Raw genomic sequence first — 65621 nt, 5'->3', positions numbered from 1 at the left:
ACAACCAACTCAACATACTTTTTGGATTGCTGTAGTACATAATGTAAAGCAAGCAAGATCATCAACAGGTTAAACATGGATCTGATTATGCCAAGAACTTTCTCCCAGCCCCCTTTAACACTAAAGGATGACATGTGGCTTTTATATATGAACTTCTCTCTGGCAGTTGACTCAGACAGGTTGGCCTCAATGCTCTCTTGTGCTCTGTGATGTTTTGCAACCATCAGGCCCACCACCTGGATGAGTGGATGACAAACAAACTGCAAATTTTCCTTCCAGTAACTGACCAAATAGATATTTATAACCAGCTGGCCGCCTCCCTCGTGCCCACTGGGCCCCCCTTTCCCTTGTTCTGTGGAACCACGGCTGGAAGAGCTTCCTTTAAAGACCAGTTGTGTCACTTCTGGCTTTGTTCTTCAACAAAGAGAACTGCCCCTCATTTGCCCGTAATTGGGTTGGCTCTTGGAATGTGCTTGATGTCTCCTTGCAGGCTGGCAAGGTATGTTGGAATACCGCAGACTAAGGAGTGAAAATGCAAACAGCCAGAGTAGAAGAAGAATATTTATCCACTGAAATTAGATATATTTAAATGAAGCACATTAGTTTGTAAATTAGATGTTCAGTAAAAGATTAATTCCAGGATTAGTAACCAATCCTAACTGAATATTCTGGTTGGAATTTCAGTCAGCTGTTTTTCTCATGGTGAGGCAACATATATCTCCAGCTTTGGAGAAGATGTAACAAAAACTGCTCCTATAAGTGTCCATTACACAACAATGCAACAATTTCTGGTTGCTCGAATGTGATTCAGTCTTGTTTGGATGTGTCAATGTGCTATCGAACTTGCGCCCATTGTTTTCTATTTGGCTGACTACCATGATGTCATCCCCGTTACACAAAATCCCACAAGTTCTTAACGGGATTTAGATCTGAGGAGTGTAGAGTTATGTGAAGTTATTGTCATGATCAAGAAATTAGACATGATTCTAGATTTGTGATGTGGTGCATTATTTTTGCTGGAAGTTATCATCAGAAGATTGGCTTACTGTCATTTATTGAAGGAGACTGTGACTTTTAGACAATGCTAAACTGGTACATAAGGGTCCAAAAGGGCCAAGTACACCTTCAACGTACCACTAAACCATCCCTCTGAACCGAGGGATGGAGAATATCCATTGATGGTTGTAATATCAGTTTGATCATCTCTTACCTTTCTATAATCCCCATCACTTTTACCCATTCTCCTCTCTCTGACATCAGCAAGGCCTTTTTATTTGCATAACCTTCACTACCGGGTTACTTTCTCTACTTCTTAGCCAGAATGATGGTTGTGCAAGAAAATCCAAGTACACCATTCTGAAGTATTCAGATCAAACCAACTGGCACCAAAATCCATGTCACATGGATTTTGATCCCCCTTTCTGATGAGTGGTAAATTGTACAATTTACTGTTGAAAAACTAACTATCTAAACTAACTATGATTGATGTTTAAAGTTCATAAGGAAAATAATTGTAGATTGAAATTTAATTTAAATTGTCATTTAAAGGTACGCTATTGTGCAAAAACAGCACTCTGATAATATCAAACATAACTGAATGAGTAACTGAAAAGTTAATCATTAGACATATAAAAAAAAATTATTGAAGAGTACAGTCTAAAAAAGGTTTATATTGACAAAGATTTTGCTAATTTCTACTTGGAGATTCTTTCAATTATACCCAAATAAAATGTGTTTTAATGGTCAAATTTTGGTTCATTTGAAGCAACTTGTGTCATCAGAGCACCCCCTACCCTTGTACATTTGTTGTTTCCCGTCTGTTTTCTTACCTCTAGTTCACCCTCTCTTAGCCACCATTTTAGGGAGATTAATCCCCACCCTAAACCAAAAACTCACCCATCCACCCACCCACCCAACACACACACACACACACACGCACACACACCCACACACACGCACACACACGCACACACACACGCACACACACACACACACGCACACGCACAGACACACACACACACGCACACGCACAGACACACACACACACACACACACACACACACACACGCACACACACACACACACGCACACACAGCCTTGAATGAAATACAGAAATCCCACACTCACCGTAAATGGAACAATCTGTCAATTTTCCTGTCAGGGTCTGTTTGGTCTCTGTGACTTGCACCTCCACATTAAGGTGGGGTAGTTGGAGGCACAACAAGGCCAATCAGCGGCACATGTCACCAGCAGTTACTGTGGTGATGCTGACCATGCGCAGATAGTTGAGAGGGGATTGGAGGGTGTTTATGGCATTGTTACTAAAAGGAAGCAATTTACTGAGCTCAAATTCCACTTCCAAGGAGGGAAAATGTTGAAACAGTAGTTGGCAGGCTACCAAAAGCCTGATCCCCTAATTGTCGTCATTAATAGCAAATAATCTCAAAGTACTTGCTTTGTATTCTGGGTAACATTATGGTGCTCTGTTCAAGACATCTGGCAAGGCTCTGGGGATTAGTTTAAAAATTTGTCTGCAGCAATCAAAAATAGTTTTAAGATTTTTTTGGTCCAACCACAAATGTGTTTGGTTTCTTTTTGGAGGTGCTGTGTAGTTTTGGTCTTTAGGCAACCTTGTCACCAGATTCCAATCCTTTGGTTTTGGTCATGACTCATTTACTCCTGAATCCTTCACCTTTCACCCCCAGTCCCACTCTTGATGTCACTCACCAGCTATCCTGGATAAGTAAATATATGATGTAATGTGTGGTTTTTCTCTCCATCTTCTATCCTGCTCCATTGCACTAGAGTTGATTCAACTGGAGGCCAGTTGAAAGAGACCCTGAAGTTGTCCATAAAGCCCTGGAAAAGGGGGACTTTTACTCTTGAAAGGTTGAACAAGGAATGCTTTTGGGTAGGTAGCAAATAAACCGTGACTTGTACTGAAAACCGAATACAAGTCACCCTTACTCACAATCATCTGATTGACCGTCTGGGCAAAGGAACCTAAATCTCACCAGCGACTCCACATCCCCCCTGGCTGTCTAGACTACAGGCTTGAGGTGGGAGATTGGGGCCATTGAGTCCCAGCACACGGCAGTCACTGCCTACCCCTACTGTTCTGTCTCCTCTAGGGCTTGCTAGCCCATTGTCATACAGATCAACTGCCACAATTCACAAGTCTGAGATCCTTCCATGCTGGTGCCTGGACTGTGAATGACTTGCCTAACTGCTATCAACATGTTTGTTTGTGTGAGTGTGTGTAAGCTTGTCAAGAATAATAAATCTTTACATGCCGTGGTATTTTAATTACATTGTGCTCAAACAGCAGTGAGCTTTTAATAATCAAGGCTTTTGTTGGGCCTTGTGTCTCCTTTTGTTAGCTGACTTGGAAAACAAGAAAACAGATCTAATCTCTGGAGACCAACAGGTAAGACATGAGAAATAGCAGCACTCGGTGGATTTAACCTCAGTGGATTTAACACATTTGCTTTCACAATGATTTAATTATTGAAAGAATGGATTTTGTTCTACATGACAAGAAAGAACAAGTCTAGTCTTATGTTAATCATTATGTTGAGTGCCTGGCAAAAGGATTCAAATCTTGACTTTTTTTTTTTTTTTTACATCATGCCACGTCACAATCATGAACTTGAATGTATTTTTTTTGAGGTTATCATTTAAACGACCAACACAAAGCAGTTGATTATTCTCAAGTGGAAGAAAAAAAAATAAAACATGGATTTCTTCCAGCTATTTTCTTTTCATGGACCTTTTCTTGGACCTTTCATGCAAATAAAAATCTGTGAAGTGTGACATGCAATTAAATTTAACCCCAAGAGTTGACCATTCGGTGTAAATACAGCAGTAGGTCTTTGTCTTTGTAGGTCAATGCCATTATGCTGTAACAAATGAATCTGATTTGATCTAAAGAATTTATTTGTAGTTCTGGCTATATATTTAGGATTTTTACCCTGTTGAAAGTTTAATCCATACCCCAGTAACAAAACTTTTGGAGCATTTCACAATCCTAAATGACAATCTCTTTTAGGATTCTCGGTATTCAGTTCCATCTCACTTTGATCACCTTGCTTGTCCCTGCTGAAGAATAGCATCCCCACAGGATGATGCCACTGCCACCACAATGAGGATTGTGTGTTGAGGGTGATATGGAGTGTTAGTTTTGTCACTGCCAACTTAGGCAGGCCTTCAGAATTTTGCAACGATTTGTATTTGTTTGTCATACCCAAAAACTTCGATGAGTAACATGGCTGTATTATGGCAAAGATGGGAAAACTTCAGGAGACATAAATACTTTTGCTGTCGCTACAAAATCTGAGAAAAACACAAATAGCTCAACTTCTCTCATCAAAAACTAAGTCAGTAAGAATGGATGTTTTCATAGTAATATTGATCAGAAAAAGATTTGATGCCTTGTCAACAGGATGTCATAATAGACCAGCCTGAAGGATGAAGACAATCTAAACATACTACAGATTTCTATTTTAAGAGATGAAAGCCTAGCAGTAACCCCGGTAAGGAACAAAAGTGTGTAAACGATCACTTGTGGGTGATGTTGAACATTTCTCATTGCATTTTAAAAGTATCTATTTGAGGATCTGTCACTTTCACCTCTGCGTGAAAGTAAACTTGGTAGTAAAACAAACTGCCATAGAGAAGATTGATGAGGTGTGCCTTTTCTCTCTCTTGCACTATCCTTCTCTTTATCTCTGTGTTTGACTGTGCAAGTTGAGGGTCAGACTGTGCAGAAATCAACTTAGGTCGACGGTACGGGTAACGTTTTGAAGTTAACATGGAGGAGAGACAGGAAGTTATTGTTCCACTCACTTGCATTTATGCACATTAAACAAGGAGATTTCCTCACCTTATTTAGCTTCTTTCTAGAATATTTTCCTCTTGTAGTAGAGTAATCTTCACACTAGGGGTCATGAAGTGGTTAATAGTCACATCTATTGTACATATGGCAACCCAAAGAAACATGTTCAGATGGGATGTTCAGAAGAGAGGTGCTGTTTTGAATAAAATCTAAAAACAATGTATTTCTCTTAAACACTTTAGGAACATATATTATCAGTGATGGAGGATAGAGTGTGATGTGCTAGAAGTAATGGGATATAAATGAACAGAAAGTAAATAAATTTCACTGTGTATTTATGTGCAAGTCGCCATGTTGGATTTTAATGTTTGGCGAGAAACCTTCAGTTTCCAATTGCCAGAAACATTTCTGATAACATTGACACCTTTAAACTTGGACCTATAATCTTTTTGTTAAAAGCTTAACACATAATTACCACATATCTCTCATACAACCATGTCGTGCCAATAATAATAAAAAAAGATGCTTATGTCACAACTTGAATTGAAAAAAATTCAAGTTGTGTCACTCTACAGTTTTAAAAGAGCTGGATTTAAAAAACCACTGTGTTAGATGAAACTAAATATTTGTTTTGAACTCATTTTGATTTTGAGCATTTAGGATTACAAAACACACAAAAATCTTGGCAAATCTGCCGCACTGTCGAAAGCTAAACACAGTGAAAACATGTTCAGTGAATAAATTATTGGTTAAAAAAAATAACATGAATTATGAGTGCACATGGGGTTTTCCTCTTCCAAGAGAATGAATGTTGTAACATGGCTGTTCATCACCAGTCTTTAAGTTTTATTTCAATTTGCTTTTCACAGTTTTTTTTATGTCAACTTGTTGTATAATTTTCAAACATTCCTCATTTTTATGACCCTAAGGAGTTTTATTTTATTTTTTTTCCATTTAACAAAAGATTCCACTAAAGTCTTTCCTGCTTTACCAAAATAGTTTAATGGGACACTCGAAATGTTTGCAACCAAGATTTTGTAATAGCATTTGGGAAGTTCGAAAGACGTGAACATTTCTGGCATGGCATTTGATTCATACATTCCTTTTTGATGCTAAGCTAAATGGCTGTTTCTCGGGTTCTTTTAAAAAGAAGGTGGACAGCATTTAAGCAGCTGCAGCCTCAAATCTAAACTGCTTGAACAGATCAAAGATAAACTGGAAAGCCTTACACTGAAATATGAGGACTTTCTTTACAAGACAGTTTGGGATTCATGACACCTTTCTTTCTATTTGTGTCAACAAAGTGTTTATTTAATGTCTCATCACAACAATACTGTAACACATACAGACCTGCAAATGAAAATATAAAGTCATATTTTTTTTACATAAAGACATGTAAAGTCACAAACAGAAACGGTTTGAAGATCACTGATAACATGTGTTATTAGTGGAGTATTTTGCTATTGACAGTTAAAAAAAACATCAATAGACTGGTCTTTTTAAAAATCTTCTTAGGATCTTTTTTCTTTATTAAAATCACCCATCAAAAGGGTTAAGAGCCACGCATGAAGAATCTTCTTCATTCTAGAAATATTTACAGAAATGACTGAAAAGGCTTTGCTGCATCCAAGGCTGATTTTATTTAGGTTTATCACACTGAAGCCTACACTTTCCACATGTTGGTAGATTTCTTTTGCTGTCACTTGTAGGGTAGGTGTTCTGCTCTCAGAACCTCTTCAGATCTACATGGAGACCTACACATTTGGCCAATTCTGACTGTTTTTTGATGATGTTTCACACTGTCAAGGTTGACTTATCTGAGTGGGAAACAGTGTCCAGGGAATAGACTTATCCCAGAGACAGCATTGGAATGTTTTTGGAGTCTGACTTTGGGGAAACCCTTGAAATACGGATATTCTCCAGAATGTGCAGAATGTGGTAACTGGTCTGACATCTATTTATGCATTTTAGAATTTGCGATTTTAAGAAACATTTGGAAAATTTAAACTGCCTTTTGTGTTGAATTTTTACTCAATGTGGTTTGCATGTAGTGTTTATGTTGTACACATATTGTGGTGTGTTGGCTTAAAAACTGAGTGCATATGTTTGTAGTCTCTTGAGGAGATAAAAACATGCACTATAGTGCAAATTTGTTCCCCTTTTATGTAATAAGCAATACCCCCTCCTTTTAATCTCTTTCATCTTTTAGTTTCCTTTTTTTTTGTCTTTAAGTAAAGAGGCGAGGGATGGGACTGAAAGTCCCCTCAGAGGCTTGGTCTTCCACTGGTATCCTTAATGGATGTCAGATGTATGTGAGAGGAGGCCATAGCGTGAGTGTGTTTCATGTTAGTTCTCAGCATGATGAGCAGTGTAGCAGCTGGGGATGAACAGAAACGGCCTCAGCCTCCTTACAATAACTCTATTTATCATCCCCCAGTACCGTTCTGGCTCCACTGTTTTTCTCAGCGTAATATATTGGTATTAATAAAGGCAAACAAAGGCAAACATTATTTAATGGTGGAGGAAGATATGTTGGGTTCCCTGAGAACCAGACAGCAGCCTTCTTGCTTCTTCTCACAATAAATCTCTTGGCTGTTTCAGTGGCTTGAGAGCCAGGCCCTGTGTTAATGTTTTCCCAAAGTTGATTACAAAGAATTTTCAAGCAGCTGTATTGTTTTTGCAATCAGTAAATCTATTAAAACTCAGCATCAGTTAAGAGTTGAAAAGAATTTGTTCTGAAGCAACTGCTAAATGGAGGTGATTCTTTCCAATGACCAATATCAGATTAAACAGAACTAAAAGCTTGTCCCCCCTCCTGGCAACAGGCAACCCAAATTGCTTAATAGGAATTTGAGTTTCCCCACAAACTTCTTTGTTGGAACGACACTCTTTTACCACAACCATTAAACACTTTGGCTCCCATTTTCACAGAGCGCTCAGTAACATTAAATTTGAAGCACTTGAGGGTTTTAGTTTGCACTATTGCTCCTTGGGGAGACGTTGGACGAGGGACAGTGCTGAACTGCCAAGCCTAATGAGTGAATAATACAGCATGACTACACACAGTATGGTGTTGGTTGCATTTCATACGGTGACTCAAGCCAGGTGTTTTTGTAAAGGGGAAACCAGTGTAAAGCAGGAGTTTGAGTGTATTGAGTTCAGCAGACAAAGATGTGATGGCGTGGAAACCGGTTCAGCAAGAGTTTTGGGAAATGTTCCTTTTTTGTGCATTTTAATCAGCTTAGACACCGTAAAATTGCCCAATCAGGCACAGTGGAAAAATGTGATATGGAGGCTAGGCGAAAATTCAAGCTGGGAGACTCGACCCAGCCGTCACTCATCTCTCAATCCCAATCTTCATCCATGAATGTCTTCAAAAGCCAAGCTACCCTGGACTCGACCTGCTCTTCGGTGCGCACGAGCTCCTTATTAAGCCATCTAAAGGGAAAGGTCCCGCCACTGTCTCCATAGCTCGCATTGATGGCCCGTTTTGCCCTTTCTGCGCAATGTTCAAATACATGCTTAAACGGCACAAATTCCGTCCTGAAGCCAAACCTCTGCTTCTTACCCCTGAAGGCTTCCCCATGACCACCGAGTGGTTCACTCACCACTTAAGACTGACTCTTACGGCGTGCGGTCTGCCTTCAAACCAATTTTCAGGCCATTCATTTAGAATAGGCACAGCCACACACACCGCTACCAAGGGCGTCCCCACTTCGTCTCTGCTCCAGCTCGGCCGCTGGACGTCATCAGCTTTCTCCGCCTACATCAGACCGGATATCGCCGCCATGCTCCACGCTCGACGCTCACGCTCCATGTCCGCAGGTGAGCTTCCTGTCAAATAACTGGTGGTGGAGCTCTAGCATTTCTTAACTCTCATTTCCACCTCATTTCTGTCAGGCCCTGGCACTCATCAATACTGCCTCGGCCATCAGTCCGGTAGATCGCAGGCCCCAGCAACGCGCTGCTCATCAGTCTCGGCGAACAAGGCGCCCTCCGCTGTTGCGCATGTTGTCCCGCCAGACCCGGGGCCCGTCCTATGGGTGCGCCTATCGGCGTCGGCTGACCAGGCGTCGGCTGACCAGGCGTCGGCTGACCAGGCGTCGGCTGACCAGGCTCTGGCGGCGCGGCTGCCTTCCGTCCCGCCAGTTTGTGGCTCCTTCCGCTGTCGAGCCCAACGTCTGCCGGACTCAGGCCCAACTGCCCATCAGCCTCGTCAGCCTGCAGGCCCTCCAGCACCTTTCAGTCTTTCCAGACTGCAGGTCATCAGCGCCTATCAGTCTTGCTAGACTGCAGGCCTTCACACTAGGGCAGTGACCTCGGCTCCAGCGACGCGGCTGCTCCCAGTCCTATCGACTGCAGTGCCTTCCGCTGTCGAGCTGACGTCGTCAGTCGGCGGAATCATCCAGCGCTGTCTTGTCAGACTACAGGCCCGACGACCCAGTTGCACCTAACAAGTCTTGCCAAACTGCAAGCCAGCTGGCCTCGGCCCGGCACCCTCTTTTGGGGGGAAGACTGAACAAGCTCGACCGAGCTGATGTCCTGCCTGCGGTGATCCGCGACTCACAGTCTTCTGCCGGGCCTGAGCGCCAAATAATTTGTATCATTAAATCTTCTAACTGTTATTTTCTTCTCTGTGTGAGTCTCTCCAGATTGAAATTACATTTCCTCTTTATTTGTTTGCACCTGAAAAAGATCTTCATATGGGGAAGAACGGTAAACTCTTTTTTATTCCTACATCTGAAGATAAAATTTTAAATCACAGTCCACTAAAAATAGGACTAAAGGAGTATCTCTGGTAAAAAATGTGTTGCAAACAGTTTCTGCTGAAATTTTATTATGTGGCAACTTTGGAGAAGAATGTTGTCCCATGCAACATGTAACAATAACTTTCATGCCTTTGTATTTTTATTTATTTATATTTTTCCAGGAATGTACTTCCCTGAAAAACTTGAAATTTCAAGTGCTATTTGTACCCCAATAGCAGCTAATTATTATTATTTTTTTTTGAGCATTTTTATTGTGGTGAACTGTAGACCAAAACACACTCGCTATGTCGACAGAAACTAAACACCAACACCTCCCTCAGCCGCTGATTTCAGCTCAGTGCCTTGGTAATGTAATGTAAAACATTTGTAAAGCTATAGCTTGATGGCAACCTGGAACTGTCCAGTTCAAGAGCCAAACATTTATGCTAGTGTTTTTGTTTGTGTGAAACTAAGTCTGAACTTTAAATGAGTTGATTCTCCTGCTTGGCTCTGTGTATTTCTGAGGTATTTTTGGCTTCAAAACGCCACGTTTGATAAGGTTTGATAACAATAATTAAAACTTCTTAATGTCTGACATTGTCTAGCAAAAATGTTTTTACATCAGACTACATAGCAGCTACATCAATGAGCTGCTCTATGCTGTAGTTGAGGAAATGTTGTTTGCTGCTGAGCATAATCATTTTGTTGCTAAAACAAACATTATTTGGACATCAACTTTGAAGGCTCAGAATCAACCCGGTACCGGTACCGATCTACATTCTCAAGGGAGAAAGACTCACCTGGTGTAAATTACATTTTTAGTTATTGGAGTTACGCTTAAAAGAAATTTATTTAATCAAAGAATGTCGGCTGCATCCATTGCAGTTTTCTGGCTGATGCCTGGTTACCAATCTTCAAACCTCCTGATTTTGATTTTGGTTGAGATTAATATTTTTTTTGTCTGAAATCTTGCTAAATATAGCAAGAAAGACGGGAATAGTGGGACAAATATTGTTAACTGTAAACGTGCAGTCAAACCTTTCACTGTAGAGCCGAAGAGGACAGAGGATGATTTTTAAACTTTTTCTGACGAAGATAAGATTAGTGGATAAGATCAGCTTCACATGTAAGTATCAGCCGATCATGATCCCCCAAAATTAAGAAAATCAGCGCACAGAAATCAACTGGCCAATAAATCAGTTGGCCAAAAAGTGGATCCTCTATTATACATGTATACAATGTAAACAGCTCTGCCAGAGATGCAATAAGTTTATAAAAGGTGTGTGAATGATCTGCTGATTGCAGCCAGTCCACATTGTTAGCAGAACTAGAGGGGCCCAAAACCAAATTTTGCTTAGGGCTCCATTGAGGTTTGGGCTGGCCGTGCATTCCAGCACATTACCTGCCTGTTCTGTATATTCTTGATAAATGTTTGGATATGTTCCATAAACAGGGAAAAGTTTTATTTATGGGAATCAACTTCTTCTAATTTTTGCTTCTGAGCACAAATTAGAGAAAATAAATTGCTCCTACAGTTTTTTCTCTGCACATGCCACCCAAACTCTGTAATTGTTACGTCAGTTCCTAATAACAGCAAATGTCTTACCTCTGCCAGAAAGTGAAATAGTGCCAAAAATGTCAAAGCAATGAGAGAAGAAGAAAAAACAACAACAAAAAAAAACAAAGAAACATAAAGAACTTTGCAAAAGAGGTTCAAAAGCAACACTGTTGTTGGGGAGGTGAGGGCAACTAAGGTTGAAGCAGGTTGACTGATCATTGGGGAATCTGAGCGGGCAGCCAGTTGGTAGCCTTTCTTTTGCTCTGCGGGATGGGGGCGGAGAGCCTCATTAGATCTCTCTCTATGTTGGGCCCTTAAGTCCATCTCCTCAGCGCCTGTTCTGTTTGTTTAGAGAGCCAGAGCCTTTTAAAACTACGTTTGGCCTAATGAGCCCATTATCTGCCAATGATCCACAAAGAGGCCCTCCTCTCTCTCACTCTCCTCTCCTGCTCTCACCCTATTTCTCTGCCACCTATCCCCCTGCCATCTCTCCCACTTTTTTCTTCTTCTTCTGCACAGCTTGCAGTCTTTCTCATTTTACCCTGTTTAGCTCATTTTCTCCTCCCCGCTGGCCCGCTCTTTTCCCAAACCTGTCACCCACTGAGCTCATTTCATTTCCTCAGGACAGCAGAGGAACCTCCTTCCTTTCAAAAACACCCGCCTCCCCCTCCTTTGAGGCTGCATGTTTTATGCTGTTATTGGAAGTGCTTTGGTCTGGTTTTAACTGCCTCACACCTGCAGACATTGTTGACTCTCTCCATCACAGCTGACAGTATGAATTAATAGTGCAGCAACAGAGGTGAGTTGTCTTCAGGAGAGTGCTGGAGAAGATTTGTGGACGAATGTAGGATGCTGACCTTTCCCTTAGGAATAAAAAGATGTGCACCCCTCTGCTATTTCAGATGACCTTGTTCATCTGCGCTGCCCCATTCTAATAGAAGCAAAGCATGGACCAGAGCTCTGCTTGGGCCTGGCTGCCTCTGTAACACTGAGGACTTAATTATGGTGATCTGGCAGCGGTGAAGAAAATGGAAGGAATGCTGTCCTCATGGCTGTCCTCGCAGGAGGATTAGCTGCACGGGCTGCACTCTTCAACCTCCAGAGGCTGATGGCTCCCCCCTTTTGCAGCTGCTTTTGTTTTGCTCTCCAGAGGAAGAAGGGCATAAGGAGGAGGGAGGGGAGAAAGAAAAGAGAAGGAAAAAAAAGACAAAGAAAATTAATCTGCCCAGTGCAGGATCTTAATTCGATTTAATGAAGGGAGCCAGAAGCCTGAGAGGCTTTAAGCTCCCACACCTTCAGTGGACACGCACACATTCACACACAGTCGGCACTCTCTCATGTAGGTCCTATTGATCTGTTGGAGCAAACCTTATTACAGGCAATTATGTTATTCAGCAGCCATGGCAAATCCATTTCTTTGCTTTATTTTCTTGCTAATACATGAAAGGGAAATGTATTAAGCTTGAACGTGATGCTTCCTGCTCATTTTTGGTGTGAGTTCGGAAATCTTTGCTTCCGTCTTGCCATAATGCTATTGTCTCAAATTTCTTTGAGCCACATACTTAGACAAAGAAAAAAGAAAACATAAAATTTTTGTTTTGCTCTTCCTGTTTGTCATTTGAGTAATTTGCTTTGTCATGTAGTAGTATTTATGTGTCCAGGGCAGAAGAACTTGGGTGAGTGGGACACATTTAATTTTATGGTTGATTGACTTTCCTTTGGTTGTATACAGTTTACAGAAGCAAACTGTAACTTAGCTAAGTTGGGGTTTATAGATTTGTGGACATTGTAGACCACTACATCCACAAACCTAGATTGCTTTTCATTGTCTCTTGCTTAAGATCCAAGGTTCTTAGGGCTGCCGCAAGAAGGTCCTGGGTGCAAATCCAGTTTGGGGTATTTCTCCATGCAGTTGAGAAAGACTGTGCTCCTTTACCAAGGAGCACATGCAAACTTGGTAAAGTTTGCAAGTTGGACCAACTTCCACTTCAGTTGGTCCGTGATTTACGGGACATCTCTGAAGGGTGTGTGCAGCCTCTTGCCCCATGGCCCCTAGATTTATGTGCCAGTCCACCTGACAACCCTGCATTGGTAAACCAGGTATAGATCCTGCCTTTAAAGTATATGTGTGCTTCTTTGTGCTACCTGTTTCCAGTGGAACTTGTAAAGACGGATCATTGGTGTGAAATTCACTGCATTTTGCTGCACCTGCACTGGATAGATTACTTTTGTTGTGATGTCTATTTTTTTTTCATGTATTTTTTTATATTTAAGAATCAACAGATTATTTAGGAATGGCATTTCAATGCTCTATAATGATCTACAGTGATCCCACAGTGGAAAGGTGGTATCTTCGAAACTTCACTTACTTAATAATATAATTATTATTAAATGTGTTTTCTATATATATATATATTTTTTTTGCATTAGGATAGTTTTAGATTGAATCAAGTGTTAGGAAGGTTAACCATGACTACATTATTCTACACTACTCATTAGTTCTTTAAAATACAGTTTGAAATAGCCAGCTGGGAAAATATAGTAATTTCAGTTTTCAGAAATATTGTTGAAATCTTTATCACTCTGAGACTAACATCAGTCATGGTAACCAAAGAACTGCTTATATGACTCAATACATTTATACAACTGGTGTGCTGTTTTTGTCAAAATGGTCATTATTTATGTATTTGTTGCAACCTGTGTAAAAACTTGCCTTGGTGGGAACGTTCTGCCACACACCGGTCCCGCCATTAAGCAAAAACAATAACAGAAGAAGGCTTCTCTTTCCAGCCCTTTATAGTTCCCGTCTTAAAAAAAAAAAAGAGCAAGCAAAAGCAGCCTTTCCATCCTTCCTACCAATGCAGGAGAAGCCCATTACAATGTTCATCTTCTCAACATTTGACAGGTGGAAGTAGAACTTTGGGGTTTATGTTTTAATTATAAAGAATTCCAGATGTGTAGGGGGCTCATAAATTAGAAGCAGGGCTGCTCAAATGTCTTTTTTCAAAGGGCCCAAGCGGGTCAGCATCTGCTTCTCATTGTAAGCAATGTTATTAAGGGCCCCGACTACAGAAAGGCCTAAGTCCCCTGTCTGGCCCTGCAATAATTGACACTATTAAATGTGCCTAAACAGATTTAGAGCATTCAGAAAAGTTACATTTGTCTTGCAGAGTGACTCTAATCATCTATTTTAGATTGAAAGGACCAAAGGAAAAGTAAGCAATATCTCAATCAGCTGCACGTTATCAAGGCAATGAGAAAAAAAAAATAGGGTAAAACAGAAAGGTTACAAAAAAGCACAAATACATAGACATTAGAATACAGCTAAATCGGGAGGTTTGCATGGGTGAGTCTGTGTGGATGAGAGAGTATGTGGGGTTTCTGCAAGTGGGATAAAGATCTGACCTGTATTATTATTGAACGACATCATGTTACACAGGCAAAAGTGAAGATGAAAGCTGCAGGAAAAACAATTAGATTCAGTTCAATTTAGATAATTTATATATAGAGCAGGTGTCTTTCTAAAAAGCATCCATACACTGTGAAGTTTTTCCCCTGTTCTTTATTCACATCACAACCAATAAGTTTCATCCATTTCATTTGGCATTTATGTGACAAATAAAATGCATGTAGTTGGAAATGATAGTGAAGCGTTGCGTCTGTAATAACTGTGATTGTAATCGTGGCTGCATATTACAGGTGATTTTCAGGTTGTTTGCAGCCTCTGATTGGCTCTTCCTCCAGGAAAGCTCTGGAGCATACAGTTTTTGGGTTCCTGCTGAAGAAATGCGTCTCCAAAACATGATACTGCCGGTACTATGTTTCACTATCGGGATACAGTGCACAAGGTGAGGTAGAATTGAGTGAGCAAAACAGGAAATTTTGGTTGCATCTGAACAGAGCAATTTCTTCCAAGTTTGCTGTGAAAGATGACTAAATAGAAATGCAAATCATAATCTTCAGATATTTTAATAAAAATATATTTTTACAGCTTCTTATCATTAGTCGTTATCATTAGTCGAAAATTTTTTTCATTTTGTTCTGCTATACCACATAAAATCCTAGTAAAAGACAGCGATGTTTGTGACTGTAAAGCAAGAACATTTTGTTAATTTTGGCTAAACTATTGCAGTCCCTTTGTAGACACATGTGATTCTTGTTAGAAGGTAGATAATAAGGACTGCAGAGGGTTGTGGTCAGATTAGGTTGAAGGTGTGTTTTTCTATATGATTCAATTAGTAAAAATGCCTGTAAACATTAAAAGAAAAGATTTTTTAAAATCATCTGTAGACATAAGTAAATTGGAGGAGAAACTCTCAGGGGTGTGATTGAAAGGGCGAGAAGTTAATTTGGCAGCTTTTCCTCCTCACTTTGCTAATGTTTCCTCTCAGGACTAAAGTCCCTCACCACCAAGACCCCCATCGCCTAATCTCTCCAAGCTCTCCAAAACACAGACACTTTGCAGCCTCATCACTTAGCTTGCCTTTCTGTCCTGTTTCAAAAGTCACTGCTCAGATTTGCATGATTGGTTTACGTAGAATATCATCTTCACTTTTTCTTCTTACCATTATCATTACAGACTCCCCACACATCCCGCACCACACACACATATTCACACACAAACACACACCCTCATGAAAAAGCACCCTCCATCACTGAAGTGCACACTGACCCAAAGCGAAACCTTTTCTCCAAGGGAAACATCCTGCTCTGCAACACTTTGGCTCAAGTGTGTTTTCTCTAGGGGCTTTAAGGGTGCACGGGTGGGCGGCTGGGCAGGTTGCAGGAAGAAAGGGGGGTGGAGAGGTGGTCCAAAGTGATGGCAGTGTGGTACTTGAGCTAAATGGAGACCATGTTGGTGTATCTTCACGGACTGTCAATCAGAGGGCTGCTGATGTGTATGGGGCAGGAGGCTCTGCAACCGCTCAGGAGAAGATGAAGGGTCATAAAGGGCAGTTGTGAAGGTGGCGGAGGTGGGTAATGGGCTTGGCGTGAACATAAATGTGTGTGTGTGTGCGCGTGTTGTGTTTCTTACTTAATGGAGAACCACATGGGATCCTTGCTCTGCTCACTCACCACATTCAGGCTCGTTTCTTTAAAGAGGAGTGTTGCAGGTTGTGTGAAGGAAGAGAAAATTACGCTTGAGAGACATATGTAGCGTTTGGTATTTAAAATGCATAATATTTTCTCAATTCTGTGAATTAAAAATAATTATGCTCCACATAGATATACTTGATGGTAGAAGTTGATCTTCACTACTGTCATTTAAGCATTTTCACTAAAGCCTAATTATTTACTCTCAGTTTCAATTAGTATGACTGGTACTACATAGTAACACAAGCTTCTTTTGCTGAGAAAAGCCTTCATAACAAGAAAAAACATTATATAAAAGACAAAAAAGAGATTAGTCTGCATTACACAAGAGGATGTGTTTTCATAGGAACAATAAATAACACGAGATATTATGAGGCCATCAAACACAAAATCCACAGATCCGAGGAAAAATATCTTACTTTTTGGAATGTGGCACCACATCTGAAAGGTCTCAAAATTCCTTAGGTGGAAACATTTGTGATAAAACCTGATAAGATAAAATAAAAAAGTTAGTGCCCGGAATACATCATTTTTTATTTTTTTGCAAAAAAAACCCCCAAAAATTACCTTAGCAGAAATCTGTGCTGGGGTAAGCTTTTTACACAGTATAAAAAAAGTTAGAAATACTTACAATGAATTCAGTTTTTACAAGGTCATTGAAAAACTATCAATTTCAAACAATTTGAGCATTTATATAAAGTATATAAATGCTTTATATCTAAATAAAGCATTTATATAAATATAAATCATTTATATAAATGCTTTATATATATATCTAAAACTCCAAATTATTTAATTTTGCAAATATTTCTATGCAGTTATTTTTTAGTAGACTACATTTGAGATGTTTCATGTGAAAATGAAAATGGATGTGAATTTCTGCTAAAATTTGTAGCAGGTAAGTCTCCAAACTGTTCCCATGAGACTGTGACCATGAAATTGTCTCAAACTCTGTTGGTATGCTTATGTACTAAGAGTTGCTCTGATTGGAACCAACTGGCCAAACCAAAGTCCTGAAAAACATTACTCTGCATCTCATTATCCATCGACGGTGCTTTGTGTTTACATGGCCTGTGTCCTTCCCAATTACTTCTGCTTTGTAATAACTACACTAGGAGTTTACTGTTGAATATTTATCACTTTTAGACATTATTCTAGAATTCACTGAGCTCTGGATAGTTACCCAGTCATTCATAACCAGACCACAAGTCAATGAGAAAGGTGAATATTTTGTCCAGGATATCAAATGGTAGGTAGAATGTTTTTTTTTATATAGTGCTAGGGCAAGTGCTTGGTGGTGTTTGTAAGAAGGGTTGCTAAGTGAGCTACAGCCTTGGATTAACAATCAAAATGGTTTTATTGATTTGGGTACACGGGTGTTTAAACTGTTAAATCTTTGGCCATCCACAAAACCAGGGAATTTTGGAAGCCCACAATACTGGAAGTATAAAGTCAAAACCTGCCACCAATAAGTACATTTGGTGCACTATGACATTGCAAATATGATAAAGAGGACCCCAAACTGCCCAACAACTATTAATCATCAAGAAAGAACAGGGAAGGTCTTCACTTTTACAGCTACAGTAAGTGGTGACCTCAGTTTTTAAATTTGTAAAGACAGACTTGTAAAAAAAGATGAGCATATCCAGCAAAGGTATGTGCACAACATATTTGAAACCTGTTTTAAAAATCAATCCAAGGTCAGTTGCTGTATACATATCAACTCTTTGTCATTGTCTTACTGTATATACAACCTGGGGCAGCTTGAGTCTGTGCAAGTACAGAACATCATTTTGTGTGCAAACAATGGGGGGCATCAGTTTAACTTTTAACTTTTGTGACAAATTGGTCGGTTGTTGTAAATGTTCCAAATCCTTTTAATGCTGGGTGGGGTTTTTAGAAAAGGGTTCCAGTAGGACTGACATCACTTTGTAGCTGTAACTTTCATTACAGCAGAGGCTCTTGCATAGAGTCGAACACTATCTCGACATTCTTGCTGGCTGAGGCTAGCTTGCACATAGACCAATGATCTCAGAGGTTTATCTATGTTCACACATGCAATTAAGACACCACCGTACTGAACAAAGACCATGAACACAAACACGCACATCCTACAAGCAACGATCCATGAATTTGACATTGTCTCATTGCCCATAAGTTCCATTGGGATCCCCATTGCGTGAACACTTTTCTTGGCTGTAGTATTTCTTGACATACCGAGAAACTGTCATGGAGAAATTACTTGAAACGAACAATGATGTAATCAATGGTGTCACGCTAACAGCAAGTGCAAAGAGCGCTTTTTCAGCCTCTGATGATAAAGCTAATCTTCAGACCGGAAAAGGGAAAAGGTTTATTCACAAAGTATCAAGCAGCGCAGAAAAAAGTTAGCTTCTAAGGTAAAAGTCTGCATGTGTGTGCAGTGCAATGACATGTCTGCCAACAATTTGTATGATTTTTGTGTGTGCATGTCAGGTCATGTTTGTGTGTGCGCGCTAATGGACCCCTTCCCCAAAGCCAGCTGTGTCTGCTGGATAAAGAAGCACATGCAGGCTAACACACTACAGGTTGCTGTGTGAGACAGACCAGGTCGGCTGGTGACAGTGTGCAGCCCCTCGCTTGCCTCATTTATCTGCTGTGGCAGAGGACAGAATGCAATTTCCTGTGAGGGGGAGGCCAGGGGAACGGAGCTGTTAGGGGGCCAGGGGATGCAAAGAACATCAAAGGCCCCTGAAAGCTATCAGGAACTTGAGTACTGCCAGCGCTGCGTGCCAACTCGCCAGTTCTCGCTCTCCCTGTGGTGCACCCGGACATCAGCCGTGACTATACCCCCTATTCACTGTGTTTGTTAATATATGTGTGGATGTGGGTCTGTGGGAGGAGGATAAAAATACCCCTCCATTTAGAGGCTCAGACACCTTGAGCTGGAGCACTCAGAGCAGCCATTAGGCATGCTGCAGAATGAAGAGAAGGTCACAGTTTATCACTCCTGCCACCCTTCCTCTGCAGCAAAGACACCCTCTTGCTTTCCTCTCCATCCCTCCCTCTACCTCTTCTTGACGATTCCGCTTGCTGGCTGAGCATCCTCTTGTTCACGTCTGAGAAGAACAAGAAGACAGAGGGGAGCAGGGATGTTTGATTTTGGTGGAATGCACGTGTGAGTGCTGTTAGAGGAAACCGCTAAATTAGAGTCAGATTGATTTTGTTTGCCATAGCTATGTGTTTGTTTGTATATTTTTGGCTTTTGTGCACACGGACTTTCTTATGTCACAGTTTGTCAAAACTCTTCATGTGACTTGTGAAGTTAACTAAATAAGCTCCAAACTGGTTTTAAATAAGTCGGGGCATTTAGGAGAGAATTAATTATATTACAGGAAGTACTAAGACTAACTCACTAGGAGTTTAATCTCTGTCTCCATGTGCATCTTGCTAATATTTTTATGTTACATTAAACAGCATGCTATTAAGAAAAGGGCGATAATATTAATCTCCGCTTGGAAAATAGCAGCATAATTTAACAGAATCAGTCCTGCATAGAAACTAGTGAATATTTAGATACTTTTGTTCAGTTACTTATCCCTGTTGATATAAGTAATTGTTCAATAAAGCATAATTTCATTTCTCTCCCTCAAATCTCTGTTTCAAATGAATGAATGAGTATCTCTGAATGACACAGACCCAACTCTCTGATAGCGATGACCAGCCATGTCTGCCACCTCTCCCATCCATTATTTGTTTGGAAAGCTGTGTGAATGGAGGAAAGTATAATCTGTAAGTTATTTTTGAGCTCTCGAAATAGTGACCAGTGTGTGGGTTCCTTAGCAGGATTGGAGTTTTGAGCCTATGAACAGATAAGATTCATCGCCTACCACAGCACCCAAAATATTGTATTTCTTCTAAAATGTCTACGCTTTATTGGTGGGTGGTTTCTCAATCAACAATCATGAGTTCAGCATTCAAAATGCCTGTATCCTTGTCTTGGTGGTCTAAAACAACGACAACAAAAAAAAAAAACATACAGCTGCCAGCTACATGGAGCAGAGCGGTCTGTTGGGTCTATCTAGAGCCTATCACTAACAGGATGGCTGGTGTTGCCTATGGAATGCTTTTGTGTTGCTATGTACATTACTGTGTGTGGGAGGTCACAGAAGTGAACTCCACTCATTGCCTTCTACTTTCACCCAGTCTGCTGGGTTTGTGCATTTTAGCACAAGGCCACCTTACTTTGTCTTTCATTACCAGCTCTTAGAGACACATTTAACCTTGTTAGTTGAAAGAGTGGAACTGGAGGTCTAGTCAAGGCTGTAAGGTAGAACACCGGGGGTGGGATATCTTATCATGGGCATCAGAAATGGCTTGTCGGCAGTCATTCATTGGGCTTGGGGAAATAAACCAAACCTCCTCCCTTCAAAATGACTGAGTGAGACAGATAACAGCAGACCAAGGGGGTCCCCTCTCCCCTTTCCTCGATTCTCTATCACTCTTGCTCCACATCGTTCCCTCTCTGTGGCTGGTTTTATTGGAAAGGAAACAAAACAGAAAGCCTCAGTGTGGGAAGCCACTTGTTATCTGAGAGTCTTGGGAATCGAGGCCTGAGCAGAGGCTTCACTCAGCGCACTAATGAAAGCAGAACAATTTGGCTGCTTTCGTTCCCAACATAGTTAGACCTCTCCATTCCCATTTCAGTACAGGTACTCCCACTTCCATGTGCCTCCCATCTTCATTTTCATTCCTCCTTTTCAACTACTCCACACCTTGAACTCTGGTTCCATCATCGGGTTGGGTAATGCTGTGAGCCCTAACCCCAGTCCTGCTTTGGATCAGCTTGGTAAGGCCCATCAATCATTCTAATCAACATATTTGAGACGATTAGACCTCATATCAATAACCCATGAGTGCAGACACCATCTAGACATATATATTGTTAGAATTTGAGAGTTATTTTTTGTTAGATTTGTGTCTAGAGAGCATGATGGACAGGTTTTCAAACGTCAGATATGGCCCTTTTTACGCGAGAAAATCCTCCCTATTCAAAAGTTTATTGAGGCAAGAAGATTTAGGTTTCCACATCTTAACAATGCAGCGGAGAATCACTAAGTTCACCTTTGTTTGCCGCATAGCTGAGGTTTACCATCCCCAGGTGAGCGACAGATAGCACCTCTCTGTTCTGATTTTCTCCATCCTGTTACTCCCAGTGGAGCCAGGTTTGGGAGGCAGGAGGGCCATGTGAATGCCATATAGTAAAGTAAGACTTGGCCGCTGGGCATCTGCAGAGAAGGCTCAGCTCCCTTTGTCGTTCATCCCTGACAAGTTGAGGCAATGCACAGAGACCAACTCCTCCCATCCACTTTCACCTGCAGTATTGTCTCAGGTGGGGGGCTTGCAGGGGTAGCACTGAGATGTCCCTATAGGGCATCTCTATGTAGCTCGATATCCCAGTGGGCTTTGCCGACCTCCAGAGAGAGGTTAAATGAAGCCAGGGCTGTCTGACGGACAAAGGCCGCAGGTCAGCACCCAATCCTTTGATCCATTTCTGCCCTCTTCAGACCAGAGAGCCAGACCTTTTTGTTTCACCGTGCTTTTCTATCCCTTGGGCTAGTCCCCTTTTTTCCTCTCAATCTGCCCCCGACAATGGAGTCACTTACAAAGCTCTGTGCGTTGTATGGTCTGCCAGTCACCAGAGGGAAAAGGTTTCAAAAGGAAGGTAGCGGGGCTCAGTATCTCCCAAGTCCCCTGTGAGGAGATAGATACCTACTCTTTGAATCCCCTGCACTGGGCATAACCCCATTGCTGTACCCAGTTCTTTACCGAACCTTATGTAACACATAAATCTGAGAAACTTATTCATAAAGATAAACATTAGCAAAAAGGAACTGGAAAAGCACAGTTGAATTCACCTCAATTCCTAGTTTAAGAGAAACTATAATCTTTTAATTTTGAAAACCCTTGTTTGATACCAACAGTTCTGAATAGCACCTCAAAAATCACCTTATAAAAGCACCTTCAAGCATTTGAAGTCATAATTCTTTGATTGAGAACGGCTAAAGTTAACCTGCTTCTGCTATGTCCCTGTGTCACTACGTGACGGCGTCACAGACCCGTAATGGTCATATTATGTAATAGTTAGTCAAATTGTCTGAGTGACCAGGTCGCCGCTGAATTTATGCCAAAAACACATTATTGGCCATCATAGTGTGGACTCATGCACATCATTTGTTGCCACTGACCCATAATAAATGGGTTGTGAGGAAGGATTCAAATCAAGAAAAAAAAACCCAAAAGAAACTATGAAGGAAAATGCATTTACTTCTCTCTTAATCACATTGTTTTTACCTTCTGCAATAAACCACCTCTCAACTACTGAATGTCTATTGACCTCCTTTTGTTGGATTTTGAGGAAAGATCATCTGGTCTTTCTTCAGACCATCAAAACGTGTTGGAAAAGTCCAAAACAAATTTAACCAAAAATAAAAACAATGAAAGTCAGACTTGTTCTTTTGATGTTTTGAATACTTTTTTTTCCCACCTTTTACATTTAAACATGTATATGTTGCTCAGATTTAACTTGTCTTTTTTTTTGATAGAAGATTTTATATTCAACTTGTATTAAACATTGAACAACAGCATTGCAAGATTTTTTGATTGATTTGCCAGAAAGAAAAATAATGAAAATGCTCCAACATGTCAAATTCAACTCCTGAAAACAACTTTGTGCCCATCCCCTCAAGTTTGTACAAAGCCAAATTTCTCACAGGTAAAACCCCAATCAGTAATAAATAATTTGATCACAGTTGGTTTGTGCAACCAGACATGGAAAATGGGCAGAAATTTTCAAGCAAATGCATTTCAAATATGCCAAATACTCTTGTCTAGTAAAGACTTCTTGAAGTAGGCCACACATCCCAATTCCTGCATACTCCATTGTTTCTAAACTCTTTGAAGTGCATGTGGCCCTAAATGACAAGCCAGTAATTGGTTGTTGGAAATGTCAGGAGAATCTTAAGGAATCTGACTTGACACCGCGTCAGAAGATTTGTATACACCTAATGCTTTATCTAACTCTTCAGTTGATGTTGAGTCCATTGATTCTTTAGTTCATTTAATGGTTTTTCTAGTGTCATTGTGATGCATAGGGAGCTGTTATCTTTTGCAACACAAAGGTGCAAAAGATCTTGACTTGGCATCCATCAGGCAACTCCATCAGATATAAACAGTTAAAAATTTTGGCTAAATCTCACCACAAATGCACATTTGTGATCACTGGGCTAGTGAAAAAAAATTACTTCAGTATTACTTTGATTATTTTTTTATAAAATGGCACATAACACATTGCAGTACTTTCAGCACAGTAAATTTTGTAATTACTTTAAGTTACTGAATGCATGTGCTATTTCAGTGTCTGCCATCAATAGGCATAGTAGTCAGTATTTGTGTGTGGCAGGAGTCTTTACTGAGGGCCATAAGGACAGGAATGTAAAGACTCCACTAGGGTCCTCTGTGGTGCTAATGGATTAACAGACCAGCTTGGCATGCTAATGGAGATTGTCTGTGATGTAATGAGCTTCTAATTAGGTCACCTCTGAGCTTGACCCCCTTGTAATGAGGGCGGGGGGCAGAAGGGAGAGGAGGGGCCAGGCCCGGTGATAGCTCGCTGACCTGCAGGTGTGAACCGGCCTGGGCTGTAAACAGGGCTGGACATTCCTGGCATTCTCAACTCAGCATCCCCTCCCAAAACTCCCCTCCTCCTGCCTGCCAATAACCCTTCTCCAGCACTATGGGTGGATACACACACAGAGAAACAATTGGAGCCATATCTCATGCTCTAAGGTGCTTCCCAGTTTGGTTTGATGAGAAACGGTTCAGTTGGCTTTGACTGTTTATTGATTGTATAACACTGCTCTTAATCATATCCTCTGAACATTCAGGAACATTATGAGGTATCCTGTCATATGCTAAACATGATGAAAGGAGAACTATTAGCTTAAATGTTGAAGAGTTTGATCACTCTGATCTTATCCTTACCCAACTCATCTGTCCTTGCTGAAGCATAAATGGTGCTGAACTTTTCACACTTTCTGTTTCAGACCCCCAAATTTTTTATTTTTTTTCTTAATTTTTTTTTTTGGGGGGGGAGGTTGGCTTGTGATCTGCATCAGGGAAAAACAAACAAAAAAACAAAAAAAAACATCTTTATTTGTCTGGAACATGAAACAGAGCAGACTAACGAAGCAAGGGAGAAGGTAAAGTGCAGTAATTTCCCCTTTTCTGCAGATTTTCTGTGAAAGTATTCCAAGACCATTGCCAGGGCTTTTATTGCTCACTTTATGAACATTGGATTATAATTTACATTGCAGTATTGGTCTTGCGGGGTTTATGGAAAGTGCACGGTGCTGTGCTGAGTGAAGTGTAAATGAGGGGAACTTTGTTGGTTTATTTCTCCTCCTCCCCAACACATTGAATTAATTTAAACTATTCTCAAACTGTCTCTCTAAGGAGCATTTGTTTCCAATTAACATTATGTGGGCTGGGACTGCGTGTATTTGTGCATCCTAACTCTTCTGCATACTTACCACAGGTGGGTATGCAGACTTGTCTATATGTGTGTGCGTGCATGTTGTGTGTGTGTATGTAGCTTGAAAAGAGTCAGTGTGAATTTGTAGTATTTGTTGTTCTCTAGGGGATAGATAGGATCAGAATAGGTTATCAGCCTTGGAGGGCGGTGACCAGGATGCAAGGAGCTTTGGGTGGGTGGAGTGGTATGATGAATGACCTGTAGGAGCTTATCGCTCTGTTTGTAATGTAGAACTTATCAGATGTTAAGGGCCAGTCAGTCACTTGGTTGGGATTCAGGCATTGCCTTTGAGGTAAAACAAAGTGTGACTAGTTGTGAAAATTCTTTTAGGATCTTTTTTAAATGATTATTGTAAAATCTGTTGTGCAGGCAACCTTTTGGTCATCTCTGAGCAGAATTACTCTTGCTTTCTAGTTGCGGCACTAAATGTTCCACAGCATTTTGGGATTAATTATCATTTTGAGTTAAAACAACATCACCACCAGTAATGCCCAAAAAACAAAAAACATACTGTCAACCTTTAAACACACACACAAAAATCAACAAAAATCAGTTATGTGTGACAATATTTTCTTTCTCGATAATTTGTCAGTTTTAAAATAGTATTAAGTTTCTTGTCAAAGCATAGTTCAAGAAGTCCTATTCAAGTTTCTCAGCTATAGATGTGTTCAAATTGTATGTGTGGCATCATGTTGAGTTTTGAAAGAGAAACACTGCAATCAGCTCACTGCTGGCCGATAAGAATACTATTGTTTGCATCGATTTCAGAGCTTCCTATTGATTTCTTTTGCTACATAAAGACTATTTCATAGTTGTTTTTTTAAATGACTACTCCTCCTGTATGGAGGAATAGTAACTGTTGGATTGAGTTTGAATCCCAACACAGGATATTAATATGTAGAGTTCACATGTTCTCCCCTTGCATGAGTTTCTTCTCTTTGGATACTCTGGCTTCTTCCAAAATTGCCCTTAGGTATGCATGCATGCGTGTGTGAATGTGTGTGTGAGTGAGTGACTATTTGTGCTATGTGTCTGTATTCTGCCCTGTGACGGACTTGCTACCTGTCCATGGTGTTCAGCCCAATGACTGCTGGAGATAGACAATGACATCCCTGTAATTCTACACAGACAATAAGGTATAGACAATGGGTGCCTGGAGAAATATATATTATATAATTTACATATAACAGAAATCCCTTAAGCAGAATTTGAGATTAATGAAATGCTTATTCTATTTGTGAAAGCACATAAATAGCATTTTTGTATTTGCTGTGTTAAGAGCAACTCAGAATTAGACAAACTTGTAAAACATGAATTAAATTATTGTACAGAGATTATTTAAAAACTTGTTTATATGTAAAACCCTCACCACAATCGCCATACAAAAGTTGTTTTGTTTTTTTTAAAATGCATGCTAAAATCTAATTTTGTCTTGCCACGTCTCAACTCAATATAGTGAACTTCTTCAGCTCGCGATGTATCACTAGAAAGAAAATGAGAAAAGTCAGCTGTTGGGATCGGTGTTCTTGGCCAACATTTGCTTACAGGTAAAGCTTCTTCAACAAGTCCTCTGAGGGCAGGGAGGTACTTTAAAAAGGAATACCCTAAGCAGTAAGTGGAGACTCTCTTTATCAGTTTGAATTCAGTGTTTTCCTTTTGTGGCCTAGACTCATTAAGCCATCTATAAATGGTTAGCATGTAATGAGAAGGCTTTTATGGATTTTTTCCCTTGAGGGGATAAACAAACTCCAGTAGCTGTAGGATGTTGTCTGGATTGATAGCATACCTTCTATTCCCTGTGGTGGTCCAGTCAGGCTTATTCCACTTCACAAATGGACTTCAACCCAACAGTTTTACCTTCCTTTAGATATTTCTTAACCTCTTCTATTAATTTATATCTCCAGTGTTTTTCATCTTCAACAACAAGAAGATGTATTCTAGTTTCTACGACTAAAGCAATTACAGGTTTCTTAAATTGCCTCTTTACTTCCCTGTGGCATAATTGGCGGTGACTTTACGAGTCCCAGCCACTGGACCCAATAGTTAGCAAACACCACTTCCAAGAGTCCTTCTTATTTTCCAAGACATTGATGGTAACACAAAAAAGGAGGGCGTGATAAACACTAATATAGTAAGCAAAAAAAAAAAATCATTTCCACATAGAAATGAAAGGCTATTGTTTAACCAACTATAATTTGTAGTGAAAATGTTGTAAGCAGTTAATGTTATCAGCATTGAACAACCTTGGAGTCTTCATTTAATGTAAGTCCAGAAGTAGTGGAGCTGACTGCTACTAGTAGTCAGCTACTAGCTGTCTAAATGTAAGTCAAACTTTAGATATGCCCGATTCAAATATGATGACAGTATAAAAGTTTGTGAAATAATGTTCACATAAAAAGCTGTGAAGTTTGTAGACTGGAGTTGTTTTAAAATATGCATTTGTCATATTTAGTCTTTTCTCCTCTCCAACTAGCCCTTAGCTGCAGCCTGCAAGATAGGCTAATCTGGATTTACACTAAAGAAAGACCCCAAGAGCAGCATCTACTTTGTGTAACTGCTTATAGCCATTCAAGAGAACCATTCCCACCTATCCTTACAGCTTAATGGTCTGCTGTCTTTCTCTGTTGGTTAATGGTGACAGACCAGGTACGACCTGAACATGTTCCCAGGCCATCAAAGGGCAACAAAGTGGACAGACAACCATCCATGCTTTCCCTGTCTGAGTCGTTTAATTTGCTGAAATCAAATCAAGTGTAAGCAGTCTATTACCGTCCTACCACTCACACCAATATGGCATCAATAAGGCCATTTTGGCAAAAAAATAAATAAATTAATTAAAAAATCCACACTATTCATTTAAACAATTTTTTTGCAGAGTTTTCCCTGTGGGCACTCAACAGACAGATCAGTTGCCATGTTTTCACTTCAGTTATGTTGGTAATGAAGATTCATTTTATGTTCTTCCTCTGGTGGTTAAAGGTGTATTCATCACTGTCATTGCAGGCGGTGCTTGAATGAGGGTGAAAGCCTATCCATGCGCTGATGTTTACCACTGAGGTCAAAGAGCACGCCGTGTTTACATCAGTTGGTTTAGGATGGCCATGTTTGGAATGGGAAAAGCTGCTGTGGGCAAAGAATTTTATCGAATTACGTTTTCCCTCTTCCCGTCCTCGATCCCCCTTAACTTTACTGCTGCTTTTAAGAGCTTTCGTCTTTCGACTTGCAAGATTCAAAACAACTGCTGCCTGAGCGTCACGTCTATGTCACTTCCTGCCTTAGGGTGCGTGTGGCCTCCCTATTTCCTCTCTTATTCGTTCCAGAGGTGGGCTCTAAAAATGCGGCTCCAAATGAGCGAGCAGAGGCCCCTTGGGGGATCTCTGAAAGGCAAGCAGTTTGTGATTTGGAATAAGATATGTAAATCTAGGATGGCCTTTAGTACGTTTCTGCGAGGAAAGTTACTCAGCAGCTGCTTTTTGTAACTGTGTCTCAAGTCTTGCCTTTTAACTCTTGGCAACAGATACAAAGAGAGGTTGAGGAGAGAGAAGGGAGAGGCCTGGCTTATGGGAAATGGAATGATAGCTCAGACCAAAACAAATTGTTTCTGGTTTCAGTTGAGCCTGACCCTATTATCAGCCTGTGTCAGATCAGACAATTGCTGGAGCAGAGACAATTCAAATGGAAAGAGTATAAGACAAGTTCAAAATAGTTTGAGGCTGTGAGTGAAATATTTCTTTCTTTAGGCTTTTAAATAGAAATGCACTGTCTCTATGTATATGTGGGATGGTTGTGGACTTGCATTTAATTTCTCCTAAGATGCTTTTCTGATACGATCCCAAAAACTGAAGTTAAATTGAAAGATGATCGCTTATAATTTTCTCATTTAATTATGTGGCACAAATTTACACAAACAGATATTAATGTGAACACAAGTAAATTGTGTAATTCAGTACAGCTGTTTATCCAAACATTATGTATTTATTTTAGTCACAGCAAGCAGATTTAGGGGAATCCACATGCTAGATACAAACTGTATTTAGTTATAAAGACTGCCTTATGGGATGTACAGTGATTTTCAGTGATTTTCAAAGTTGGCTCTAACTTGTGAGTTGAATTTAGATCAACTAAAAATGGTAAAACTAGTGTTACTGAGAAAGCTGTCTTTTGTAGGTTTCTCTGGCCTTTCCACACTTGCATCCTTCAACTAAAGTCACTTTTCATCAGCTTCTCTCAGGAGAAGGTTGGAATCAGTTCTATAATATTTAAACATTATTTCATGATCCGTAATAGGAGGAAATGTGGGAAGCATATCTGAAACCAGATGTTTCTCCAGCTTTATTGAAAAGCCATTAGCGGCTTGTCGGGGAGTTGATGAAGAGGCTGAGTAACCAGAGAAAGTAAGTATTTTATTATTTATTAAGAAAACACGTCTAAATCATGTAGAAGTATTTTGCATCGTGTAAAATTGAAAATATAATTTCAAAAATAGACTTAACAGAAGCCATCACAAAAAAAACAATAAAAAAATCTTCACTAATCTAAAACAAAAAATGTATCCGTAGACTTTGATCATGTAAAACAAGTCTCTAAAACTATAGATGTTGCTCATTAACAAATTGCAATTGGATTTCATCTGAGTTTAAAATTAAATTCTGCTTGTCAAGCAGCCAAGTGGAAATGAAATAAACCAAATTGTCATACTTTTAGACAACTACAGATGTACAAGTATTTTATTCCACATGAAAGTAAAAAGATGAGGTGGTTTCCATGTAATGCTGAGAAACAAGAGCACTGTATGAAAAAACAAGGTTTGACTATTTAAATAGATAATATAAAAATCTGTCTTTAACCATTGATATTCTCAACAAAGACAAGTGGTATTATCTTCATAGAGAGCCATGTTGTATCTTCAAAGTGTAACTTGCTACATCCAACCTTAACTCCATCCAAGTTTAATAGAAAGGTGTTTTAATATAACACTGATATAAGGCTGAGCACGGTAAGTCATTCTGGTTGTTTCACCTGTATTGATTACTTCTGTCAAATTAATTTTTTGTTTTGTCTGAATTGAACTTCTCTGAATAAATGTCACATTAATGTATTTCATTTTTTAAAAAGCTGCAAATTTAACAGAAGTTTGTACACCGCTGAGACTAATTTTAAGATCTGGTTACTTATAGGAGTGGCAAACAATATGATGTTCAAATAGGGACAGAAAAAAAAATAAAAGAATCCCTGTGTGTGCATGTGAACCGTTGCGGGTCAGTAGGTTGAAGGTCTGGTCTAATGCCATGGTCCTCACTGGGGGATGGGGTTGTGGTTGGGTGGCCATTACCATGAGTGAAAAGTGAAATACACTCTCACGTCCTAATGATGTTTTCTTTTGCTGTAAAACATCTAAACATGTCCACTGCTCAGTAATGTGACCCCCACGTGGGGTCATGGTCACCACAGGAAAGACTTGTGCTTCAATTAGTGGAGCTGGAAGCAACTGGGAGAAACACACTCCAGCAGGCATGCAGGCTGGACAAAAAGTTTTCAGAAGCAGTTACAAATTTAAATTTCACATCCGACGTTCAGTTTCAGGATATTTGTTGTAAATGAAACGGGTAGCGGCGGGGTGTTCCTCACAAGCAAACCGTCACGTCATGAAATAGCCAATGATGGTGATTTATTGCTTTTTCATCAGGGGCTGAGAGGCTGTGTGGGATCCTTTTCCCAAAAAACAAACAAACAAATGAACAAAATAAAAAGACTCTTGCGGTTGTAATTGGGTTATAGTTAAGTAAAAGATAGAACCACAAACTGATTTTTAAATTTTTTATCTTCCATCTTATCCTTTCTTTTCTTTCATCTCTTATTCCTGTTCTGTTACAGCATCATCGCCCCCGGTTTTTAGCTTCCTTCCTTCCATCTCGATTCTCTTGTGACACCTCTGTCTGTCTCACACAGCGTTATCGTAGCTACCGAGCAGAGCGTCTCTTTGTTGTTGACAGGATAGCGGTGATTAACGTGCCTTCTGCTGACCCCAGCTGCTTGCCTGCTCACTCAGTTGTTCCTGAAGCCTCCATCCGCAGCCCCCGCTTCCCCCTTTCTTGCCCCGTCCGTTTGGTAGGTTGTAATGACGTGTGAGAACAGCAGGAGTTTATTCAGGTTGCATAATTATCAGCTAATTGCTTCCTATATAACTTTATAGTGTTTCCACAGCTTTATTGAGAATAGCCTCAGTGGTTTCTTCTCTTCCTTTTCATGAGGAATTTGCCTAAATGACGCGATGTCACTCTTCCACGCCCCTCCGTCCAATTTGGCTCGGGGGCACCACAGACAAGGAAAATTAGAGGGGAACTTTCACATGAAAGACGGAGGCAGAGATGGCTTTTAAGTGAGTCAGGTGATCTAAAGGAAAACAGGTACTCAGAGGTTGTTTTCCTTTTATGTTGCCTGGTTGCAACAAATTCATTTTAACTCAGAAAAGAAACATCCTGGAAGCCATTTGATTTTCCAGCCTGGCACTGTAATTTACCTCTGTTTAGCTTGGCCTGGTGGAAGAGTAGTTAACCACGTTCAAGCTGGTTGGAAGAGATTTTGAATAAAAGAACAGGGCCAAAGGGAGCACCTCGTAGTAAGTCTTGTAAAATTACATACGCAATGTCTTGTAAAATACGTTCTATAAGGCTTTACCGATTTTATCACAAATCTTAATATTTTCATGTGATATTTCAACACAAAGTGGTGGCTGAAGAAAAGGATCTCTGCAGAATAATGGTACCATCACCACGTTTTCCCGTGGGGATATTTCCTCTGATGAAAAAGGTTTTGCATTTATGCAAAAAATTTCAGTTTCAATTTTTTCTTACTAGAGCTTGTGACGAACCCGACTTCTTTCAACAGTGACTTTCTTCCAGTCACTCTTTCAAAAAGGCCAGGTATATGGAGTCCATGACTAGATGGAGTTCTGTTAGTGGATACTTTGCTTTAATTCTTTTCTCAAATTAATGGTCCCTCTGCTTTAGTTTTTGCCAGAAGGTTTGAGTTGACTCTATTTTCAGAAGATGGATATGACAAATTATTGTCTTAGCTTCAGATATTATATGTTAAAACTTAGTTCTGCTTTAAACTTCTCTATAACTTGACTGCTGTTTTTCTTACGCTTTATGATAATGTTCCTGCTACCTGTATTAAAGCTGAGACTAAGTTAATCACAACTAAAATTGTGTATCAGAGTAAAAGTGATGAAAAACTAAACTGCATGCCAAACATTTTGCATTTAAAAAAACAGGAAAACCGTGTATCCTCTTACAACTCAGTACTATGTGCTATTTTGCCTTGGCATATCCAAGTAAAATGAATGATTGTAATGTGTCAAAATGAGAAAAAGGTATGTGAATTGCATACACTTGAAAGGCAGTGTATATTCGTGAAACGTATCTAAGTAGCATGTTGGGGAGCATGGATTCGGCTAATCGACGCAGCAAATCTCCCACTGCCTCAAACCGCCTTGAACTCACTTCATCGGGTTGTGACTCAACTTGCTTTTCCTTCCTTCTGTTTGCCTGAAAACAACCTGTGCTTCATTTCTCAGCAGAAAACAAATATTAGGAGCAGAGCTTTCTGCTCCACCACTGCTACTGTGTATCTGCTCGGCCCTTTTGCTCGCTTCTGTTCCTTCACGTCCCAGATATAATTATAGCCGTCCGAGGGATGATTATATGTTTACTCTGGAAGCTGGCCGACTGCCTGTCCCCAGTCACAGCAAAGCTGCTTCTCAAAGGGGTTCCTCTTGAAAAGCACCACAAAAAGTGGCTTTAGCAGGGCTCAAACACATGATGAAGCAGATACGACAATTTAGGACAGAGAAAAGTCAATGGAAGTTTAGACCATGTTATATTAGTTTATGTAGATCTAATTGTCATACTAGCAGCTCTAATGAGCTCCCTCTTCCAGTGTCTGGTTTACTGAGTCTGGCCAACAAGTTGCAGACAAAGTGTGGAAGAGAGATTTTGGGAATTACAAATTGATTGTCTGTGAAAGGCAACAATTTTGTTGTTATAATTGCTTAGCACGTTATTGGCTTTGGAGAGAGACTTCAGTTTTAGCTCCAGCCTACGTCATACCAGTAGATGTGGTTTTTTTAAAGAGGCAATATGGCACTTTGTCATGGACAATAGAAGTACTTGTGAAGTTGGTATCGAGATTAAAGTTTCTATTTCTGTGTAAATTGAAGGGTTCTTTCTTTTTTTTTTCTTTCTTTCTTTTATTTAGCTCGCAGGTTTAGTTTGGTCAAACAGGTCATAGATGACTACAGTGAGTAGATGATTGATCTAAGCATGAGAAAAAACTATTATTCTGTTTGTGAAAATGCAAAGAATATATGTTTTCATTCATTTTTGGTATCAAGTAAATATTAGCATAAATCAAACCAGCACTCCTATTCTGATTATGTCAATATTGTGGATAAATGTGGGCCAGGAAAGACCAGGAGATGTTAGGTGCCGTATAGATATATATATTTTTTGTTTGTTTCCATCCCCTAACTAATACTTTTCAATAATCTTTTATCTGTTTGGAGTATGTATGACTGGAAAAGTGCTAAATAAGATCAGTCCATTTAGCTGTTGCTGTACACTGGTGGTACAGTGGTGAAGACCACTTCTGCACTTTTCTCAAATAAAAAAAAAAACGCTATCATTTCAGATTTTTCTGGTCTTCAAAATACACACTCATGGTTTGTCCTTGTGTGTCCGCCTTCACACAAGAACGATGCCTCACTTAGTGAAACATCTTCTGTGACCTTTACGTCATCACAGATAGTTTTACAAGGAAACTGTGCAATTACAATTAAAAATAACGCTAAAGAAAAACTCCAATAAACTGCATACAGTTTCAACTCAAAATTGAGTCAGTCCAAAGATCCATATTGCTTAGCAATATCTATTGAGCTTTCCATGTTTGTTATGAATGAAGGTTCTTTTAGGCCAGGCAAAGGTCATCATTCCACAGCTAATAAACCCTCCCGACATGACACAACACATGCCAACACACAAACACACGTTTAATTTTTGCTGCTTCTTTAATTGCAACTTCAGAACAGCTTCCAAAAGAATGAAGCAGAAGACACATTTACATGGAGTCAGAATTTGTGCAAAGGGATGGCTTGCTTCGACTTACTTACGATTTGGCATTTTGGACAAAATGCAGGTCTGGCCAGTCACTGTTAGTCGACTGCCAATCCCTGGGAACTTACTACAACTAATCACCTCAGCTTAGAATCGAGCGCCACCTCAACAGGAATGAAGACAAATGTTGCACACAATGAAGCAAAAGCAGGAAATTCAGTGCCTGCAGTCAAATAGTTTCTTCACAGTGTATAAACAAATGAATAGTTTGTTGCTGTGTGTCGGGAGGACGGAAGGACACGGCAGTGGATGACTTTGCAACATTATTATTTTCTCTTTGAGTTGTAATCATCAACACAATGTCTGCCTGAGGGGTCTACACAGCATGTCGTGGCCCCAAAGAGGTTAAAAGTTATATGCAGGCAGTGTGTATATTTGTGGATGTTTGGTTGTAAACTGTGCTTGGTTTCCAGTTCCCTAATTTCCTGCATAAGAACAAATAAATAAATACACACTTGCGTAAAGAGACCGAAGACATCTAAGAACACACTAGTTTTATTGGCCTACGGAAAAGCACTCAAACAAGACACTCCGCTTTTTGCAGCAGACACACAGAAGCCCACACATCCCTGCTCGCCTTGGGTGCTGTCCTTGTAATGGGTGGTATCAATGCCCTCTGAGCCCAGGAAAAGTGATAAAAGCCAGAGGAGCAGGGTTTTATCTATTCTGCTGAAAGTCAGCCATTGACACTATGCACTTTGGAGGAAGTATCACTCAGTCCAAGAACTCACCCATCTTCTCAACCCCTCAGTGACAGTTGTGTTCAGAGATGAAAATTGCATTAGTTTTCTTTCACTTGCTTTCAGATAACAAAAAAATGATCATGAGCAGACTTGTAAACATATTCATAAACTCTTCCACATTCTGTCACTTTCCAACCACAGAGGTCAAAAAGATCCATTGGGTTTAAATGTAGCAGGTCAACAGAAGGTGATGCAGATCTATAAAATGGAAGAAATACAATACATCATTTTTACTGACCATTTTTAAAAATACAAATCCGAAAGTGTGGCGTGCACAGATCTGTTTCACTAATGAAGGATAATGAGAATTATGTTACTGGAATATATGTTTTTAGCACTTAATAAGAAACACATTAATAATAATGTAACACAATTAAGTATCAAATATAATGACACAAATTTATATTTGAAAACTGTTTAAAAACATTTATTCATTTACACTTGTATCAGGTTATTATTATTTTTATGTTAATAACAAAAACTATATAAAAAATAGCAAAAGTTTTGTATTGTGAAAATATCCTGAATATTTTACAGATATAACTCAACATTTTAACACACACACACACACACACACACACACACACACACACACACACACACCACACACACACACACACACACACACACACACACACACACACACACACATATATATATATCTATAGATATATGAACATTTTTGTATATTTGTGATGGAGTTTGACAGCCTGCACTCTATTGGCCTGGCATTTCATAATCAAACAATAGAAATAACATTAAAAAAGCAACAATGTTATTATTTTTGACACTATATTTAATATGTTTGTTAAATATATTCTCAGGATATTACAATATAAGTATATTTTTTGTATATTTTCCATGACAAATATATAATTAGTGGCTATGAGATGAAATTTAAAGAGTTAACGCTAAAACACATGCTTCATTTGGAATTAATGTCAAAGTATGTACCCACATATCATAAATCCAATGTCAAATAAACAGCAGCACAGGTTTTTTGTGTTTTAGTGATGACATCCAATCTTTTTTGGTTAGAATTCATAATGGATTACTCACAAACAGCAATGCATATTTTCTCACATAGGCCTTTTGTTCACGTGGAACTGTTGCGCTTTTGTTAGTGATTCAGCAAAAGTAATTTTTTCCTAAACCTTCATTTCTCCAATAGCAACCTGAACCAAAAAAAAAAAAAAAGCCAATCACGGGCAGCTGTTTTTATTGACACACAATAGGGCCAAAATTGAATAGAATTTGTCCGAGATCAGTTGATTGCTGACAAGTGAGGAGAAAAGAGCCTGTCAGCTTAGCACTGATACCAAACAAAAGGGAAAGCTATTGTAAACCCTGTAGCACTTGATTTCTGGATGATGCACAATTGAACAGCAGGCAGCCCTGGGCAGAGAGAGCACCCTCCCTGTGGCTCTCTGCACCAGAAATGACAGACTAAGTGCCAACAGCAGGTGTCTTTCATTCAAAGCAAGCCAGGTTATTAAAGTTTCTCCCTGAAAGTCAATAAACAAGAGCTTGTCTACACACTGGTTAATTGTGTCCATTCAGCCTTTCTTTCTTCCCATCATCACCAGTAACTCTGCGTCTTTCGTTGTCTATCTGCTTGCTCCCATCTTGGATGAAAAGAAAAAATATTGAAGAAAATGCACAGGTTACCCCTCAAGCTTGCATCTGCATATTGAGACAGTTTAAATTTCAACAACAACAACAAAAATATCTGAATTTAAATCATATTAAAATCAGTGATGATAATTCATGCTGACAAGCTACAATGTACTTATGGTCAGTCAGTTATTAATAATTTCCTCTCACTTTCAAACTCATCCTAACTTTCTGAGTGGGTTACCACAAGAGCTGGAGTCCGTCGGTGTGGGAAAGCAACATTTTCAGACAGTGATGTGTTCACGAAGTATAGGTTTAGTCACCAAGGTGCCCATAAAGGAAGCAGCTGTCTAATGCGGGTCACTTTATCACAGCTAAACGGGAGTTATGTCCAGACTGGATGAGTCTGACCATAAACAAAAACCAATGCATCAGTGCAGAAAGACGTGTGTCGTCTTTCTGGTGGGAAGACGAGGTGGGAATGTAGACAACTACACTTCTAAAAGGCTGGAACTGAGTGTTTACCTTAGCATAGACAGCTATCATTCTCCTTTAACTGTGGTTAAGCTACCAAGTTTCCTAACTTTACCATAAATTATATATAAACAAACAAAACAACATTTTTATAGTAAGCAGTGTATTGTAAACTAAGAAGGATTTCTACTGAATTACATTATTGCTATTTGTGATGTGAGTGAGTAATCCAGAGCCTCTACTTCATGCCCTAAACCAGGACTCTGCAATTTGTGGATCTTTACACAGCTTTTATAGATTTTGACCAAAATGATTAACCTAAGTTTGAAATACAGATATGATAACGATTGCAAGTTTAAGCTTTCTTTCAGTTTCTTCTTCCAATAACTGCATCAAATTTCCACAATGAAAGGATTCTGAAAGTGCAACCAAGATTTTGCTAGAACTTGTTCATTTTCTTCTTGTCAGTAGATTGAAACTTTATTCTACCTTTTCCACATATATCAACATCATGTCAAAGAGAAGGGGTCATCCTTCTTTTTGCAAAAGTTTTGTGTTTTTCTTTATTCAAAAATGTATCTTTTTCACAATTTCATGTAACAGCTGCAGCTCAAAAGCCTTCAACATAAGATGCAGGAACCAATGAGTCTTCATGGATTTTCTTTAGACTTTTTCCTAAGTGGTTTCATGAAAGAAACTTTTTAGCTTTCCACAACCAACTCTTGCCATGTCGTCACGTCAGTATAAACATACCACCCAGTAAACCTTTGAATTTTGGTTCAGAATAACCGTCCTGAAGACAGTTTAACTACACTAATACCCAATATGGCCAACTAATGCTACTTTAAGCAACAAAGACTGTTTGCAAACACTTCACAATCTCAATCAGATTATCTCTCTTCAGAACCAGAAGTGCTGGAAAACTCGGGTGTGCTCTATTGTAAGAGTCCAAGAGGTGGAAAAGAAGGACCAGTTGCAAAAGTGCTTCAAATTGCAAACATGTACGTGAGAAAATTGAGCATGCATATCTTTTCTCCTTCCAATGAATTTGCGCGTTTGCTCAAAACAATGGAGGCTCCTGATATGGGAGACGTGGCTCAACCCTGCTCAGGGAAAATTGTGCTGAAGGGTGTCAACAACGCTTCAAACAAAAACGGTCCTTTTTTTTTCCAGTTATGAGTCAAATTATTTTTCTTACATTGATTAATTCAATACACAGTGATTGCTATGTTTATTTAGCTCAGAGGATTTCAGGTACTCTGGGCTGCATTTGTTGATCTAAATTACTTACACTGATCTACACTGAAAAGAACAGGATTGTTCTTCTCATAAACCGTAAAGTATTCAATTATTTAAGTGCAGTTTAGGATTTTCTAGAGCTTTAGCTGTGAAAAAACAGACTCTCTAACATATTGTAGGGGAGGAGCTGCCCAGGGCGCTATTTGTGGAAGAACCGCCACTGTTTGAGAACATGGAGCAAACAATGAGAGAAGGAACTAAATAAATGGTCCAAACTGCTCCCTTCCTGAGCCGTACGTTTGTGGGTTAGGATATAAAACCCTTTTGGAGAACGAAAGAAGGGAGGAAAGTAATTCTGAACAGATTTCCAGGAAGAAGTAGGAATAAGTAAGAAGGACAGAGGGGGGAGGCACAAGATTCTTCCACAACTATGTAGTAAACTAGTTCTGTGCACTGAACCTGTGATCCTAGTTTGGGCAACCCAAATGCAAAACAGGAGGAACATGAAATGACATCTCGGTACGTTCATCTTGATAAGAGCGGAGGATGTTGAGGCGTAATAGGAACAATATGGCTGGTAATGAGAGGAACAAGGCACAAAGGAGGAGTGTATGTGGATTACTGTCATTCCTCCTGATGGGGCTTTATGGAAGAATAAAAGAATTGAGCTCCCTCATTTATTTGATTTTAGGGGTTGCGGTTCGGTGGTGGGGGGAGCAGATAAACGCATGTTTCATCAGAGCTAAATATTTCCACACTGCGAAAAAAAAAAAAAAAAAAAAAGAATGCCGGAAACCAAACACAAGCCAGATTGCGGACCGGTGGCAGAACGATTGTGGGTATTTGTTAACATGTAAGTTGGTGTGTGTGTGAGCACATGTGCATGCGTGTGTGCGTGCCTGTGGTTTTCCAAATAAATACGAAGCTTAACCACCCGACATGGCAAAGCAGGTGCTTCAGAAACAAAGGTAGCTTAAAGTTACTGTTTACCGAAGCCGCTTGCCCTGAAGTGCTTGACAAATAAAAGAGAGAAGCAGGGTGGAAAAAGAGGGAAACGTTTGTTAAAGGTGAAGGGCTGAGGCAGATCGTTTAAGCCTGAGGTGAACACATTCATCCCTGACAGGTTTGCTAAAAGGCTTCCATCAAAGTGAAAGATTTCTTCATAATCTTCCCCCATCTGTGCGCAAGCCAAAAAATCCAGAGCTCCTGCTGCGCTTTTCTTTCTCATCTGCAGATCCTCAAACTAATCTCAGGCATTTAGATTTTCCCTTTTTTTCTAAAGTTTCGACTTATTCTTTGGAAAAAAATTTAGTATTTAGACAAAGTATCTGAGTGTCTGTGTGAGGTCAAAGAGACACAATGGTAAAAGCAGCTCTGTTATGAGCTTCTTTAGTTAGGTTAAGTTGGTCTCCCTCACATTTCTGGGATAACTCACATTTCTCTGTTTTCTCTATTTTTTAGCATAAGTATAATGAACTGAACAAAATGAGATGACGAACACCCTGTTTTTTTGATTGCCTGCACTCAGGTCACTTTCCTTTAGATGCAATTTTTGCCCCACCGTTGCGCTTTGCTATCAGTTAAAATGTAATAAGATGAAGGAAGATCTTTGATGTATTTCTCTTTCAATTCTGGACACAGAAGAAATTCCCAAAAATTGTCTTGTTCGCCAACCAGATGCAGATAATTGATGATTATAGGAGAGTGTTTTTGGTCTGATGTCCCAATGTTCTTCCACCCAAGCTGTGGATCTCTGCACCTACTTCAGATGTTTTGACTATCCCGCACGGAGAATAAAAAAATAAATAAAAAATTGGTCGAATGTATTTTGGTCACATCTCTACTGGATTTTATTTTTGGTTATTGTTAAAAGGGTTTAGTAATAACATTGTAAAAAAACAAAACAAAGAAACAAACAAACCCTGCAATATTTTCCTTCCACTATGCAACTGTGTTTTACTTTGTGTTAGTCTGAGACAGAAATCTAAATAAAATACATCGACTTCTGTGAGTGTAACATATCAAGATGGCTCTATAATGCGTCCCAACCTCTTGTTTCCTACACAAGACCTAACAACACTTAATACCCACACTGCCTATTAGCATTTGTCCAGGACAAGAGCCAAATCCAAAACTAAATAAACTGAGATTTACACAAGTAGTCAGTTTAATAATTACTGTTTGCAATAAGTATTTGATTATAGCTACAAAACTCTACTGTATTTCTCAGATGTTACCTGTTTATATTAACCAAATCCTCTTCCTTAAATACTTGAGCACCACCAACATTACATCTGTTTGTAGAATAAGTGCTAAGATATGGGAACACATCAACATGGATAGGCCCAACGGAAATAAAACAAAAAACAAAAAACGCTGTTTACAGTCCACAAGTTAGGTCAGGCTTTGGAAATGTTCATCATTGTCTCACTGGAAGGTAGAAGGTTTACAGTAGGGCGGGATTCTCATAGACCTTTTGGACAGTGAGATCAATATTTGTCCTTGTTTTGCTTTCAAAATATTTTGTGGCTTACCTTAATGTGAGGTTTTATTGTTGCATTACGTTTAAACAGAAGTCAAAATCCCAATGAGAAGTCTGTTCAAATTAAACATAAGCACCATTACGCTTTCTGTCTGCACTGCAGAGTTCAATTGTTTGTTTCTGAAAGCCAAATGTGAAACTGACTGCAGTTCGCAGGGGGAAAGGAGAGCAATATCTGAAAGAAATAAAAATAACATCGGCACCTATTTTTTTTTTCTTGCTAGGGACATATGTAAGAATATCTAAAAACAAACAAAAAAAAACTTTCTTTACTTTGTGTAAGAATTAGAAGGATGATAATAACATTTCTACATGCAATAGGCCTTTGTACACCCTTTATTGCTGGGTAGGATAAAATATTATGGATAAAATAGTTTATTTACGAGGACTGGATGTGAGTTTTAATGGGGAGAGGCGGGCGCAAAATGGAATAAAGATAAAAAAGGACTTAACTGACATGATGAATGCCATAAAAATAAACAGAGAATGTGTTCACCAAAAGCAATTATGCTTAATGTTTCTAAGTTGTGAGCACTTAAAACTGAAGTAAAATTCCAGGTTTGCACACACAGTCAGCTCATTCTGATCCTAATTAAGGTTAATATGACTTCAGTGGACCAAGAAAAATGGAAACAAACAAAACAACACAATGAGAAAAAAGTGTTTGAAAGTGCCGATAGAAAATGAAATGTTCCACTTGGCTGATTTAATGTGAATATCAACGTGTTGGAGTCAAAAAACTGCAGGACGAAAAACTTTTTAAGGTCATTTTCTGCAGTTTGGCAGTAACTGTTATTTGGGATCAACCGGTTGCCTCTGTGCGTTCTAAAATTTAATGCACAAGAAAGTTTTACCAACTGAAACAAAAGATAAATCCCAGCTGCAGCACCATTACAACTACAAACCTCAGCTGTGGTATAATGTTGCCAAAATAAAAGGTAATTTTATATGCAGATTCAATTTGAAACAGCCGAAAATAGAGATGCCATGCTTCAGAGAAGCATCCCAAAAGATTGCCCAAACATTACTGCAATGTTATTAGTTGGGTTTATCAGCAATTACATTCAAATGAAAAGCAAAAGTGCAAATTAGACATGAATTGCTTTGAAGCAGTAATATTGGGACTTGAAAAAGGCTGTCCTGTAACAGAATCTCCGAGGTTCATTCAGAAAATATTTCACATTTAGTTTCAGCTTTCTGAAACCTAAATTTATTCAAAGATGGCATGAATCTTCTCCAACACAGTCCAAGAAACATCTTAAGCATTTGAAATTTTAAGCATATCTTATTTCAACAGTTTAATCCCTCCTTTCTCTCAGTTGTTACTGTTTTCTTTTTTTTTTTTTTTTTTCCCCTCCTTCATCTCGTTTGCTTGATTTCCTCCAGTCTGCCCCATGGAGACTGAGCCAGAGCACCTGCAAGTGCTCACTTTGAAAGATGTTGCAGGCTTAAGAATGTGTGCAGTAAACACACGAGAGCCGTATTTATAATAAATCAGCTTTATGGCCGTCCGATGGAGGTGATATCAGCAAAATTTATGCTAAGAGACCTCGCCGTCCTTAACCAAACAGCTGCGAGATAGCACTACACCCCTCCGACCCTCTCCGGCTCCAGCAACCACCATCACCACCACCTTCACCCCACCTTTCCGCCTGCAGTGCCCCACCCCGCTGCTGCAGCTACCCCGGGCTGACTAGGGTTAGAGAACCCAACACAGTCCCTCTGTATGTGGTGCGGCCTGTGGTCTCTGGAACGGTAAAGTCCAGACTGAAATAGAGTGTGGGCAGTGAAGCGGTAGCGGGTAGCGCTGCATATGCGGGTGTGTGTGTTTGTGGTTGTGTGTGCTCGCCGTTTTATGTGTGCTCTCTGCAGCCATTGGGATGCACAAATAGCATGTGCGAGGCACTGAAAGTCTGCCGGCGTTTTAAGGTGGACCTTCACTGATCCGTGCTATCTCAAAGTTTCAGGATGAACTCAGCATTCATAGAAAAATAAAGCTGTCATTCCTCTCGGTTCATTCCTTATAAAATTGTTCTCTCGCAAAGAATTTACTGCTTAGGTTTAAAAGTGAAACATAAAGCAATTCCATGTGATCAACTCAAAAAAAAAAAAACTTTTAACAATCCAAAATGTTAAAAGAGTCACATGCTCCGTCACACGCATGGGCCCTGCTCCTTTGATCGTCTTCTCCAGCCTGCCCAGATGGTTCCTGTCACTGCTTGCTATGGGGACAGAAAACAAATTTCCAAGCGTTGATGTCACGGCGCGCTTGTGTCGCGGGGTTTCGTGTTACAGAACCCATTCCCGTCATACCATGATGAAAGGTGACCACCCGCCATTATTTGGAATTCAGCAGATGCAGGTAATAAAATGGCCTGTTTGAAGCCCCTGTGGTTAAGAGTTGCTCTGAAGCTTCTAAAACTTGGTGGAGTTGCACATAATCAAGCAAAAATACACCACGTAAACAGAGAACGGCCATGTTTTCCCTCTGATGTAATCCCCCGCTCCTTTGGCCAGGGAGGGTGCAGCAGCTTCTGTAAATGTTTGTTGTCCTTTAGTCAACAACCCCTTCCAAAGGAGGCTTCGCTCAAACATGGCTGCTAAATTGGTGTCACACCAAGATGAGCTAAATTTGTGACATAATCCGACTGCAATCCTCTGCAATGTGAAGACGAAAAAGCTTGAGACAGGATTTCATTAAAAACATTTTTTTTTCTCAAATTTTCGAAGTCATTCTAAGGGCGGCTTTTAGCGCAAGTCTCATCTTTTGGCTCTGGCTGGAAAGAAACACTTTGGGTGTGACCTGAATCTAGATTTCTTAAGTCTTTACAAGGCCAATTCCCTGAAATTTGTGTACGCCAACAATCCATTCAGGATTGAGGAAGAGATGTCCTGCCTCACAAAGGTTTTTAACCAAACAGTTTTGTGTTTTATTATGTCAATCATTGTCCTCTCTGGACCGCCGGTGTTTAGTTTTTTTTGCTGCATTTTCATCTAAATATTGCAATAATTTGCACTAGTTCCATTGGCTATTTTTGAGTCCGGATCTCCTTTCTGTAGTTCTTTCCTGTGGTCCATGAGTGAACTGGTCCTAGCCAATGGCATAGCTTGCAGCAGAGGGAGCATAAATAAGTGTTGCTAAGAAAACGCTAGCACCATTTTACTACTGCAAGCACTTTGGTGGAGGCTGCAATTAGCTTGAATCTTTTGGTGGAGGTTCACCTTCCAGCATGATAATAACCCTAAACATAAAACAGCAGCCACAATGGCATGGTTTAGATGAAAGCATTTTCATGTCTTAAAACTGCCTAGTCAAATCCAGACACACAATCTCAGTTTCTGCTCGTTTCAGAAATGAATTTAGCAAATCTTCGATTTCCAGATGTGCAGCTGATTACAGACGCAGATGCAGAATTAAACCAGACGGCCTGGTTACAAATGGACACCACACTAAGAAAATCAGGTGAAAAGTGAAACGTCTGATATTCTGTCCATTTACCAGTTATACACTATCTTGATCTGTTACACACAGTTCTATGAAATACACTCCTGTATTGCTAATAAATTGTGTGGAGAAAAGCAAAATTATATCACAGATGATGGAGGATTGTGAGGTGGACTTTGGCCCACGCTGCAAAAACAGTGTCATCTTTCCCCTCTGCCTTTATTTTCCTTTCCTCCCCCGTTTCAATCGCTTCCACATGTTCTCACCTGTTCACCACTGCTGCCATCCAAGCTCCTGGAGCAAGAATATCAGAAGAATACTGCAAGCAGTTTTCCATGAGAACCAACACAAACACAGTAAACTTAAGTGCCGTTTGAAAAGCTGCTGAGGTTACACTGGAGCAATGCGGTTTCCCTCACTTTTAACGCTCACTGCTTAAGATGGTAGGAATCAGCTTTGGATGCAAAGGTAATGAACTGAAAGACACTGATTTTAGCTTGAAATGTCAGTTCCAATGCCTTTTTGTTAGATTAAAATTAAGGTTTTAATCTAACAAGCACACAACACGGTAGAAAGAAAAGTTAAAATATTTTGAATCCTCTTTAATCTAATTTGATGGTTTTCAATCTGCCAAAGTTGGTCAAAGATTCATAAAAAAAAATTGCCCAATTGTTTATTAATTAAATTTTTTTTTTCTACGGAAAGAAACACTGCTGGGAACATTTTTAGGTTATAAACTCAGACACAAGACAGCCAAATACTTTTCTTCACCAATCCAGGAGTCCTTTAAAAGCTGAAGCCATCAATGCACTCTTTCCACTTTACAGCTGCACCACTCTAGTTTTATCACCACCAGCCTCGATGGTTCCATCTCGTTTTAGAATGATGCCGTTTTATTATATTGTCAGCAGAAAAATCTGTGTCATGTCACTGGACGCGGGATCAGTGGTTATCCGCAGTGACAGTGGATAACCAAACCACTTTTCCCTCGCCTCTCCATGTTCCCTTTTTTAAACAGTGAACTGTTGTGAGGAAGGCAGTATTTTTTTTTTTTTTTTTTGCTAAACACAACCAACTGTTGTCATGTAATTCATTACATTGTTAAAATTCATACACAAATATGACATATATATGATCAAACCCTGTTTGTGCTCCCTTTTGGTTCTGGGTTTTTCAGTGTTTTGAGCCTTTAAAATTTCAAACTGAAAATATTTTGTTGTTTTCTGTCTTATTTCAAAATCACATAAAATAGCTGAAGACAACTTCCACTGTAAACAATTTCTTAAGTCCTGTTATATATGTATTAGAACATACAAATTCAACTCATTTTAACAAGATTTGTTCTTTATATACATAAGTTTTTGTTTTAAAGATTTATGTCCTCGCAGTGGAAATAAATTTGATTAGGACTTAACCCTATGGTTGCATTACGATGTGCACAGACATTAGTGGTTGCTAAACACCTCCCTTCAAAGGATAAAGACTCATTTAGGGGCAAATTTAAATAATTTTCTCCTTATCAGTTTTTCCTGAGACCACTATCATCCCAAGTGGACAATGTCTGTCTTGCTCTGTCTGTATAATTATGGGAAGTAAGGAACTAAACGTATGACGCAATAAATCCGCTCTGGCTTTCCTGCTCAGGGCTCCCTTGTTCCAAAAAAACAAATACATAAAAATAATAAATAAAAAAGTTTAAAAAAAAATCACAGTGAGGAAGGTTTCTGAATCTGGAGCCTTTTTGAAATGTCAAATTTTAAAGAACCATCTTCATTCTTTGTGCAAAACACACATTTTAGTAACGCTAGCTGTGATAATTGCTGTGAGAAGATGCTCCAGACAATACAAAATCTCTCCTCCATGTTTTTTTTTAAAGCAGTACATTCCTAATTTACAAGAACTGCCTACTCACTCACAAAGTGTCTCTGCTTTTGATTTAATAATTAATGACCTTTTGGGGCAGGACAGCTAAAATCATTATCAGCTAAAATCAGTTTAAACAGTTCAAAGATCTGATTGCTCGTCAAAACAATGTAAGCTTCTTTATCAGCTTTGCTGTTCTTTTCGGGAATGCATGAACATTACAATTGGCCTCTACCCTGGTTCTAAAAGAATTGTTATAAAACATTTATATAATGCTCTTGAAAAGGAATTGTTTGGGTCAAGAGTTTAAGGATGTTACTCATGCCAGACTATTATTTCGTTGAAGCACTCTCAAGTCACTATTTTCTATTTCCTTCGTGTTTAATCCCTAATTCTGACATGAATACCAAATGTTGAACGCTGAACATTTTTTATTCAAAGACACAATCATGATTAAAATAATAACATCCTCATCCTTACGTAGTTGCATCATGCTAAGATGAGTTTAAATTCCATAAACCTATGCCAGATTTGTGGAACACATCGATTTTAACATGCACATTTCACACACGGAGAGCTGATCCCAAAATGTAGCTTTCAGGATTCCTGGTTTTCCGAGCAGACTAGTGATCTAATCGCTTGATTACCTGCTGCTCCGTGCCAAGTCCCCAGCAGTAGACCAGACGCCTCTGAGAGTACAACATCCAACTTTACCATGAATTATCACGTCAGGAGTGAGTCATGGAGATCTTGAGCCAAGCTAGAAGCTTTACAGCTTTACGAAACCTGCCACTTTTCTTCAACGAGATTAAGCTTGTTAACAAACCGGAAAGGGCTAATTGGTGACAGTCGATCGGTTTAGTGTACAACATGACATCACGGTCGATGCATGCTGTCAAATACCGATACGATGATTCAGGAAACAGTAAGGGGAAACCCAATGAGACAGCACTATAAACCTAACAGCATTACTGCTGTCTGTCATACCGAGGCTGTAATCCAGTAAAGTTCAAAGTGGTTTTGATGCTCTGTGAAGGGGCCCTCTGGACATCAGCGATGGCCTTTTCTGATTTTTATCAAGAAATCTGCTGGAAGCTTTTAAGTCTATCGTCTTATTTTGTCACTTTGAAAACACCAGCAAGAAAACATGAACCATCAGGTTAATTGGAAAGGTACATTTGTCTGCTTTAAATGTTTAATCATAAACATTACCTGTAGGACAAATGAATAGATTATGGAATTGATCGATCATGGTAAAGCTTCTGTATAGATTTTTTTTGTGTTGAGGAACAAATAATAATAATAATAACAAGAACAATAAAAAAAACATTACACCTTAATTTGTGGGGTTGATTTTAAAATTTCAATATTCTCATCTTGTCTCAGAGCCCATAGTTCGCCCACACAGGGATGTTAGCATTTCCCAGCTGCTTGGAATTCCTTCCTGCTGTCTTGGGAGCACACAGTGCATTTTAAAACTTGTTGAGCCCTTTCAAGTTTTATTTGAAAGTATGCAATTACATTCTTGAAGGAATAACAGGTTCCCAGAGCGATTGACATGTTGTATTAAATGCCATGCTTTTAAAAGACATTGTGTACACTTTATTTTATTTTTTTTTAATGTGGCTGCAGTCTATCTCTTCAAATACTTTGTAGACCACAGATAATGCAGTCATGATAAAACAAAGGAGTAATAACTCTTCATTTATTGCTGGGGGCTCTGAGTACTGTGCAAAGTATTTCCTTGACGTTATTATCATATTTTGTTCATTACTTAAGATACTTGTTGTGTATTTTATTGAAACTTTTCACATTTTGTCACATTGCATGTACAAAGATTAAAGATTTTTATTTTGGCTCCAAGTGATAGATAGATACAAAGAGGCACTTAGTAAATATATTTTTGCAGCAGTCACTAATGTGGTTAACTCTGAAGGGAATGACGGCGTTATTAAGGTTTTGAGCGATGCAAATCTCTCAAACCCTTGGACGGACTTCCTCACCCTTCCTGCAGGATCCCTTAAGAATGATGCTGCCACTATGGCTCACGATGGGGCTGGAGTGTTAGGGGTTATGTACAAAGTTTGCTTTTCCTGGGTTGTGGTAAAACCTTAAATAAGATATTTTACGGTTTTCTTTTAACAGCAGCTTTCCTCTTGCCACTCTTCCATAGAGGCCATAAAGGTTTGTCCACATGACCTGTTGATCTCAGCAGCTCTCCTATTTACTCTTTTTGTACTCTTTCATTAATGCCCTCATTGCCTGCGATGTGTTGCCAGGTTTGCACAGACTTCACACTCTTTCCATAATTCAGAGGAGTGAACGGTGCTCCACGAAAGCTTGGAATATTGTCTTTATGACATAAGTCTTCCTGTTTGCTTTTTCTGTGTCATTCCCTGGTTTTCATGATGTTCTTGAACAAACCCCAAAGACCTTCCTTCACAGCACAGCTGTACACACAGCTGAAATCTGTTCACGACTTAGATCATTTCTAAATGCTGTTGATTATTCTGGACTCATTTCAGCAGTATCAGTGTTAAGAGAGCTGAACACGATTCCCCTCACATTTTTCAGATTTTCACAAGTTTGAAAGCCGTATATCTTTCCCTTAATAATTAAAGTTCAAATAGTGTTTTCTGAATAAATACAAATGCAACTTTTCTAATGAGGATTTCAATTATTAAGGAGAAAATCTCTTCAATCCAAAATACTCCTATATGTTAAGTGCCCTCTTGACCTAATAATCTCTTATAGCAGCAACTTTCCTACAGTTGGCAATTTGAGGAGCTTAGTTCTCTCTTTTTGCCTATTTAACCGAATTTAGCCACATTGCAGGGTTTCTTATCATGAACATCCTGTTCAAGGTCAGGCCACAGCATCTTTATTAGATTTAAATCTGGAATTTGACTTGGCCAAACTCAACCCCTAATCACTTGTTCAGTCATTCAAAGACATTCTCTCTGGTTCATTGTCCTGCTGCGCAACCAAAGGTTTTCAATAGCGATCAAACTTGAAGGTTCCATCAATCATTGCAAGTCTGTCAGCCCCGAAGCAGCAAGGCAACCCCGGACCATCACACTGATCCACCATGCTGGACTGCCCATGATGTTCTGCTGTAGTTAGTCAGTTCTTTGAGATTATCAATATCATTTCAAGAAAATGTGGAACGAGCCTTTATGCATTTTTGGGTCCCCAGCGTTTGGTTTTTTTCTCAGAAACTTTGACTCTGATTTTGTTTTGCCTGGTTTCCTCATCATTGTGCTCATACAAATAAATCTTTCTTGTATTGGGTTATTTTTTGAACTTTCTGGATCAGACGTTTTTGCCTGAATGTCTGTGAATGTTTCTTATATGTTCATGAATTTGCTTAGATTGGGGCAGTGAGTGTGACTTCTTGAGCTCTTTCAGACGACTTCATGTCATCTGAAAGATGATCTCTAGTTTAGTGGTTGTTGCTTTTTCAGGTCAGGAATTAATAAGGTCTGGGTGTGGATTGTGAAATTGAATGAGTGGGTCAATCACTTTTTCACCCAAAACCAAGTTGGTTTGAAAATCCTTTTCCTCTAATAAATTATATAAACATTTGGAGTTTTTTCTATCTACCACAGGTACGGAAAGAAAAAAAATAGAAACAACTGAAAGGAGATAAATACTATTTCACCACATATCTAAAATTCCATTAAAATACATTGAGGTTTGTGACATAATAATAATAATAATAATAATAATAATAATAATAATAATAATAATAATAATAATAATAATAAAGAAATTCAAGGAATTCAGATAATTTGGCAGAATAATACCACAGATTAAATCAAAAGGCTATACCATATGCTGGGCATAATAATCACTTTGTAAATGTTTCATTTTCTCTCGTCAGGGTCTATTATAGTAAGACCTAAAATTCATCTGATCTTCTGAAAGTCAAAAAATAAATTTTCAGCTGCTTCTTGCTATGAAATTAATTTGTTTGCTGGTTTCATAACTTTATTAAGGGTCTGTTACAAATTGTGATTTTTCCACCACTGAGTCCAGACATTCAACTGCGGACGATCTGGTCACAGGATGTCTCAGGGCACCGTATCAGTCTACTGTAATGCATGACATTTAATTATGTTCTATTCTGGTCCATTACCACCGAGTCAGGTCTAATCTATTTTCCTCTTGAGCTCCACAACATAGCCCTCTTGAGGTTCTCCGTAAAGACGTAGCGTCACCACTGGAGAACTTATGTGTTTTCCTTCTTAGCTCGGCCTCTTAGGGACTCTGGTGTGAGCAAAGTCAGATTGCAGGAGTGTCTTCAAGTGCCAATCCAAAGAGAGATAAAGAAAGCTTTTTAATCCACCGAGATGATTTCTCAACGTAACCTCCCCAGAGCCCCTGCATCAGGTGTTGCTCCACTCAGTCTGCATCTGGACAGTGTTGAAGCCCAAGTGTGTCTCCCCGCACTCTGACAGATGGAAAGAAAGGCATTAAAGCTGCGCCCGCCCCCGGTCCCGCTCTCTTGACCAGCTGCCTTTGATAATATCTGGCAGGAGAAGGTGTGCACCAGTGACAACAGGAGATGGACAAACATTAAAGTCTCATCACTCACAAGTCCTGATCGTCTGACAGACTCAACCACATTCACTGGAGTGTCTTTGACGATGTTGCTTTGTCGTGAAGCTCGTTATGTTTTCCAGCAAGTGTTAAGGGAAGAGATGGCTTGGAAAGGCCACTTTTTATATGTTGTTAGGTAAACTAAATATAGATAACACTTGCTTGATTTATTTTTTTATTTTTTATTTTTTGGATAGACATATTTGTTGAGAATGTACAACCAATTAAAATGTGCAATTAGTGTAAAACAGTACATTCTGTTTTTGATTGTAAAACAAGTTACAAAAATAAATTTGGCAGGTCTAAGCCACCTTTACAGTAGTGAGCCTGTAGAGTAAGAAGCTTAACTCTTGGAGCCTTTTTTGACATAAAAATAGAAATATTGCCATATTAATATGTTTATAAAATGTCATTGGGACTTTTGAGGGAATATAATGAAATAAGTAAATATATTTAGGTAAAGCATTGTTTTTAATTGTGTTAAGTTTACCAATCAAAGATAGAGGAAGAGCCATCCATCACTCCAGCCCTGCTTTAGATGAAGCGTAATTCTTTTGGCAGATGTTGTCGGGACACCATTTAACACAAACTTTGTCTTCTCTCATATTAACAGGAAACGCTTCATTTTCAGCATTTTTGAATGAAAAATAAATCCTTCAGAAAGACCACAACTGTCAACTAAACAGCAAACAGTAGGACAGAAAAAAACCGGTGCATATATATCCAAAAGCAAAATAATTAGTTTTCTACTACTTTTTTGTTGGAAAAGAAGTAGAAATACATGAACACTTATTTAATCCCGCCCCTTATCTCAATTTAATTAAATATGCTACTTACTGACTCAATAATTATAAAAAGCTTTTATTTAAAACCGATTAAAACTTTGTCCCGATGGAGCTGTCCGCCATGTCCATCCCTTCATAAGCATGTTGTAACTATGTTCCGATTTGTATGTCTAATAGGATAAGGCACCACAAAGCTCCATTAATCTGGATCTGGCTTCATAATTATGACAATGAGTTCAATAAACTCATTGTCTCAATTTAATTGGGGTGTGGTAGTGCAGAAGATCTGCACCATGGATGTGTGCCGACGAGACCGCAGGGACTGTGAAGTGGCGTCATGACAATATGGACAAAAACGTCTGACAAATATTTATGACATTTTGGTGAATTAAGGCAAAGGGTGTGCAAGTCCAGTTTGTTCACTAAAGTGACTTGTTAGTCCAAACTGGAGGACAAAAGCTGAAAAAGAATGCAAGTGTTTCTTAGGAAGGAGGGAATGCAGCAGTCGGTTCAATGGGGGCAAGAAGGAAGTTTTCCACACTGCTCAGTCCAACCCTCTCCATTTCTTTATGTTTACTTCCATGTTCAGGAGTTTACATGCCAATTCCATTACAGGGATTAAAATAGTTTGTTTGAGCCATCCTCAGACTCTGCTTCCCTTGTCCTTCTTAGTTCCCTTAACCCTTTGCACCACTTACAGTGTTTCACGTCTCTGGACTGGGTTTAGAGAATACAAGTCAGCTACATGTGAAGACTGTTCCAAAAAGAAACCTTTGCTTGAGCAACAGCTTATGTTTTTGGTCCATGTTTGTGGTGGATGTCTGCAGCAGTGAACACAGGAAAAAGAGGAAAAACGCCGCACTACCACATCGTGTTCGGGAGTCGAGGTGACTGGGTCGCCTTTGAGCTTCTGCTGATTACCGGCTGGTGTCCACAGGTGAGTGACTCCGACCAGGATTCAGTGACACCGTCTCGCGAAGAGAACAGCCCTCTCTTCCCGAGAAACGCCAAAGTACTGCTGACCTACTCCCCCCAAACAGCCAAAGGCAAAAGTCTGAAGATCAGAGAGTGTTGTTCAGTCAGTAGAAAGGAATGGAAGGTGAGCTTCCCAGACACACAAATCCAACAAAACAACTTGTCATACACAGAATGCCCTCATAAAGACATTTACCAGGAAATTAAAAATTAAGGCGAGGCTAATCGCATTGTTAAATAAGTTAAACACTCACGTCTTGTGGCTCTAGGCCACACGCAGCAGGTAATCTCTTTCGGAACAGAGTGGGCTCAGAGAGGCTAAGCCTGGTCAACAACAAGGAAAGGGGGCATCCGCATCGTTGCTTGTGCTCCCAACAAAGCAAAACACAAAACCTTAATTGAGCCGCAATGAAAGATATTTTACTTGTGATGACTTGAAATGTGATTTTGTTTCACCCTTTTTAACTGGTACATGAAAACGATAGGCCGATCTTTATCTTATCTGTCTGCAGCAAACTGTTCCATAACCCACAAGGGTGCTTTGTTTGTTTTCATAGCGTGTTTCTGTTTTTCAGCTTGCGTGGTGCACGGGTCCAAACTGGTGCGTGTGTAGACTTGTCTTGGTGGATGACGCATCAAATAGGATAAGCCCGTCGTTCTGAGGTAACATTGCAATATCGTGCATTTGAGACTCAGAGCAGAAACACCCTGCTGTGAAATGAGCTAAATATTAAAGAGGAATGAGACAAACGGGAAGTCATTTTTTTAACAATATCTATATTTTACAATATTTTCTACATTACCCACAAAATTGTAAAATTTACTTTACTCTGTTAGAAATCGATGAAGATATTAAAAAGACTAACTTTAAGTACAACTAACAACATTTTTTTCAGATCAAAAATGGTTTCTAAACATTAGTGATTAATTGAGACTGCAAAGTTTTTTGCTTGTTTACCCTGAGGGTTAAAGTTTCATTTATACACAAAGTAAGAACTCATTTAAAAAATGACCAGTCGATTAAAATAGTCGTAAATGCATCTCTTCCTGACTGAGTTTTGGTAAATATAACGTTTACAATTTGGCTTGTATGTGGCTTATGACTCTGCAATGTGACATCTGGTGGCAAAATGTCAAGTTGCAACCAAGTGAGCCCCGGCTGGCCGGGCCTTTCCCCGCAAATAAAATAAAGTTTGATTGATTGATTGGCCGTCGTTTTGGAACAGTGCGGTGAGTTGAGATTAGCGATTTTAAAATAATAATGACAAAAAAGAATCATTAAAAAATCAATTTGAAAAAATTAAATCTGATCACACATGGAAAAGATTAGCTAAGTGACAGAAAGTTTCTCGGAAATTATCTCTTAAATTGGCGTTTTCAAGCAATTCCTCATATAAACGCAGCAACATTTGCAGAACTTTCAAGAATTTCACAAATGTAGCCATAGTATGTGTATTTATGGTAATTTTCAGTCGTATTTTCAACAAATCAAATTGTTGAAAAAGTTACTGCATTTCAACAAGTGAACTAAGAGAAACACGTGATATGGATTAATTACACGCAGACTGATGTTTCTCCCTCTTTCTTTCTGTTTCTTTAATATGTATTTTAAAGTACAATAACTTCAGTGAGACACTTGCTACTGGCATCACTGCTTTAAACTATATTCTACTGTTAGAATCAAAAATATCTCAGATAGATAGATAGATAGATAGATAGATAGATAGATAGATAGATAGATAGATAGATAGATAGATAGATAGATAGATAGATAGATAGATAGATAGATAGATAGATAGATAGATAGATAGATAGATAGATAGATAGATAGATAGATAGATAGATAGATAGATAGATAGATAGATAGATAGATAGATAGATAGATAGATTCTCCTCTTTTAATTGATCAACTCTTCTTCCATCTCAATTTAAGAATACCTGGGAGCATATAGTTGCATAGAGTCGATGATGATAAAATGTCACTAAGCTAAAAATAAATAAATAAAAACTGTGAGCGGCTTCTATATATTCAAGCGGAGGAGGAAAGGAGGGGGGTGGGTTGTCCAAGGTGTCAGACAGATGAGGGAGGTGGGGGTAAGGGAACGGAGGAGGAGGGCAAATTGGGCGGACACATAAAAACTGTAGGAACCGGAGATGCTGGATCATTTGGAGAGTTTGCCCGTCCTCTGCGCACCGACTGTTCCGGAAACCCCGCCGCCGGGCCTGTGAGTGAGCCGGTTTTCAGAGCTTTCACTGACGGATAAATGTGCTGAAAAGTCGCCCAACTTCTCCTCCACGGCTCAGTTTTTCTTTTTGTCTTTTGTCTTTTTTTTTTCCTTCTTTTTTTTTTGTGCGGCAGAGCGCCTGGACTGTTTTGAGTCATCTCTCTCTCTTTCTCTCTCTCTCTCTCTCTTTTTAATTTTTTATTTTTTTAGTTTTCCTTTTCCATACGAGGATACCTGTACCGCTACTGATGGTAAGCGCTCCTCAGCTGACGCACTCACACTTCTCGGAGATTTGACTAACAGAACATTTCAGAATTTACAGGAGGAACTTTAGACGACTTACGGTATTTTATTATTATTATTATTATTTTTTTATTGGGATGTTTATTATTCTGAACGATTTTACTGAAAGCCTGAAAACAATTCGGAACTGAGATTCTGTAATGGAAACGATTTCCCGTGCGCTTTATTGATCCGGCTTGGGGCTGAAGGGAGACGAATGTGATCATTAACGCGCAACAGGTTTTGGTCGGTTTGTGCCCGAACACTTATGGAATGACACGACCCAAGATAGTGAGATCTTTTCCCAACAAAGCGTCCGATTTCCCTGCGCTTCGACTGTCGATCCGCTCAAATATGTTTCCACATCATGGTCTTCATTGATTAAACATATTTTTAAAAAAATATTCCAATAAGTACAAGCGATTTTCACGCCACCATACAGAGGTGCACGCAGCGACAAAAGAAAAAGGAAAAATAAACACATTTTAATTCAAACCTGTAGTTGGCAAATTTTTTATGCAATCTGTGAAAACATTTTTTTGCAATTGTAATTCAGTGGCTGTGAAGTCAAGCATTCAAAGTTTCAATAATAATAATAATAATAACATTAATAAAAATGATACAGCCTCTTTGTTATGAGGTGCTGGCAGATATGAGAGGGGGAAAAAAGAGCAGCAATCTCCTTCCTGTGAGCTCATGGACTTTAAATATCTGAATTTGAAGTAAAAAAAAAGAAGGGGAAAAAAAGGTAAAAATTTTAGGGCACTTCTTCCGCTGTAAATTCTCATAAGAAATAACAATGGCAACATTTGATCAACCCCCCATCCCCAGGATTCAGATAAATGGGCTTTATTATTATTATTATTATTTTAGAAAAGCAAAAAGTCAGAGGTCAGAACTCACTAAGCTCTGATGGATGGTCTTGTCAAACACTGAAAAGTATTTATTTCTGTCATGTTTATGCATCAAAACTACTTCCAATGTCTCCTAACCAGTGACATGTTCTTTGATGCACTTTGAGCTTAAACATTAGGAATATATGCCTTAACGCGTTAGGGGCATGAGCTTGTAGTGTGCTCATCTTCTGTTTTATTCAAAACGACTATTCCTATCAAAGAAAATGCAGGACGTTTCAATGTGTTTCAGTACTTCTTCAAAGGAGCAACTGTCTTGAACCATTTTATTTGAAAAGCAAATCTTTTTTGTGTGGATTGTGATCGTCTTCCAAATCTTTCATGAAATTAATAATGAATTGAAAAGCAAACCTCAAAGTGGATGAAAGAATCAGCCAAGAAAACCACGATTCATGGTGTGAGTTTTGTGTTACTATTGTTTGGTGTTAATAGCTCTAAACTCCTACAACTCTACAAAAACAGTAATGCACGTAGTTGTGTGTGAGCGCACAATATTGTTTACGTATAACTGCAAGCTGAAAAACGTAGCTTCTATTTACGACAGACACGCTGCTGCAGACGCCTTTAATGTTAAAATCAGGTCATAGATCTGTTCCCGTGGCAACTTGTTGCACTCTTCTCTCCCTCCCTGCCCTGTTCCCATCTTCCCTCCCACCATCCCTGTCAAATTCCTCAGGAAACACATCTGAAGAGCCATGTGCATAGTCTGATCACATTATCTCTGGTCAGAGAGAGACCGAGAGGGAGGGAGGGGACGGAGAGGCTGGAGCAGGTCTGAGCAAAGCCAAGGGCAGTTTGCTGCTGCGGCCTAATTGCACACTGCTCTGCATTTGTCATTGCAAAAAAAAAAAAAAAAAGTGTTTGTCTGCTGCTTGGTTGCAGTGATTTTTGAATCCAAAGCAGCTTGAACACATTTATAATTAATGTCCTGCTTTGGTTTGATTGTTTGATGGAGTTGAACAGGAAAATGTTAAAACGTTTTTGTTTTCCATCTCCCAGATTAACAAACATGAAAACACATAACTTTTTTTTTGTCAGATTTTGAAGGATCTTCAGTGATTGTTCTTTGAATTCCCCTTTCATCATCATCACACCACTTTGAGTCGTCTGTGCGCCGTGGCCTGCAGCTTTCTCAGTGGCTGGTTACAGTTACAAGATGTCCTGTATGGTCACTGTTTTTCACTGCTATGAATCCCTGTAATCATGGGAGAGGCCCTCTCTGTACAATGAACGTTTGTTGTCAGAGATGTGCACTCACTGAATCACACACACTCACACACACAGACGCGTTTATCCCTGCACCCCATGGGTAATAGAGCTGATCATGTTCTGACCCCTCCTCTCCCTCGCTTCGCCACAGTTCTCACGAATATGCGAGCGGCGGCACACATTTAGTGCAAAAGCGCAGACGGAGCGTGCACGCGCACGTTCAATGTGCCTCGTTTTTGTGTGTGTGTTGTTTTGTTTTTTACACACACTTTGGATCCAGTGTCATGACCGAGAAAGAAGGGTCACGCCGAGGTCAGCCTAATGCTGTTAGGAAAAAAACTATCCTTGATTGCATGTACAGTGAGCCATGCAAGGGCTCAGATAGTCACACAGATACCAAACCTGGCACAGTCGTGCACAGGAAAACTTTTTTTTTTTTTCCCCACGTTTTGTCATATCCCGGCATAAAACTTCAATGTCTTTTGTTTTGATTTAGTGTAATACAAGTCAAGTTTGAGTAAAAAAGGAAAAAACTTAAAATCTGAAAGCGTGTATTTGCACTCTGGCCTCTTTACTCTTATAGTCCAAATAAAACCCAGCATTGTCTTCACAGTTTACTTAAGAAGTCACCTACTTAGCAAATGCAGTCCACCTGTGGGTAATTTAAACTGGTAAAAGTAGAGCTGTTCTCTAATGGCCTCAGAGATTTTTGGGAGAATAACCAGAGAAGTTTCAAACAGGTTAGGCTGTAAAGCAATAACTGAAGCCTTTTATATCTCATAGAGCATCATGCAGAAATAGACAGAGCATAGATCAACTGCAAACCTACCAATACACGGCCATCAATGTAAACCAGCAGCATCTAGAGGAGTTGTAGAGATCCACAGCTCTGGTGGGAGAATCTGTGGACAGGAAAAGCCCTCCACAAATTTGGCCTTTGTGAAAGAAAGCCACTGTGTAAAGAAAGTCATGAAAAAGTCCTGCAGTTTGTTGCAAGTCATGTCAGGAACAACATAAAAACATAGTGTCAGACTATCTCCATGAACATGGAAACCCATAGTGATGGCAGCATGATGCTGTGGGAATGCCTTGTCAGAGTTAAGAGGTGGCTCTACAGACTCTTTTCTCCATAAAGCTAAATCCATATCCGTGCCTCACATTTTAGACTTTTATTTTATAAGAAAAATAAAAGTTATCCTGCCACTTCACAATTACGCACTGCTTCCTGTTACTCGTTCATAAAAATAAAATAAAAAATAACCATAATAAAATAAAGTGAATGAATGTGAAAAACTTTAAGGGATGTGAATACTTTTGCAAGGGACTGCATGTGTCACTCTCTGTATACTACTGCTTGGATGTGCACCAGATGAAAAAAGCTTAATTGAAGGTCTGCGCTGCTCCACAGTGCTCCTTCACAAATTTGGCTCTTTTATAAGTGTGACTCAGCAGCAGATAATAACTTAAAATGAGCTCTTAAAGCAGAACTGCACGTCGTTTCATGTCGATTAAGTAGCTCTCTATTATTTCCTCTTTAATCCGCGTCAGATGCAGTTATTGAACAATGTCTGTTTGATGTCTGTGTTGAGGTCAGAGCAATAAGTGATCAGCTGTCTGTTTTGTGGCACATACCTCCTTACATTCCAGTTGCAGCAAATAGCTAGCTTACCCACAACCCAAAATGATAAGCCTTAAAGAGACACTGGGTCTCTCTGCTACACGCCCACACGCACCCACCCACGCACACACACGCTCACGCACGCACACACACACATTTTCATGTGCTGGTCTTCAAGTAAATACCATGTAGCAACCTCAAGTGTTTGCAGCCGCGCTGAGTTTACAACCCCCCACCCCCTCCCCGTGTGTTTTCGACTGTATCTTTCAGGAACAGGGTCACTCCAACGCCCTCTTGCAGCCTCCCAACACCACCTAACATTTCCTGGAAGAACGTGTCCATTGCGCGCTCCCAAGAAACATGGACTGTTTTCCCATGCTTTCTTTTCTGTCGGTAAGTACATGGACAGTCCTCTCCCCTCACAGGGACCCTCAGGGTTTTTTTTTTCTTTTCTATTTTTTTATTTATTTATTTTTTTTCATGGCATTAGTCAAGAACTGAACCAAGGGTGTTGGGTTGAGTATGTGCTCGAAGGAAGAGTGCCTGTTTTTCTCTTTTTCTTTTTTAAAAAGTGATGCAAGCAAGCAAGGAGAAAGCTCTGAGGTTTGCTCCATGAGTTGCACATTTGCTGTGACCCCAGGGCTGCCTCTTTTACTTGTGCAACTACAGTGCAGGAGACAAGTGGAAAGGGGTGGAGGGAAGACGATTGTATTTAAAATGCTGGCGTCTAGAACCAGCTGTTTACATTCGGAGGATGTCACGAAAGATAAACAAAAAGCAGACTATCTGATGGGAGTCTGCTTTACTCTAAACATGACTGCATTATTCAAGGTAATTAGTCTGCATTTAGAGGGAATGGGTAAATAAGAGGGTGGGATGCGGAGTTTGTGTGAGATACATTGTGGAAAAGGAAAGAGGAACCCTTCTTTCTCCTTATGTCGTCTGACCCACCTGCTCAGCTCAGACCTGTGCTAATCATTTATCACCCTGTTCCATCTGCTGCCCCTGCCAGAGACATCATGATTCCTGGTAATCGAATGCTGATGGTCATTTTATTATGCCAAGTCCTGCTGGGAGAGAGCAACCATGCCAGTCTGATACCTGAAGAAGGGAAGAAGAAAGTGCCTGGCCTGCAGGGTCGTTCGGCTGCTCAGAGCCATGAACTGTTGCGGGACTTTGAGGCCACGCTGCTGCACATGTTCGGCCTCAAGAGGCGGCCGCGGCCCAGTCGCTCGGTCACCGTGCCCCGCTACCTGCTGGACCTCTATCGGCTGCAGTCGGGGGAGGCCGAAGAGGCCGGAGCGTACGACATCGACTTTGAGTATCCCGAGAGGTCGGCCAGCCGGGCCAACACTGTGAGGGCCTTCCACCATGAAGGTAAGAAAACCCTGGGGACGCTTTCACAAGATGGACATCAAAATGAGATGTTAGCTAATGCAGAAATTATGAAGTTTATGTGAATACCCTTGTTGAGGAGCTTCAACGGTAGTGATGTGCTTTATCACTACATTTATAGCATGGCAGCAGATTGCAGAGAGTTCAGAGTAAGACAAAAAAAAAATGCAAGAGTGCTCCACCCATCTCGCCATGACCAAGGAATCTAAGGATGTGGTCACCAAGCACAGTCTGCAGAGAGTCATAAAATTCAGCTAGACAAGCTCTCCAGAGGCTAATTTGACAGAGCTCTGTGTGTTTGGTTTGTAACTGAAGGAAAAGACATACCTTCATATTACTGACCTACACTTCTTGCTCCACCCAGCAGAACAGGGTTTTAAAAAAAGCCTGTTCTTGGCTTCGAAATCTAGCGTGATCTTCTCTCATGTCCCCAGTTTATATGCAGGGCTCTTTAAGAAAGATCGTCCTCGCCGTGCAATTATCTTTAATGCTTCTCCGCAGCCTTCTAAATAAAGGCTTCGCTGCAAACAATGTAGGTGCTGAGAGAAAAACGCTGCCGTTCTGTGGGCCCAGGGCAAAAGCCAGTCTCATGAGCCAATGGGTTGCAACGACGAGAAGATCAGAGGGAATTTATGTGCATTGAGACGGCTACATTTCAGCTCAAATGCACAGGTTTCACTTGTATTTTACAAGAAACTAGCTTGAATTTAAAAATATATATATATATATATACATACAGATGTAGAATAAAAAACTCCAAAGCATTATTCTGTTTGGAAGAAAAGGATTCACAGTTTCCAAAATAAGTTAAAAATGAATTATGGTAAATGTTGAATGTAGAAAACTGGGAGATTTTGTCACAATGACTAAAACTTTTTCATAATTTGTCTTGTCAAACACACTTCTAGTAGAAGTAGAGGCAGCACCACACCGATATCAATCAAAAAAGAAAATGTTATGGTCTGGCATGAGAGCCATATGACATGATAACTTAAGAGTAAAAATACCCATTTTTTGAGTCTCTGAAATAACTCAAAAAATGTTAAAACATTGAACATCTAATTGCATTTTATAAAATCATAAAAGCAACAATCAATTTTACTGCTCCTAAATATAAGCAATGTAATGTGTTGATTCAAACATCTGATTTTTATAAAGACCATTATCATTTTTTCTTTTATTTTAATACAGAGACAATAGGACAAATGTACCCACTAAGTGAAGTGGTGCATTTTAAGTGTTAATTGTGTCAATATACTACTTTTGCTCTACGTAGATGAATACAAGTATAAGAAGCTAATTTTAGCTGTACAGTTAGGCAGGCTGTCTTCTCTTCACCTCATAGCTATTTCCTTCGTGATGCTCAGTCAAGGGTTAATCATGAGATTCCTATGGTAAGATAAGCTTAAGTGAAAATACAACGGTTTTGAGGTCTTAAAATGTTGACTATCGCTGTTAAATTACTCTTTTCTATCACTTTTATTTACTGTTTTTTTATATTGATCCATAGACTTGAATAATGATCTAGAATAAAGGAACAGTACACTTTTCCGCCATTTTTTTCAGTTTAAAGAGGAAAAACAGAATTTAATAGGCTGTTATTAGTCAGGCTATTTAGGTGGAGCTAGATCAAGTTGGGTCATAACATCCAATTACATGTAGAAAAACGTTTCAATTTGTGTTTAAAACAACACAGGTGCAATGTGCACTTGAATTTATCCTAAGCTGCAAGCCGGCTCCTTGTCAATTCACCGCAGTTCAAACTCCTGTTTGGTATTTATAACTCAGCCATTCTTTTATCAGATTTTATACTTCATGCTATTTTCACTGGTTGCAATTCTAGCCTTTGCAAATAGAAGAGAATATGATCACTGATTTATGACATAACACCTACTGCAAATACAAAACCTAATTTTCTTATATTGCATAATTGTATTGGTATTATACCACCGGTAGCCAAGCAAGTCTGAAGTGAGTTATTATCAATATGTTCCAAGACAGATATTTCCTTTTTCTACCTAAAAAAGTCACCACAGTGGAGAGAAAATCCTGCTACGGCTGTGTTTGCCACCAGCGGCACGACTGGATCAGACACAAAATGACAAAAAAAAAAAAGCCATTTTGTTTGCAGTCATGTGGTTCATGCAAGACCCAGAATGACAAATACTGTGTCAATGATTTGATTACAGTCTGGCTATTCACATTACCCTATGAATAACTCGACTTGTGCATGGGTCTGTACATCTCTAAGGCCATCTACCCTCACCTCCTTTGCTGAACTATCTTAATAACATGCTTTGAAGCATTTGAAGTGGGAGTGCTTGCTTTCATGGAGCACTGTTGTGTGATGGTGTGTGACTCAGTCAAGTTCAAACCACAGGGAGGTATAAGAGTCTTCAGCAGATGGATGGTTAGATGAGGAGACATGTTTACTGGGAAGGCAAAGCATTCATTGTGGACTTCAGCCTGGAAAATTATGATTTTTATTGACCAGGTGTAATGGGGAGGGAATTTTTTTTTTTTTCTGTTAAGCTACAAAGCAGACAAGACAAGAGAAGTGTGTGTGAGCATGCTCAAAAGCCTGAATATCCTTTGCTTTTGAGTGCATAGCATTCCCACACAGTGCCCTGTTTCCCAGGGGCTTCAGATATATGAGATTCTATCGTATTGTCTGACTCCTTAATGATTATTCATGATGAAAATGATAAATGTCTTAAGTGGACAAACTGCGGAGGCAATCAAAAGCACAGCAGGTTTTAATAATAAGAACCACCTGGGCCAGATTAGGGCCTGGGTGTGAAATAACAGGGGTGGATTGAGCAGGAAAATAGTAGACACAACATTCCTTTCCCCAACAATGGTGATCTTGCCAGAAATCTGCAGACTGTGAGTGGAACAGGGAGCCTCCACTGTGTTTATGCTGTAGCTGTGGTACGTTAATCACCACCCTCGGTGTAATGCATGTTTCAGCAAAGAGCTCAAAGAAAGGCACAGGGAGAATGGCAGGACAATCATAAAAGAAAGGTAAAGGAAATTTAACAAAATATTGGCCTACTTATCATTTTTCCTGCCTCGGAGATCTTAAAAGGCATGACAAGAAAGTGATGTCATTCAAATAAGGAGGAGGGATCGTACAAGATTAACAGATGTATTTATTTTATTCCAGATTTTCTAAGCGTTGTCCTGGTACACTTTGACAAACATCCCACACTTTTTCTCTTCCTTATTTTTAGAGCACATGGAGAGGATCCATGAGCTTGGTGATGGAGAATCCATGCCTCTCCGCTTCCTGTTCAACCTCAGCAGCATTCCAGAGGACGAGCTGCTTTCCTCTGCAGAGCTAAGACTCTACCGTAGTCAGATTGATGAGGCCACTGCTGACGACCAGAGTCTGCACCGCATAAACATCTACGAGGTCCTGAAGCCCCCGCGGCCCGGGCAGCTCATCACCCAGCTTCTGGACACACGCCTCGTTCGGCACAACGCGTCACGGTGGGAGTCCTTTGATGTCAGCCCTGCCATCTTGCGCTGGAGTCGCGAGGGCCTCCCTAATTATGGTCTGGCTGTGGAGGTTCTGCACCTCAACCAGACCCCACACCACCAGGGCCGGCACGTCCGCATCAGCCGCTCGGTGCACCAAGAGCCCGGGGAGGACTGGGAACAGTTACGCCCTCTTTTGGTTACTTTTGGTCATGATGGTAAGGGTCACCCGCTGACCCGGCGGACCAAGCGCAGCCCCAAACAACGGGGCCGCAAAGGCAGGCGCAACTGCCGGCGCCATGCACTGTACGTAGACTTCAGTGACGTAAACTGGAATGACTGGATAGTGGCACCGCCCGGCTATCAGGCGTATTACTGCCACGGGGAGTGCCCCTTTCCCCTGGCAGATCATTTAAACTCCACCAACCATGCCATTGTTCAGACACTGGTGAACTCTGTGAACAACAACATTCCCAAGGCCTGCTGCGTACCAACAGAGCTCAGCGCCATCTCCATGCTGTACGTGGATGAACATGACAAGGTGGTCCTGAGAAACTACCAGGAAATGGTAGTGGAGGGCTGTGGCTGCCGCTAGCACACAACGTCGCAAAAACACTTGGACTGAAATAGCGCCTTGAACAAAGCAATGTGGACTCTAAAACAAATCAGAAGGTCTTTTTTTTTTTATGTTCACTTGGACCCTTATTTATAACTCTAATGAGGTGTATGTTTGTCTCACTTTTTTGTTTTCTTTGACAATATGATCATATATTTTGACAAAATATATATATATATTTATATCTACACATTAAAAATAAATTGAGTTCTTATTTTAAACATACAGAAATTGTTTATCCTTCCATATTGTATATTGGATTTTGTAAGTTGTTTTTTATTCAAAATATCGTAACAAAAGTAAAAAAAAAAAAAAGAAGAAAAAAAAAACACCCCCAAAAGTATTAGGTTATTTGATAGTAATATTTATTGCTTTCATAATAAAAATGAACTGCATTCTACCACCTACAAGCCATGTCACAAAAATATATATATATTTTTTAGCAAATACAGTTTTAAAGCTATTTATTGACTTTTTTAACCAGTTAAGAACCAAATTAAAGGCATTAAAATAAAATTAAGAAATAAAAGAAAATTGTTAACAAGAAATCTGTCAATCTCCATTAATTGTGTGGAATTTAAACTGGAATTAATGTCAGACAAGTTTAATTATTGCATGGATTGGAGTTATGATTTGTTTTTCAGTTTGGATAGATCAGTTCTGAGTCAAAGAATGGGACAAGAAGAGAAAATATGAAAAAGCAAAAGCAGAACTGATCCAAGCAAACATTCCCAGAAGAGCAGGTGAATTCATAACAGACAGGCTTATAAATACACCAGTTGTATGGATAACGCAACAATTCTTTTTGAGTTTGAAAGTTGTACAAACAGTCAGATTTTAAATATGAATGTAGTCATTTCCACTGCTTGTATTTTTGCTGTAAAACAGCCCCTAAGTGGAATTCCCTCTCCCCTTCACATAAAAGAAAACACTGATTTTTAAGTGATATCACCCATGAATAACTTGAAAATAAATGTAATTTGTACATTTATTATTAAATTTTTTTTTTAAATGAAAAGCTCTTGCAGGGATATTTACAGAGGATCTCAAAAGTCTTTATGTTATTGGTCTATTGTTGTCCTCAAATTTCATTTTAAAGTCAGGTAAGCTGTGGTCGATGTGATACTTGATAAACCCATACCAACCTTGTTGTGTTTTTCAGCCTGACTGTGTTGGGGTGATGTTTTTTTTTTTGTTCCAGACGTCCCCACGTTGGAGGCACGATTGTGTCTGATGCCCTGATGCAGCATGGCTGCATCCTCAGAAAGATCAAAGGTTAGACGCCCTGTCTCCTGCCTTTGTCTTCTCTGGCTCATGCCTGCAGAGGAAAGACTGCTGTCTCCAAGGTGTCCCCCAGCAGACAAAGGACTTCAACATAACTTATTTACAAGCTGATGACTGGCCCAAATTATATGATAATGTTTAGAGAGAATCCCTTTGAACTGCTGAATGACACTCTGGCATGTATTGTCTGCTAGAAAGTGCCGGATGTGTCAATATTTGAATGAAAACAATACAGTTTGATGATAGCAGGACAATATTTTAATGCTCTTGTTCCATAGTTCTCAAACTACAGCAGGTTACTTAGTGGAATTAAAAAAAATGTTGATATATAGCAACA

The 65621-nt window shown here is 39.6% G+C and overlaps 1 protein-coding gene across 1 annotated transcript; it reads left to right on the top strand.

The window, feature by feature from the left end:
• The first annotated feature begins 54470 nt into the window (after nt 1-54470).
• Nucleotides 54471-65148, top strand: bmp4 (bone morphogenetic protein 4). The gene is made up of 5 exons (XM_055038705.1): nt 54471-54486; nt 54621-54737; nt 58780-58902; nt 59522-59886; nt 63138-65148. Exons 4-5 carry the CDS (start codon nt 59529-59531, stop codon nt 63977-63979), a joined length of 1200 nt encoding a protein of 399 aa, XP_054894680.1. The 5' UTR covers nt 54471-54486; nt 54621-54737; nt 58780-58902; nt 59522-59528; the 3' UTR covers nt 63980-65148.
• Nucleotides 65149-65621: the final 473 nt, after the last annotated feature.

The sequence above is a fragment of the Poeciliopsis prolifica genome, unplaced genomic scaffold, assembly GCF_027474105.1.
Source record: "Poeciliopsis prolifica strain line A6 unplaced genomic scaffold, Auburn_PproV2 SCAFFOLD013, whole genome shotgun sequence".
Classification (NCBI taxonomy): Eukaryota; Metazoa; Chordata; class Actinopteri; order Cyprinodontiformes; family Poeciliidae; genus Poeciliopsis; species Poeciliopsis prolifica.
The sequence above is the reverse complement of the archived record's forward strand: the minus strand, read 5'-3'. Positions and strand labels throughout refer to the sequence as shown.

Coding starts and splice junctions, on each gene's coding strand:
- bmp4 (XM_055038705.1), top strand. CDS start 59,529: ATGATTCCTGGTAATCGAATGCTGATGGTCATTTTATTATGCCAAGTC. Junction 59,887..63,137: donor GAGGGCCTTCCACCATGAAG/GTAAGAAAACCC, acceptor CCTTATTTTTAG/AGCACATGGAGAGGATCCAT.